Here is a 72,089-nt window from a genome sequence, read left to right as displayed (position 1 = left end):
GTCCCTGTTTGTCTTTTTTTTCTTATTTTGTTTTGTTTTGTTTTTGTTTTGTTTTGGTTTGGTTTTTTTTTTTTTTGTTTTTTTTCGATTTTTTGTTTTTTTGCTATTGGATATGGTAGACTATTGTAAGAAGAAACTTGCAAATTAGGGGTCAATATTTACTAGAGTAACAATTGTAGACAAGATGTTGGAAGGTAATTGGGGACAGATTTCATTGGAAATTAGTGTGTTAATGAGTTAGGTATGAACTAGTATTCACTAGATGGGTGGTCAATTAATGCGAGAAATACATAGGACCAGTATTCACTAGATAAAAAATGAGAAATACATAGGACCAGTATTCATAGGATAATAAATGCAAATAATGTAATTTTCTTGAAGATCACAAATCCATATTTCAAGTTAGACCTTAGCCAGTGGCTACTAAAAATTTAGCAAAGTGGCCAATTTTATGAATGTTGGCTGCGGGCTCGACCCCTTTTCCACAGTCCGTTAAGAGGAAAGGGGAGGACAATTGCGCACTCACCACTCTTTTGGAAGTGTGAGATATTTATGGTTTATCCCGCTTCTCGTTTTCTTAGCTGTGCAATTCCTTTAAAGGAGGTGGAGAAGGAACATGCTTGGAATTTTTGAGTTACCTCTATTTGAGGCACGGTCAATTAGATCCACAACCGGCTAGAATCAATGAAATTACTTCGAGTTCAAGAAATTGTGAAACTTTCCTTTATAAATGAATTTGAAAATTGACTTGTGACAGTAAGATCTAAATAAAGGCCTCGATGACAGAAGAGGAAGAGGTTAGGCACCTTCTTGTGCTCATATGGTATATGGTCTCTACTCTATGGGATTCACAACTTTCAAGGGAACTTAATCATGCAGTGGTGTTATGCAACTAATCATGTTTCACATAGTCCATTAAGGGGATTGGGTAGGTAAAATAGAAAGAATCTTAGCCAGACTTCGCGGGGTCGAGTGACTCCAGCTAGTTGAAAAGGTACAAGAGAAAGAAAAGGTAAGAATGCGGGTGAATGATGATAATAATAATATATCAGGAATGTATGAAATGTAATGTGTTTTAAGCTTGATTGAGATGTGAGAAAGAAAAAGAAAAGTTAGATACCATTCTTATTCAAAAGAGATGGTCAGACGTCTGAAATTCTAACCTTGCTCCTAATTCGACAAAATTCGTTTGATGAATTGGCCTTTCAAGGGTTATCTTTCTATGTCTGACAGGGCTTAAACGTTGATTAGGATTTCTTCGAAATCTTTAGAGAGCTTCGGTATTCACTCCCTTCTCCCATCCTTCTCCTCTTTATATCCTCTTCTTCTTTCTGTCCATGTCCTTTCTGTCCTCTATATTCTTTCCCCCTAAATGAATGCTGGAGGCCTAAATTATAGAAGTATATCATTGGCTCATGGTGGGCTAACAGTGGACACTTGTCATTTTTCATTGCAGCATCATTTACCAAAAAAAAAAAACATCTACATCTTTAGTTGGTGAGAAGTAGGCCAGGCTGCCGGTTCACTTTCTTCATTCCTTTGTGCCCTACAGCATTCAGAGGCTCTTTCTCTTTTAGGGTCTTGTTTTTAGTTAGATCCAAGTTTACAGGGTATATGATCGCTCGATCAGGGCCACTCATTGGCTCCGAGTGGTGCTCAGGTCCTATTCTTTCCCTCTTGGTCGTTTCTACTGCTTCTCTGGGTGTACAGGTGAGGTTTTATCAAGGTGATACATAGGCACGGTTTTTCCAATATGTGTGGATTACTGGATTTACTTTTCAGGCTCTAAGGTTGGGAATCCCTTGATCGGGCCCAGAAGCTGAGTCATGACGGGCTAAGGATCCTGCCTCTTCACTTAGATGTTCTACAGTCATCCAGTAGCCTAAGGGTGGTTTTATGGAGGCTTAGTCAAATATTATTTTAGAAGTAGAATTTTTTTATTTTTTTTATTTTTTTTTGTTTAATTAGGTAGGGTGTCTACAACCATTCATCTTATAGCCACTAAATGGATATTTGAGATTGCAAATTCTCCATCCATGAGGGGAGCACAACTTGGACAGTATGCCTCAGTGAGAAACAAACTCAACTAATGTAGCATCTAGCAATTTGATTAAAGGTTTTCCATGTTATGTTTTCCTTAATTCTTATCATCTTAAATGTATATTTACATTCTTGAAATCTTTAATTTATAATGATGAAATTTCATGTCAAGTCATATCGAGTCTTTGAGTCAACCCAACCTGACCTAGAAGGACATTAGACTAAGTCAAGCTTTGATTCTTTGAACCATGGTCTGATTGGACATCGATTGCATGCAACAAGCAGCTAGATGGGTGACCTAGCTAGTAGAATATTAGACTGAGTTGAGCTTCCAATGTTTGAAGTATGGTGTAATTGAACATGGATTGTATGCAATAAGCAGTTGGACAGAGTTTTTGACACAACCAATCCCATCATAATAGTACCAACTTAAAAAGTATCATGTGCTGGTGTTAGAAGTGAAGCCCATAATAATAACACCAACAAAAAAGTATCATGTGCTCACTTACCATGAAAAAGTAAAGATTTCTTTACCTCAAATGATATTTTTTGCTTCACATGCACAGGAAGCTTGTTTTTATTGGTTCTATGTTGTATCAATATGGGATGTGTTCGGCTGTCAATTGCATGTGATCTTCAGTGGTCTAATTGGATAGCTGTACATTAGCACCACACACTATCTTCAGAATCTTATTATTTTATAGGAATTTTACAAAAAAACTACCTGATTAATTTATATCATCATCAAACCTCCTCATGTTCTAACAGCTTGTTGGGTGTGTGGAAGCAAATGAGTTGCTACTTGGGTAGGCTCCACTGTGATGGTTATACTAAATCCACCCCAACTACTAGATGTGTCACCTGATGTTAGAGAAAGGGCCTAAAAATCATCCACATTCATGATTTAGGTGGACCACATGATTAAAAATAGTATCTAAAAGGCAATGACTGCCCTCCATACTTTTTCCCTGGATATGGCTCCCTAAATCATGTGCGGACCTGAATTTTAGACCCTATGCCTGAATTTCAGTGTGGCATGGAATGGGTGAAGGAGGGGGATTTTATGTAATAATCCCAGTGTACGTTGTAAAAATTAAGGGTGGATTGTCTCTCTTCCAGCTGTTTTCTTCAGCGTGGCTTACATACATCCCATCGAAAGTCATCTTGGTGGTCCCTCTACAACTGTAGAGAGAGTATTTAGAAAAACCTGGGGCTCTTGAATTCCACGAGCACACTAGGATGTTTATGTGAGATGCACTCCACACATTAGATATTTAGTGCCATGTAATGTCCCTTATAAAAATAAAAAATAAAAAAATCAGGCTTACTTGTAGAGTGTCGATGGGCGTGGATTGAGCCTAAAAATTCAAAATTTTGAATAGGCCCAACCTGAGAGCCTTACCCAAAAAAGTTCATAATCTGAGCTGAGATCACTCAGGCCTAGCCCGTTAACAGCCCGACTCACCTGTGGCTAGATGGTCTGCCTAAAAGAGTCGGTTAGGAGAAATGTCCACCCATATTTTTAAAGCCTCGCTGTACTAATTATATAAAATCCACTCCAGTCATTAGATTGAACACAAATATTTATTTCAGTTTCCAAAAAATCATATCCATCCGTGATCCACGTGGGGTACATTAATAGAAATAGTTTGAAAGGCTAATATTGCTCTCTACACTGTTTGTAACCATATCTACCTCTGATTTTTGAGCCCTTGGCCTCAATGTGGTGCCGCTAGTGATAGGGTAGATTATATATAAAACCATGGTGGGGCCTGAGCCACCCACTCATTTCCTCACCCGGCAGCCGTGATGGGAGGGAGTATAATGGTAGTTACATCAGTTAATGCGGTGGCTTTTTAAAAACCTTTTGCAAAGGTAGCCGAATGTAAATTATATCGGTTGGTTTTCTGTGAAATTCGGCTTTTTGACAAAAGAGTCGCATTTGAGTCGAAGCTCTTGGAGACCTGCGCTTTAAATGCTGACAATCGCTTATCACATTTTCAACCGCCCGTTACTTCGCATGTGTGTGGCCCACTTGATAAATGGACGGACAGAATTTATGAAATTCAAAGTTGGGCCCACTGGGCGTACGTCCGGGATGCCAACACGCGTCCCAATTGAGCATTTGCGATTTATTTCGTAGCGGCACCTGAAGAGATGTGCGCGCAGAAATACCATTTCTTTGGTGCGCAATTACGAAAGCTCCTGATATGAAGGAGCTAACTGCGGGGGATTTATTTTTTGTTACACCGGTGCCCATGGAAGCCATACTCATTCGTGAAAAAACTATATTTGACATATTTAAGTAAATCGAAACCGTCCAAGTCTTGGAAACTACTGTTTTTTATTTTATTTTATTTTATTTATGATATCCTGAAAAAGGTGAGTTCATAAGTTTAATAACTGATTAATGGTAATCTTTCTGTTAAGTCAAGACCTTTATGTCAATTCAACCGTCCACTAAATATCTAAAAATAGTCCATTATTTATATTGTGTATGAGTAAAATGTGTTTCAAGAATCATGTACATTTATTAATATGCTTTGGACGGTTTGAGTCAGATATGTGGCGCGTGTCCGATTCTTAAGTGCATTTTTTACTAATTGTCATCATATGCAGGACAGCACACCACGTCCATTTCCACACTCCATAGCCACTCAAAGTTTCCACAGCACGTCCATTTCCAAACTCCACCGCCACTCAAAGTTTCCACCCAAGAGACGGACGAATACTAGGCTAGTGCTCTCCCCAATTATTTAGCTACCTCGAGAGCTGAAGCCCTGGCATTTGCACGAATAGCAGCTTCTTTGTATCCCAATGAGAAATATCCCACTTTTTTAAAGAAATATTAGTTCTTTTTCCTTTCCATACTTTTTGCAGCTCCGGGAGGTATATCCTTTGCTCTCGTTCATCTAGAGTTACAATCAAATTAGAAAACAAAATATGAACTTTCACAAAATCATGTGCGCAAGACCTTTGACAGGATTGCAAGCCATTGAGGGTCTATCGATGGGATCGAAGCCACCTTCGATGGGATCAAGTAGCACTCTAAAAATTGTCTACTGAGTTACTAGAAATTTTCTAAAATTTCTCGATAGGATAGAGCATACTGTCGATGGAATTGACATATGTTCAATGGGATCGAATGGTATTTTAATGCCATCGACAAACTATGTTTCAGATAAATTGAAGACATCTGACAATAATCTTCACTATGGATTCAATCTTCATGCTTCATTACTCCACTATGTCATCACCATCTCTAATTGTCATTCATCATAACTTCATCGTCGCTTCTCATGCATAATTTGTTTTTATTAAACCTTCGTCAAGCTTAGAGAAGTCGCATAGAACTTGAACTTTCTGTAGGAACCACATCGTAAGCATATTAGATGGATTCACACTTATGTGGATATTCTCCAGAATCACACCGTCTTCTTCTAATACCTGTCAGATAAAATAATGATGAACATCAATATGGAGTGTGCTAACCAATTTCACCTTGTCTGTACCGAAATTTACCGATACATTCTTAATATATTTTGCCTGTGATAATCATAGCCTGCTCATATGTTTATTTATATAAATATCTATGACGAGAATCTTCCTTGCAGCCCCTAGATCTTTCATTTCTAATGTCCCTGACTACTGAGTCTTCAATATATTGATATGAGATATGCTATGGTTGGCAATAAGTATGTCATCTACGTATAATACCAATACAGTAAACTTTCCATCATTCAATGTCTTATAATAAACACAATGATTATATTCGCTTATGGTAAATAGCTGACCCATTATGAAAGTATTAAACTTTTTTACCACCGCCTAAGTGACTGTTTTAGGTCTTATAACAGCCTCCTTAATCTACAAGCTTTATTATCTAATTCATTTACTTCGAACCTTTTTGGGGTACTTCATATAAATCTGATCTTTAAACTTCCCATATAGGAAAGCAGTCTTCACATCCATTTATTCCAATTTTGGGTTGCATTGAGCAACCAATGTTAATACAAATCTGATAGACATTTGCTTAACCACAGGCATGAAATCTTTACTGAAGTCGACACCCTCCTTTTGCGCATACCCTTTCACGACTAATCTTATCTTGCATCTATCACTTCAGTGAAGATTTCATGCCTGTGGTCATACCCTTCTTGTAAATCCACTTATAACCATCTATCAAACCCTTTCATGAAATCTTGTATTGAGCAACCAACGTTAATACAAATCTAATAGACACCTGCTTGACCACAGGCATGAAATCTTCACCAAAGTCAACACCCTCCTTTTGCGCATACCCTTTCACGACTAATCTCGTCTTGCATCTATCATTTTTCTTCTTATAAATCCACTTATAACCAATCTCTTTATGCCCGAAGGGAAGCTCTAGTAGCTCCCATGTCTCATTCTTGTACATAGAGTCCATCTTGTTATACATGACCGTCATCCACTTTTAAGCATTTAGGTCATTTAGTGCTTCCTATAAGGTAAACGGATCCTTGTCATCCGTAATAAAGGCAAATGCAACATTCGAGTTATCTCTGTATTTAGACGGTAATACGTGATCTCTTAGTAGATTTTTTCTGAGAGGTGGCTATTGTACCTGCTTATGTACCTCTGTCTGCGGCTCCGGCTCTACTCGTGTATCAATTTTTTTAATTTTCGATATCAATGATCGCTGATTTCTCTAGTTCCTTTTATTTGTTCTTGCAGAACAAGAAATTTTCATCAAACCTGACATCTTGGCTTAGTATAATTTTTTGAGTAACCCAGTTATACAACTTATATCCCTTCACTCCGTCACTATAGTTTACAAAATTACACTTCTTTGCCCTTTGGTCTAAATTATCTCTCCCAACTGACGGTAAATGAGAGTAAGTATCGCAACCAAAAACCTACTATTGTAGTAGTCAACATCATGACCACTCCATACTTCTTTTGGAATCTTACGGTCTATCGTCGTAGACGAGGACCGATTCACAAGAGAACAAGGTGTGTTAATAGCCTTAGTCCTTAACTTCTTGCTCAATATATGTCGGGCTCTCTCTAAGAGAGTTTGATTCATTCGTTCTGCCACACCATTTTGATCAGGTGTGTGCCTCGTTGTATTGTGTCTTACAATCTCCTCATCTTAAAAAAAAAAACTAGTTGAATTCCCCTAAAGTGAATTCACCACTATTGTTTATCCTTAAGACTTTTAGTTTCTGTCATGTCTACTTCTCAATCATTTTCTTCCACACTTTGAATGCGGCGAATATAACAGATTCATTTTTCAAAAAATATACCCATACTTTTCTGGAGTAGTTATCTATGAATGAGACAAAAACTGATGACCCTCCTAACAAAAATAACGGGCGGTGTGCCTCATATATGTGAATGCACATACTTTGTGAATGAGACAAAAAATGATGGCAAATGCTTTGGGCGGAGCATGTGCCAAATATCCAACTGATAATATATGTTAGAGATCCCAACCATTCGTAAGGTTGGGTGTGTTGTGAACAAGCCATGGGAAAAAAATTAATAATGGTCCGCCAATCAAACAAGTCAAGCTCAATACAAGAAAAAAATGGGTGGCCAGGGAAGAAAAGTCCACTTATCTAAATTCACTCCACTTGAAAAGTGAGCTATCCTGATTTTTGGTATATGTCATGTTCATAATAAGCATTAACCAATGGAAAGCCGGTCTATAAAATGTGTACCTCTTCATTTGGACACATGACAAGTGTGCCTCCCTATTTGGATCTTTGACTCCATTCTGCCGATCATATGTGAGGCCTCCACTTCAATCAACTAAAAAGTCAAGAAACTCACATCATTACTCTTTAAAAAAAAAAATTTCAAAAAAAATTGGATAATGCTTATTGTCAAATCACGGTAGTTCTTTGGAATCGCCCCATGATATGGATTGACAGAAGTGTGTTGACATGGCATGTTTTTGTAGGCCCCATCATAATGTATGTGCTATATCTACACTGTCCATCCCTCTTGCATATTCATTTAATGAAATGGGACAAAAAATGAAACAGGTTCAAATAAGACATGGACTGCACCATAACTAGAATGAGGATTAAATACCTATCATTAAAAACTTCTTAAGGTCATAGAGGTGTTGGATCAAGCTCATTTTTGGAGACACACCCTAAAATGATTTTGTAAAATGAATGGATAATGTGCATATAACACATATTAACGGAATCATATCCAAGTACATTCAGCCAGCGAAATTATTTTACATGTGAAAAGTGGAGATAACGGGTTAGTATTGCATATTGTCGCCATTTATCTTTTCTTTGAACTATCATAATAATGATAATCATTACTTTTTTACCACAATCTACGACACGTTATTGTCAGAATCACTAATCCAAACACAGTCCTATGATTTCACACGCAAAAGACAAATCACCCTTTTCGAGTTTCAGAGAAATGCTCTGGTACCCCTGGACAGTCACAGTGCTCCTATTTGCTTAAGTTCAGTTAAACAGCACAATCGGTCTATTTGAAATGTCCATTAAATCAGTGGTAGATATTTCTCGGCCAAAAATGCAAAAATGACTTTGATTAGATGATCCAATCCATCCTTAATTTGGTCATATTTTTAATAACCATCCTTCCGCCATTTTATGAATGTGATGGTTAGGATATTTGCTTGAAAAAAGTCATTCTTTAAAATAATGAGCAATCCTTAGTGGTCTCTAACAAATCAATGGATCTGAATCTTGATTGGATATTCTTTAGGTAAATAGTCTTGACCATCCATATTCAAGACTATTGGTAGAAGGGTTATTATCAGTCCGGTTGGTGAGATTCTTGTGTTGTTGTTCATTACAAGTGCGTTGTACCTAAGGACTAACGAGAGCTGTCTAGATCAATGGATTGGACAGTCCCAGTGCCCCAACATGACTAAATGCAATTACCAGCGTGGTAACCCATTGTGCTTTGACCGGTGCATTTATTCTCATGGGCCTTTTCTTTTCATTGCAGTAAAAGTAACAAAATAGGGGCTTGTTCGGACACGTGGACTTCAGGGGAAAAGAAAAGAGGAAAACTGTCATTTAAAGATATTTTCCATGAGAAATATTAAAACATGTTTTTAATCTGACTTCTTATTTAAATATCAATTGAAAATTTCATATTTTACATCAAACTTAGGGGTTGTTTGGCACCATGGATTTGGGGGGATTTGAAGGGATTTAAGTGGATTTCAAATCCATTGCTTGTTTGGCAACATAAAGTAATTTATGGTTTCAAATACGGGGGTTTCAAATCCCTTGAGAGAGGGTTTGAAATCCTAGTGATAACTTGGAATACGTCTCAAATCCTTCAAAGAGTTGCATGTGTAACATATGTGTCACCATATTATTATTCTACCGGCCACATGGCCTACTAATAATATCCCAAAAAAAATAAATTATCAATTGCTTCATTATAATTACTTTAATACGATGATTAACACTATCCAAGCATTTCCCATGTAAACCAACGGTTAAAAATCGTTGGTTAGTTGCTTAGACATGATCCTGTGCTTGTGTCCCATTTGAGTCTTGGAATTTCATTATTTTTGGGCAAAGTGTACATTTCTATGGGCTTATTACAACCATTGTGTCAAACATTATATCCGTTACTTATTAAAGATATTAAATTTGATTTAGTAATTAAATTCAAACCCCCATAAATATATTGTGCATAGCTACTTTTGGATTAAAGTTCATTCCCAATCCAGGGTGCTAAACACAATGGGAGGATTTCAAATCCAAAGGTTTCAAATCCAGGGGATTACGAATCCAAGGGGTTCCAAATCCACGTTCCCAGACAGGCCCTTATAGTTTGTCATGCTAGATATTTGAATTTTGAGTTACTTGGTGGTATCTATCATTTTCCCGTCTATTCAAACAACTCAAATTAAATTGTTGCAGTAGAGGAAAATTCTTATACTTTTTTTTAAAAAAAATTATTGTTTGGCTTAAAATCATGGTTTCCTAACTTGCCTTAATCTATTTGGGAAGATAGAGCGAGAATTTGTGCATGCTTAGAATGGAAGAGGTCCACCACAAACACCTATAACAAGAACTAAGAAGGAAATATTAACCATCTGATTTTCCTTTTCAAGTTAGAACATTCGCTTATTTTGCTTTTAACTATTCGTTTTGTAGCCACTGAATTGATATATAGTTAAGATTTCTTAATTGATATATATAATCTTATAGAAATGCTCCATCTACAATGGGATTACATCTTGGATGGTATGCCTCAACAAGAAACAAACTTAACAAATGTGCCTTTAATAATTTGATGAAAGGTTTTCTACGTTAAATCCTTAAACAAATTCTTACTATCTTAAGTGTATATGATTATTAAACTTCATGTCAAGCTGCATTAAATCTTTGAGTCAACTTGGCCCAGTGGAAAATTAGGTCTAAGTCGAGATTTCAATCTTCAAACTATGGTATAATTATATACATATTGCATGCAATAGGTGGCTGGATGCAGCCCATTCCACCATAGTGGTGTAAATGAAAAGTGCCATATGCTTGTGTTAGAACCGAGACTTATAGATGAAATAAATATTCCTCTATGTTAAAATGATGGTTTTGACATTGTTTTGTACTTAACATTGAGCACATAATACTTTTTTATTAGCATTGCATCATAGTTGAATAGAGTATCCACTGTCTGTTTACTCTTGCTCTGTTGGTACTCTTAGGAGTTTCAACACCTGGTCAAGGGTTTCAGTACCCATAGGTGGTGAAATCCCACTACGGGGTGAGTGTGTGGGTGGTGTGAATGTATATATAAAAAAGGTAATCTTTACCTGCCTAGTTTGAATAATGGTAATAAATTAACACACAGCTAGCCAGGTGTACAAAAAGATTTAATTTTTTACTTTAAAAAGAGTGAAAGTCAAGACTTGTGGGCTCACATGGTATGCGTATAATATCCAAGCCATCTAACATATGTACCTTACCATGATAATCACATGAACAAAAAATCAGAACAATCAAATAATCCAATGGGATACACTTTGGATGTTTTCAGTGGTGCATATCATTTTGTACGGATTGACCCACTTTGTGATTGGATCTCCAATATTTTTTTATTCACCTAATGATTTTGCTGGTGACCTGTTGGATGGGCCGTACGTCAGACACATTGGTGGGCCCCAGCAATTCTGAATTCTCAAATTTGTAAAGAAAAAAAAATTGTGGCCAGTATTGTAATTTCACGTCTGAAAAAATGCGGCTGAAATGTGGTCTTCGGACGCGGATTAACGTCCAGTACTGTATGTCTGCTGAATGACGTCACTTGGTTCTGTGGGCCCTACATGTGTTGTATCCACACCGTCTATCCATTTGGCGTGATTATTTTAGGGCATGAGCCCAAAAGGTAAAGTAGATCCAAAGCTCAAGTGGACCCATTACAGAAAATAGTGGGGACAGTAAGACCCACTTGAAACCTTCTTAGGTCCCACCATGATGCTTATTTGAGATCCACCCTGCTCATAAGTTCACACATACATCTATGATAAGGAAAACAGAAATATCAGCTTGACCGAAAATTTCGTGGCTTCTAAGAAGTTTTTAACCCTACGCATTCAATTCCCACTGCTTGACCCTGGATCTGCCTTATTATTCAGCTAATGCCTTAAAATGATTTTTCTAAATGAATGAACAATGTGAATGTAACATATACATCATGCTGGGCACATATAACTTGATGCCTTGATGTAGAGCGGGTCGCGGCCAGTTTCATGGCTAAGATGGATCAGAAAAGGCCCGGTCAACGACAGAAGTGATCCGGACCGTCGAAACTTAAATCGAGCGTATCTCGCAATCCGGAATGAGTTATCTAACGTAAAATATATGATTTTGGGGTAGAACGAGCTACTTTAGCCAACCAACCCCGCAATGCTGGGTTGCACAATCCGGAATTGCAAAAAACTCCTGGATCGATAGTCGTTTCCCTGCTTTAATTTCGTTTTTACTATAAATAATAAGTTTTAGTTTGATTATAACTCTTCATCCGTTGGGCTTTAGGAGTTGCGCCTAATGTGAAAAAAGCTTAGAATAATTAGGAGAACGGTTTAGTGAAGCCAAATAGGACACTTACTATTTTTGGTCGAAAACCTTGCGCACTAGTAGACATCACGATCGTCTATAAATGGTAATTTACTATTTATAGTAAGTCGCGGATTCTAGGAGTTTGAGTTGTGAGTTTGATTCTGATTTCTTTCCCATTGCTTGGTACCCCTATTTAAAGGGGTTGTGAACTCGTTTTTATTCATCAATTAATCAATTTCGAATTTATTAGAATTTATTTCTATTTTCTGCTTTCTTTCCTTGTGGATTCGAAAAGTCTCCGTGAGGAGTCCAGAGAAGCTCCGTAGATTTGAAGTAGTTATCCTCATCACATTCATCCCTGCGTCAATTGGTATCAGAGCGAGGATTCCCCTCGGGCCGATGACAAACAATGAATGTATGAATTAAAATCTTGTGGACGGTGATCCAGGGATTCGTTATCTTTCGGAAAGAATGGAAGCTTTCCACCGGGAGAGTCAGTTGATCATGCAAGGGCTGCAGGCAACTCTTGACCATCTTATGGATGCGCTACTTCCGCCCCGAGCCCGAGGCGGTGCTCCACCACCTTTGGTTGCTTCCCCACCCATGGTGGCTCCACCACCCATGGTTGCCATACGACGCAACCCCGGTTTTCGTAAAGCACTACCAGTGGCAAACCGTAGGGCTACACTAGATGATTCAAGTTCTAGCGACGAGGACCTTAATAAGGGTTTTGCTTGACGAGCAATTCATGGAGGCGATCATCTAGATCGTGCTGATAGAAACTATCGAGGTAAGGCTGAACTTCTTAGTTTTAACGGTTTATTACGTATAGAAGATTTTCTCGATTGACTAGCCGAAGTAGAGAGATATTTTAATTACATGGACATGTCAGATCATAAAATGATAAAATTGGTAGTGTCTAAATTAAAATCCGGTGCTTCTGCATGGTGGGAACAATTACAACTCACACGAACCCGCCAGAACAAGGGGCCCATCTCATCATGGCCACGGATGAGACGTCTTATCGATCACAATTTCTCCCCAGTGATTATGAGTAGATATTATTCCAGCAATATTGTAACGCCCTGAAAATTGGGGGTCGTGTACACACTCGACTCCCAATTTTTCGAGTGTCACTTATAATCATTTTACTAAATTGCAATTAATCATGTTTAAAGGCGCAGCATGAAATTACTTGAAACATGAAGCACGATCACAACTAGTCTGCTGAGATCATTATATACAGGTCCAAAAGGATATAAAAGGGTCGCACCAGGCGCTGCCCAATAAAATCATAAAAGGAATATCATGCCCAAAAGAATAGGGCTGAGTCCACAACTCAGCGATCCAAATCTCATCTATTAGGCCGACGGGAAACCATCCATCAGCTGGAAGTAGGAGAACTCGTCCTCCCCCTTGAGGCTCGCATCGTCAGGCTCCTCATACTATATATCACCTATATCTACAGGTGAGTCTGGTTGGTGTTTTAAAACACCGTCCCAGAGTGGGAGTGAGTGATCAACTCAGTGGGTGCTATTGGCCATAAGTTGTAACAAGCATCAATTATAATAAGAATTTAATGAAAAGCAACCATTCACAAACACCTAACTAATCTTATTAATGCACATGCGTAGTGGATGATATGATGTATGCCCTCGCCACAACTCTCCCTCAAGCGACTCCGTCTAACGATCGCGTATGTCAACACTCCCTCAGAGTGACCTCGACTACTGAGTTGCCAACCTAGCTAATGTCGTGCAATGATGATGTTAACCGAGTTCTTAGTTAAGTCCATTCATCCAGCAGATTTGAAAATCTGATACACCCCATGTATCAAATGTCCTAAACTAGTTGTGAGGCCAAGATCCCCCAACATGTGAGGCCGAGACCCCGCGATCCTTGACCCTGTCGGGTTTCCCCCATCCCCGACTTCAAACACATGGGAGGTACTGAATATGGGGTCTCTCGCGGTCACTACGGGGAGGCGCGTCACCCCAACGTATGCCGACAACTGGGATATAGTGTCTCATTCCACCTTGCCCGGCTCACGAGATAATGGATCGATATTCAATTCGTTATCGATGGGCTACAACGGTGGTAGGGTATTCCAGTTTTCATACATATATAAGCAAACAAGGTTAACAAACCAGGTAGGTCAGCCAGTGGACTAAACTGCACGAGCTCAGGCAAGTACGTGGCGGAACGACATCGGGTACAAGCGACCCATGTAGTCTAACTACTACCGCCCACACACACTCGCCCAAACCCATGGGTTTAGCCTCAAGGTGGTCCTACCAACGGAACCACCTTCGCTCTCCTCATGTTCCTGACCAACCCAAGGGTGGGGATAATGATTCATAGCATGCCAACTACTAATGTAACATCAAGCATATTCAACACCATGTTCTCATATTGTTCAACATACAATTCAAATTTCTCTAGTAAGTAAACTATTAATATCATGAATAAGGTGTATGTGTGTGGTGTGGGTTGGTGAGGAAGTTAAGCACTTCCTACACCTCAAAGGATCAATTACACAAGACCAATGAATCATACACACTAGGAAGCAACATATACCAGAGAAAAAGAAATCAAACAAATATGAGCATGCAATCATCCATACACTAGATTATGAGAGGCAAGATTTAACATTAAGGAGAACTAAACACGTCATTCCATACAATCCAACAACATATCATTCTTAGGTTCCTCTAGATTCTTCCATATAACATACCAAGCAAATAAAATCATTAAACTCCAACTATAATTGGTGCTAGGCCACCTAAGGATAATAGTCCGCACCTATGGATCGTTGGAGACTTGAAAAATGACCTATGAAAGAGGGCTTTTGGGGTTGGATGACCGGATTCCCTAAAACAACCATTTGCATGTTAAAAATCCATGAAATCTCTTCTCATCACAAGGGTTTTAAGGAAAAAAAAAGGATGAGGGATCTTACCTAGATGATCAACGGAACGATTCTTGTGATTGGGGTGTAGGGATTTCCTTGAAGAATGGGTAGAGAGTTGCAAGGTTGAGCTTCCTTGGGCCCCACCACCAACATCACCCTCCTTTACTCTCTTCTTCCTCTTTCTTTCTCCTCCTTCTCTTCTTCCCTTTCTCTTTTCTCTCTCTTCTAGGGCAAAATCGTATGGGGAGAGGGGGTGCCCAAATGAGGCCCATTTATAATGTCATATTTGGTGGAAATGGCCCCAAGTGTTGGGTTTTTACTATACTAGACCTATGAAAGGGTCTTTCTAAGCTCTAGGGCCCACTATGGGGTGTACATATTGATATACACCGTAAGATAGTTAGCCCTAATGATGATCTACGTATGAACATGATCGGCCCGCCATTTGGATGCGCCGAACGACAGATATGATTAGAAGTCTGTTCAACGGTCACCGATGGTCGATCGGGGCCACGACTATACGGATACAAGCAAGAAAATATCCTTACTCCATGTATGAAGTTTGGTCGCAAACCGACGGTCCGAAATCCTCAACTTTGCATAAGAGTGGATTACTCAATTCACTTAAGTTTCAACTCCTTTCTTTAGGATATTTGCGCTTCTCATGCACTTATCTTTCGGCTCAAGTTGAGCGGTTCTGGACACTACCCAGGTCTGACTCCCGCGATGGACGTCGAGCCCAGAAAGACGAACATTACTCTATAATTTTGGAACTAATGGCCCACCAACGAGCAGTCTAGAGCTTGTTCGAAAAATCGGGACATTTCTGAAATGAATTAGGTATTGAGATTTCTCGTGGGTAATGTTCAAGGTTTAGATTAACTATATTTATAGGATGACCTATTTATAACTAGTAGAAGTGGAGATTTGGTCATGATCACTCTAAACTGTCAATTTTAGGCTAAAGGAGTAATGAGGTTCATTTGGTCTATTAGCCAAGATCCAGGCCTTATTTGACTCAGCTTCGGTTGGATCTTTAATTTAGTTATGGTTGTCTTGATTTATTAGCGATGGGTCGGTTAGATTTAGGCCCTCTAACCTTAAGTTTCAATGAATTCCCACAATGGCCCTCTAGGACTCCTTATTGGCTTTGGGGCAGACCCAACACCCTCCTTGGCCACCAACTTTGGTGTGTAGGTACCTTATGGCCCAATGAGGGGCCACATAAAATTTGAAAACAAACGGATGAACGGATATGGGGTCTGAGTAAATGATTTCAACCTTTAAATGATCATGTGGGGTCTATTTTGGTGATTGGAGTGGTTCTGATGGCTCTCTAGCCATGAAACTTATAAGATAAATGCTCCATGGCCCGATGAAGGGCCATGTAAAATTTGGAGACGATCGGATATGGGATTTAGTCGTACGGGTCCGATTTGCGATCAACGGTCACCATGCCACGATCGGGACCCAGATTTTGTGGGCGGGGCGTAGACAAATACATTAGACATTTACCTTAAATTTGGAAGAAATTCGATGACTGAAATGCCTGAAATTCCAATTTTACTTACCAGTGCCAGATTCCAATTCTGGCATTGGTGGGGTGTATTTGGCAAGTGTCATATTTCAATTTTGGGTGTCCACTGGGTCCGTGGTCCGCGATGGACTACAAGCCCAGTGAGATCTTCAGTTTCCTAAATTTTTGAATTTTTTTGACCCTCCTCGGTCGCTGGGTGGCCCACACGGGTTGTTGTTAAGTGTAAACGGGCCATCTAGCTTGACTTCAGTTAGATCTTTGGGTCCAATGTGAGTGAATTATGGGGCTAAACTTGATGTTTAAATGATCGGCGAATTCGTTGGCTTCCCACGGTTGATTAAACGGACTTGTGCAGTTCTTTACTAGTTCCACTCGTGTTTAAACTACCATTGAGTGTTAATGGTCATTAAGTGATGTTATAAGTTAATTAATAAAAAAAATTCAAGGATTTTTGGAAATCCAAAACAGTGAAAATCCAGGATGTTACAAATATCAAAATTACAGACAAGGAAATCGAACCGTCACAGATTACACTGAAGAATTCCAGCGGTTGGCTACATGAAACGATCTGTCAGAATCTGAGTTACAAAAGGTGGTACGATTTATAAGTGGGTTACGACCGACAATTCAGAACCGAGTTCAGATGTACCCAGTCGAGACTGTAGATGAAGCAGTTCAATTGGCAGGTAGGGCAGAAACACAACTTGGAAGAGCTCCTGCTCGTCCATATTCTTCAACTCGACCCCCCATGACGGGTCACACGCAGGATCCAGTGCTACCACGAGGAAAATACCCAGTACCTTAACTTCCTACAACCGCAAACCGTGATATGGGGAGCGACTCATCCAAACCTCAACGTGCAGCACCCACAACAGTGGGTCCGAGTAGGATTCCAAATCCTTATGCTCGACCAAAGTCGAACAATTGTTATCGCTGTGGCCAACTAGGCCACTTATCAAACACTTGTCCTCAACGTCCCGCAGCACACTTGACTATAAACGAAGGGGGCACTGAAGATGAGGCCGCAAAAGAAAATCATCGCTTTGATGAACATGAACAAACCACTGAAGAAATAGCAGGTGGCGATGAAGTGACGGGTGAGGATCGTGGCTAATTTCTAGTCGTGAGGCGATTACTGTATGCCCCACGAAAGGAATTACACTCACAACGACACAATATATTTCGTACTCGGTGCACCGTCAACGGAAAGGTTTGTAATGTGATCATAGACAGTAGTAGTAGTGAGAACATCGTCTCGAGAGTGATGGTGGACAAGTTGCGACTACCAACGATGAAACATATTTCCTCGTACTCAATTGGCTGAATAAAAAAGGTGAATGAGACCAAGGTAACTGAACAATGCACTATCTCGTTTTCAATTGGCAAAAATTATAAGGATTAAATACTTTGTGACGTGGTCGATATGGAAGCTTGTCATATGTTACTCGGTCGACCCTGGCAGTTGGACCATGATACAACCCATCGGGGACGAGATAATGTCTATGTATTCGTCAAGGATAGTCGAAAAATAATCGTTGCCCCTATGGCACTAGAGAACCACCCTAAAGCCTCTAAAGTGGAGGGGAGTTCCCTCTTGACCATTCAGGATTTTATGGAGGAATCTAAGGAAACCGACGAGGTATACGCCGTAGTGGTGAAGGGCGAGGAAGAGGAACCCTCAAACATCCCTCTAAGTTTAAGACTATTGCTAAACAAATTCAAAGAAGTCTGGCCTGAGGATTTACCTGATGGATTGCCCCCCATGAGGGACATCCAACATCACATAAACCTCGTCCCTGGGGCTAGCCTGCCCAACCGCCCTTATTATCGGATGAGTCTAAAGGAGTGTGAGATACTTTAGGGGCAAGTGGAGGAATTGATCCATAAGGGTCTCTTGAAAGAGAGCATGAGCTTATGTGCCGTAGCAGCATTATTAACGACAAAAAAAGATGGAAGCTGGCGCATGTGTGTCGACAGCCGGACAATCAACAAAATTGCCATCAAATATCGGTTCCCAATACCACGGTTGGACGACATGCTCGATATGTTATAAGGGGCCAAGGTGTTCTTTAAACTAGATCTAAGGAGTGGGTACCATCAGATTCGTATTTGACCCGGTGATGAGTGGAAAACGGCATTCAAGACCAAGGAAGGGTTGTATGAGTGGCTGGTCATGCCCTTCGGCCTAGCGAACGCACCAAGTACTTTTATGCGTTTGATGAATCAAGTTCTAAAACTGTTCACTGGTCGTGGTAGTATATTTTGATGACATATTAATATATAGCCAGGATGAGGCGGAGCACAAGAAACATCTTAGACAGGTGCTGCGGGTCCTATAAATTAACAAGTAGTACCTCAACTTGAAGAAGTGTAGTTTTTTAACTCACAGCTTGTAGCTTGTTGTTTCTAGGATTTGTTGTAAAGTCCACAGGCATTCGTGTGGATGATGAAAAAGTGCGAGCTATTAGGGAATGGCCGATCCCGACAACCATTCATGAGGTGAGGAGTTTTCATGGGTTGATGACTTTCTATCGTCAATTTGTGTGAGATTTTAACACCATAGTTGCGCCTATAACAGATTGCATGAAAAAAAGATCGTTCAAGTGGACCGATAAAGCTGACAAGAGCTTTCATAAGATCAAGCATCGTTTGTCTACAACATCGGTCTTGGTGCTTCCTAATTTCAACAAATTGTTTGAGGTTAAGTGTGACGCTTCATACGTCGGAATTGGAGGAATATTATCACATGAAGGCAGCCCGGTAGCCTTCTACAGCGAGAAGCTCAGCGAATCCCGAAAGAAATGGTCGACTTATGAGCTTGAGTTGTAGCAGTTGTTTAGGCGCTGCGACATTGGCGGCATTATCTGATTCAAAGAGAATTTGTTTTGTACACTGACCATCAAACATTAAAGTTTGTTAATAGTCAGACTAACGTGAATCGTGTGCATGCTAGATGGGTTGTGTTTTTACAGGAATTCACGTTCGTTCTGAAGCACAAGTCAGAGTAGCAGAACAAGGTGGCTGATGCACTTAGCCGTCGTGCATCACTACCTGTTACGATGGGTAACGAGATGGTCAGCTTCAACTGTCTCAAGGAGCTGTACACCGAGGATGAGGACTTCAAAGATTCTTGGATGAAGTGTCAAGAAGATCACCCCAGTGACCTTCATATACAGGACGATTTTTTCTTCAAAGGGAATCGATTGTGCATCCTCCAAAGTTCTTTGAGGGAGCAGATTATTCAGGAGCTACATGGAGGTGGCCTCGATGGACACCTGGGGCAAGGCAAGACGCGATCTCTTTTGGAAGAGCGGTATTACTGGCCGCAATTAGTACGCGATGTAGAAAAAGCCGTACAACGTTGTATGTTTGTCAGACCTCCAAGGGACAATCTCAGAATATGGGCCTCTACACTTCGTTACCTGTGCCTGATGGTCCTTGGGAGGATTTATCAATGGACTTTGTGCTTGGTTTCCGACGAACACAACATGACATGGATTCGGTGTTTGTGGTGGTAAATCGTTTCTCCAAGATGACGCACTTTATCCCATGCAAGAAGACCCTCGATGCAACACACGTGGCGAATCTATTTCTCAGGGAGGTCATACGGCTACACAGGGTCCCCAAGACCATTACTTCCGATCGTGATACAAGTTCATTAGCCACTTTTGGCGAACTTTATGGAATCGATTTGATACACGACTTCAATTTAGTAGTGCTTACCACTTACAGACTGATGGGCAGATCGAAGTTGTGAATCGCACGTTGGGAAATCTCCTTTGCTGTATTTTAGGAGAAAAATCGAAGCAGTGAGATTTGACCTTGTCTCAAGCAGAGTTTGCATTCAACAATATGGTGAACCGCTCGACAGGGAGATCACCGTTCCAGATTATCTACGGACGAGTGCCTCGCCACACACTTGACTTGGTCCCTCTGCCCAAGCACCCAGGCACGAGCATTGCAGTAGAACATATGATAGACAAGATCATGGGCATTCATGCAGAAGTGCAGACCAAGCTACATGCCTCGAATGAGAAGTACAAGGAACAAGCGGACAAGCATCAATGACAAAAAGTGTTCAAGGTGGGCGACCGCGTTATGGTCCATCTGCACAAAGAGAGATTTTCGACCGGGATGTACAACAAGTTGAAAAATAAGAAGATTGGATCTATCCTAATCATTTGAAAGATCAATGACAACGCTTATGTTGTTGATCTTCCAGATGACATGGCGATCTCACGGACTTTCAACATCGCGGACCTGATCGAGTATCATGAACTAGAGCAGGATGAGAACTCGAGGACGAGTTCTTTTGAAGTGAAAGGGACTGATGTAGAGCGGGTCGCGGACAGTTTCATGGCTAAGATGGATCAGAAAAGGCTCGGTCGACGACAGAAGTGATCCGGACCGTCGGACCTTAGATCAGGCGTATTTCGCAATCTGGAATGAGTTATCTGACGTAAAATATATGATTTTTGGGTAGAACGAGCTACTTTAGCCAACCAACCCTACTATGCAGGGTTGCACAACCCAGAATTGTGAAAAACCCCTGGATCGATGGTCGTTTCCCTGCTTTAATTTCGTTTTTACTATAAATAGTAAGTTTTAGTTTGATTATAACTCTTCATCCGTCGGGCTTTAGAAGTTGCACTCAACGTGAAAAGAGCTTAGAATAATTAGGAGAACGGTTTAGTGAAGCCAAATAGGATACTTACTATTTTTGCCCAAAAACCTTACGTACTAGTAGACATCACGACCGTCTATAAATAGTAGTAAGTCGCAGATTCTAGAAGTTAGAGTCGTAGTTTGATTCTGATTTCTTTCCCATTGCTTGGTACCCCTATTTAAAGGGGTTGTGAACTCGTTTTTATTCATCAATTAATCAATTTCGAATTTTTTTTTTTTTTTTTTTGCTTTCTTTTTTTGTGGATTCGAAAAGTCTCTGTGAGGAGTTCAGAGAAGCTCCGTGGATTCGGAGTGGTTATCCTCATCACGTTCATCCCTGCATCATGGCCTCACTTCAGCATTGAGATAACTGATGAAGCGGAAAATATAGCTAATCCCCGTGGGGATTCTGGATGCAATATTTAATCATCTGAACCAGGAGGCACTATTTAATAATCTGAATCACGAGGCATTTAATCGTGGAAATCCCTATTTTATATCTGAGCTAAGAGTCACTATTTAATAATTTGAATCACGAGGCATTTAACCTTAAAATCCCTAATTTATATCCGACCTTGTGCCCTTGTTTAGCTTCCAATTTGGTAGAGAATGCCACAAAATATTTGTGGCTCCTAGCATGATACATGTCGCTTATCCAAACTGTTCATCCATTATGGCAGTTGAATTTACCGCATAAGCCAAAAAATGAGGCATATCCAAAGCTTAAGTGGACCACGCCACAGGAAAAAGGTAATCAAACACTTTTCGTTTAAATTTTTTTAAGGCTACTCTTTTGTTTGGTGTGGGCCACTTGGGCATTGGATCTGACTCATTTTTCGGCTTATGTCTCAAAATGTTATGTTACAACGGATTAACGGAATCGTATATATCATATATATTACTGTAGGGTCCAAAAGTTTAAACTAACTCTTTTGAACGGGCTGGCAAAACAGAAATTTTGATTATTAAAGGTAATAATTATCCATTTACTGGTATTTACCGCAGCTTTGAAAAATCAAACTGGCCCGAATCCATCACGTGCACTTTGAATGCAGACAGTCACTTGTCACTTTTCAACCCGTCCACTACTTCGCATGTGCGTGGCCCACTGATAAATGGACCGGCAGGATTTATGAACATTCACTGATGGGTCCACCATGCCTACACACAGGATCCCCCACATGCGCCCCAGTCAGCACGTGCGTTGTGTTTCGTGGCTGCACGCGTTGAGATGTTCCCGCAGAAATACCATTTTCTGAATGGTGCCGCTCCTGAAGTTTGGTGCCGACTGGCGCGGAGATTCTCTTTCTGATACGCCGGCACCCGTGGAAGCAATACGCACGCACGAAAAAAACTACACACTTTGACATATTTAAGTAAATCTAAGCCGTCCGAATCATGGTAGCCACTGTTTTTTTTTTAATACAATTGGAAAAATAAGATTGACTGTATAATTTTAATATCAGATTAATAATCATTTTCTGTTAAGTCAAGATCGTCATATCATTTCAACCGTCCAATAAATATGTACAAATTTTCTATTATTCAATACTATTTGAAAGTAAAATTTGTTTAAATAATCATATAAATTTATTAAAATTCTTTGGACGGTTTTATATTAGTTATATATATGCCACGTGTCCAATCTCAAGCGCATTTTTATGAACCATCATGGTCCATCTTAGTACTCAAAAAATTCCATTCGCGGTAACCAGCAAAACCCACTCCCCCGGCCATTTCAAAACGCCATCGCCACTCGCAAGAATCCGCCAACAGAGAGAGAGAGAGAGAGAGAGAGAGAGAGAGAATTTCTAGGATAAGGGTTTCTTCGTCTTTCCTTACTTAAAGCAGAGGAATCAAAACCTGGATGCTCTTCAGATCCCTCTCTCGGCTGTCGATCCTCTGCTTCAAGACCCGAAGCCCTTGCATTTCCGCAAATCTTAGCTTCTTCGGATCCCTTCCTTATTCAGAACTAGAAATCTCCTGGTTTCTGAAGAAATCTCGGTTCCTTTCCCTCCCCCTGCTTTTCACAGCTCCGAAAGGTATATCATGTACTCTCTGTTCGTCTCCCTCGTTGGTTTCTTTATATTCCATTCAATCGTCTAGTCGCTGATCTTATGAAAATCATCTCTTTTTATGATATGATAGAAATTTGCAATTTAATTTTGATTTTTCTGCATCTGGAATTAGGAAGTTCCGAATCACATTTTGCTAATTTGGGCTTCCATGGCGGCATCAGGAAACATCGCAAATTGGTCCATGAATGGCAATATTTTAATTTAGTGACGAGTACAAACAACCAAAATGTGATATCAGAGTTGAAGAGTGATCCAAAGCAACTAGCTGCAAATAATTTGCCAGGTCAACTGGTTCTGCCACCTTCATATCTGGATACGTGGACAGCCCGATCATCAATCTGAACCGTCCATTTGGTCCAGTCCATACTTTATGGGCCACCTCAATAAAATCAATCTGACTGGATGAGCATCCTGAAAAATGGATGGTCTGGATTGATTATAGAAGAAGTCCTGTAATCAGGTTTAACAACCAATTAAGAAGGACCCACCTTGGATTGCCTATGGTTCTCAAGATCAATTTGATCAGGTCATCCTAACCAGCTCATCCGTGGTTTAGATAATGGATGGTTAAAAAGGAATCCCGGGGCTTGCTAAAAAAGAAGAAGAGGAGTCCTGGAACTTTTGACATCAAACAGAGACCAACCTGACCTCAAGAGGACCCCGGCCTTCAACCCGACCTGACCCATCCCAACCCAAATTCCAACCCGAACCCAATCCGACCTAAATAGATGTGATTTTTCCCAACCCAACCTACCTCGATGCGAATTTGCTCAACCTGAACCTAACCCGAATTTAAATCAAGTAGGTTTTTTCCAACCTGAACCCAATATGAGGACCTTGACAGCCATAGTGTCCTGTAAAGGCTGTTATGTAAAGGTAACGGTGGCAACCGTTACACGTTACGGGGTCGTAACGGCCATAACAGCCGTTATGGAAAAAAAATGACCCGTAATTGCCGTTAACGGCACGTTCCATCCTCCATAAAGGTCATAATAGCCCTGTACTGGCCTATTACGGGACAAATATATGTTTTTTATACTTTTTAATCAACATTACGGGGCAGATACAGATTTTTCAGGCGTTTTTTCAATAAATAAATAAATAAGAGAGACTGTAATGGCCATTACGAGGCCGTAGCAACCGTTATGCCCCGTATCGTAAAGGTAACGGTGGTGGTCGTTATGGCCACTGTTACCAACCCAACTTGACCCAAACTCAGGCAGGGTCAATTGGGCTTGGGTTGGCCTGATCTCAAGTTGCAGACCTAATGCAAGGTAGTCAAAACATCCAGTTGATATGGAGGGTGGAGGGCTGTCAATGGGCTGGACCAAGGGCTTTCCAAGCTTGGCCAACAAAGTAAAACCCAGGTTGAGCCTGGCCCCTGATGGTCCAAAACAGACAGAGGTTTGTTATGATTATGCACAGCCTGTGCCCAAGCCTGGGTTGTGATGATTATGCATAGCCTGGGCTGGAGCTGGGCCTTGCACTTTTGCAAGATCCAGGCTGTTCATTAGGTTTGCTCCACCATGCATGATATATTACAAAAATGCCCTTGAACCCTTAAATGGGCCATGCCGGGTCAGTGGGCTCTTAGAAGCAACCATGCCTGGCTTGGTTTATAAACAGGCTTTAATTTTAGGCTTGGGCCTGGCCCTCAGGCCTAATATCTCAACCCAAGCCCGCCTAAAGTGGACCAGTCTTGAAAGCCCAACATGCCAGCCTAGTCCATTGACAGCCCTAGGAGGGGGGTGAAGCTGGTGAAACAAGTATGAACACTATAAAAATGACTGATGTATCTACTTCCATGCAAATGAAGTTCTCTGACGAAAAGTATACTGCCAAGGAAAGAGTGGTTCAGAACTAATTAACATAACATGCAGAGACTGGTATATAAATCATCCACAACAATCATCAATCCATTGGTTACAATTTAAACATGAAAAGAATATTTTACACAATTCACTGTATTCGTGTTTTGAAATTCAAAGAAACTTCATAGATCATAAACATCCATCATGAATCAAACCAGTGTTCTTAAATTACTTATAAAAAGGAATCCATATGATTTCAGTCCATGGAATAAACAACTTTTTCATTCCTCACCCCTCTAAACCCCCAAACACCATCTTTTGTGTTTGGGGGTTTAGAGGGGTGAGGAATGAAAATGTTGATCCTCTTTCCCTTTGTCAAAGGGAAATGCTAGTTCTAAATTACTCAGTGGTGGTAACAACAAGCTTCTTGCTTAAAAAAATATTGTGATTCATGGCCTCGGTGGTCATAGCTTAGGCAATGGACCTGATTTTGATCACCCAGGCCCATAGGTGAATTGCCTTAACTATACTACATGCCCGAAATTGGTTGGACTGAATGGACAGTCCAGCCCGATTCATTGGAGTGCCCACATGCCCAAATGCAGTTCAATATATTGCAATCTCAGCTAGCAAAACCCCGCTTCAATCTCCATATTTTTGAAAGAACTTGTATTATTGATTAAACATTCAAAACTCCGTATTTTTCAGAAGATGGGCAGATTTTTTTGGCAAACTGAATTAAACACACACACACACACACACACACACATATATAAATTATTATTTTTAATAAAGAACGTTTTATTCAAAAGAACTTTTGGCGCAATTTAGAAAATAGAGATTGTTGGTTGCCACCTATTGATAAAATCAGTAGAACATAATTTTTATATATATATATATATATATATATATATATATATATATATATATATATATATATATAGTAAAGATGGACTGACTGATATGTAGATTACTTGAATGGGGAGGATTCGAGAAAGGCAAAGAACACCATTCAATTATCTATATACATTATCATTCACACATATAGAAATCCTAATTATTTTAATTGAAGTTCTCTTTTAACCTTATGGATACATAATACACAGACACCATTATGTACATATATAGCTGTTGTTGAGTCCAAATCATATTAAACCTGAATTTCTCATTCTTTGAATTTTTGGCGTTTTCGTTTTTTGACAATGATTGATATTGACTCAAACATGAATATTTCTCGTACCATTTTTTGCCATATGCCTTTTTGCTAACTATGATTGTAAATTATAGTGATGTGCAAATGAGATGTCTTGGGCACATGGAGAGTTTGATTATTGATCTAGACCATTCATCCAGTTGGCTCTACTATTGGCAGGTCATTGTGCAGACTCACACTAATTCATCATCCTCGTCTTCATCTGCCTTATTATACCAATTAGTTGGGGTCGGCTACATGAATCCTGTCCCATCATTCGACCCTATCAAGGGCCATAACTTCAGTTAGACTATAGTTTGTGAAGTCTTTACCTACTAGCTCTACCCATGTCCTTTTGGGCCTTCCGCTTGCCCTTTTAGAGCTTCAACTTGTACCAACTCACTCTTAGTCCTAACCAACACAGTTCTTGGTCTCCGTTGCACATGACCAAACCATTTAAGTCTACTTTCCCTTATCTTATTACCTATTGGTGCTATTCGTAAGTTCCCTCGAATGCATTCATTTCTAATTTTATCATTTCTCATCTTGCCACTCATCCATCTTAACATCCTTATTTCCAACTCATCCTATGAACATGTTCTTTTACTGCCCCAAATAGTCCCAAAAAGCATGGTTGGTCTTACAAATATCTGATAAAATTTTCCTTTCAGTTTGATTCAAGGTGTTTCGTAACGGTAACGGTGGCCGTAACGGCCACCACCATTACCGTTATGATACGGGCCGTAACAGCCGTTACAGCCCTCGTATCGGCCGTTACGACCATTTTTTATTTTTTGAAAAATGTACTTCCTAGACCGTTACGCACCGTTACGGCACATTTTTCTGTAACGGCCGTTATGGCCGTTTCGACCCCGTAACACATAACGGTTATGACCGTTACTGTTACGTAACGGCCGTAACGGCCGTTACGTAACCGATTTGGAATACCATGGTTTGATTGGTACACGAGGATTGTATAAAACTCCGGAGGCACATCTCCATTTCTTCTACTCAGCTTGAATTCTATAGACTGCATCGTTCTCAATCTCTCCACTCATGAATTATTGACTCAATATTGAAATCAGTCATGTTGGCAACTTCTTGGTCAACACTATTAACTAATTCTTCGTTTCCACTCTATAGTCACCAGACTTGCTGAGAAAAAAAAAATGGGCAAGAAGAGAGTGAGAGAGAAAAAAAACAAAGGGAAAGAGAGGGAAAAGTGACATGAAGACTTCGTCACAATAGATGGAAGGACAAAGAAAGGGTAAGCTGGTACTGGAGGTAGAAATTGCTTCCTCGGTCGCCCTCCTGCAACTTGTGTTTCGTACTCCCCATCATCGAACGAGATCGAGATCAAGTAGACCTGGGAGAAGTCTTGTATCCAGGAGACATCGTGACCCTGGGTCTACCTCTGGGTCTAAGGCCTATGGGGAAAAGGAGTAGCCCCAAAGGGGTTCAAGCTCTAGAGCCAGCTTTGACCGCTCCTCCTACAGATCTCTGTTAAGCCACCCCAGGAGCAGATCCCAGGGGTCTTCTCTTCGAGCCTCTTATCCAGACAGCACAAGAAGCCTAGACAGAGACTTCATTACGGAGCATGCTACTATTAGGAACATGATCTCAAGTTTAAAGAAGAAAGATGGTTTCATCGTGCCAACCGGTTCAAAGTCAATGATGCAAGATTATGGAAACAAAACAGAAGATTGGATCCAAGTCACCCATGGACGAAAGGGGCGTCTCGCAGATCATATGTGACAGTTATCCAACCCTCCCCGTCATCTCCCAATACTTTATGTGGCCAACTTACCAGAGGAATGGATGGAACTCCCTTTCCGACAGGTCTTTGGTAAATTTGGCGAAGTTTGGGAGGTAGTCATTCCGAAGGAACGTGGTTCGTCTATGATTAGAGGTTTTGCTTTTGTCTGCTTCTCCTCAGACGAGCAGCTCAAAAAAGCTGTGGAAGGCATGACGGGCAAGAGGTTCTATGGAAAAGAGATAAGGGTTAACATCGCCCATTTCGGCTCCAATCGCCCCCCCCCCCCCCCCCCCTTCTAAGGTCCATTTTGCCCCAACCCCTACAACTTTCCCTTCCCCCAACCTGTCCTCAGTGGAAGTGTTGGCCTCTCCTCAGGGATCTGGGAATCCTCCTAGGTCTTTCAGAGAGGTGCTGCAAGGATTGGGTCCCCTCCATCCCCCTTTTCCTTCTCCAGGCCATTCTGGATGCCATCCCGCCCCACCTCCTGTTGATACGATCGAGATCCCTTCGTCTTCCTCTCCAAAAGCCTCCCCCCCATCTCGATCCTTCCTCTTTCGGGGAATTCATGTTCTATGACGAAGGTTTCTGAGGCCTTGATGTTGAAAGCAAATGAAAACTTATAGTGGTCTTTAGTTGTATCCCTACGACCAAGGTACACTCTGGATGATCTTTCAATCTGATTTTAGTTCTTTTGTTTCTTGCAACCAGGAGATTTCTTTCTTCGGTTTCTGTCCCAACATTCGGTTTGGGCGTCGTTCCGTCCCCTTACTGACGTAAATCAGATCTTCTCGGTGGGTAATTTGAATAGGGTTGGGCCGGTTGATGTTATTCATAGTTGGGAGGCTTGGTCCTGTTTTGGCACGGAGGATGTTTGGTTTTATTTCTTTGATATTCCTTTGGAATTTTGGTTTAAAGATTTTTGTCTTTCGGTTCTTGTGTAGGTGAAGTTTTGCAAATTCATGAGGAGACGTAATATTGGGGAAACCTTCTCTATGCCATGATTTTGATTAGAATCAAGAGAGAGGTGGAGATTCCCATTGTTATGAGGGTTTTGGTGGGACATTCGACTGTGGAAATCAAGATCTAGAGGGAGCTGATGGCCGGAGAAGCCTTTGAGTTTGCTCCACCATGTCCGGAGACTGTGCCTGCCTCTGTTGTGGATGGAGTACCTCAGAACATATGCCGTGGACCACCAAAGACTTTCCTAGGAGCGTCCGCTACTGCCCGTCTCGTGTGAACCGAGAGAAGCTACAGAGTATCTGCCCGCAAGCCATGTGACCACTGAGCTGATGACCGAACTACTTGATATTCTTCAGTTGGAGGGGCGGAAGTTCGTTTATAACGTCTCGTGCGATATCTCAAGATATGCTCTTGAGTTTTTCTATATAGCGGGAATTCATCCATATCATGAGAATTTGGTGACTGAGACGGGAATTGATTTTATAGGATCTTCCCCCTTTGTCTCAAGCAACGAGCAGGTTTTTGAGTAGCCATACAATGGCATAGAGAAGTCTCTGAAGGACAAGTGTCCAACTTTTAAAGATAGAGGTGCAGACTCTTCGACAGATGTCCTACCCCCGTCCAATCTTCTCAGCAAACTGAAGGTCGGTTGTAGCTCAACAATGTCTCCAAGGATGACACGTTGCAAAAAGCGGATTATGCTACCGCCCCTTGCCCTGTTACACCTTTGTCAAGTAATGATGACTCCCCCTTCTCCTACCTTAGTCGCCCTCACCCATGAAAGATCCTCTTGAGAATAGAATCAGACAGTTTCACCACATCTTGTATGACGAAGAAGCTTCAGAAGGAGAATCGGATCTCTCAGATGGTGCTCTAGCCGAACCCTCATCTCCGTCTCTATCCTTCTTTTTGCAGAATGGTGGTGATAAGGAGACAGGCAACCGGATGCTCGTCACTGCTCACAGCCCATTGTCGCCTCAAGATGTTTTTTCCACCCTCCCCTCTTCCCCCATTCCCTTCACCTCGCTGCAGAGAACCCTTGTCATGCTTGATCATACCCCTGCGTCTGGTAAGGTCGGTCCGCTTGCCCTAATTCCTGTTTCAAATGACTTTCCTATCCAGTTTTAGGATACCCCAGTCCAGGCTAGGGAGACGCTTGATGAAGTGCTGGTTATCCCACCCTTGCGAACATCCCTCTTGGACAACACCTCTTCATTCCTTCAAGAGAGGCCTTTGCCTACCCAAATCCTGGAGGTGTTGGAAAATTTTTGGGGGCTATAAAATAGTAGTGGTTAAGAGCAGTGTTCGAAATATCGGTATCGCACAATGTATCGCACCCTTGGGATACAGATACGTATCGGTTATCGCACGGGATATATCGTTTGTATCGCATAGTTTATCGTACTTCTTGGGAAACATGGGGAAACATTAGCAAAATGGTTGAATTTTTTTATGAAACTTTGGGGATTATTTAAAAAAACCTTAATGCACACTTTTAAATCATAAAATATCAAAAAAGAGGTGCACATAATAAATTTCCTTTGTATAAGGTACTAAGTTATGCGTGTTATCTGATTAAACTAAGGTAAATATATTTAAATATGATGCATACCATTTATAAATGTATAAAGATATGTATGAACATCCAAACATCAATTGGAATTCATTTTAACATATCATTTTAGGGCATGGGCCGAAAAATAAGGTAGATCCAAATCTGAGGTGGACCACACCACACAAAATAGTGTTCATTGAATGATCATCATTAAACTATTTTGGGCCTATAATTTTTTTGGATAAAGCTAATATTTATGTTTTCCCATCCAGGTTTGTCAAACCTCATGGATAGATTGGATGGCAAATAAACATGACGGTGGGCCCTAAAAAGCTTCAATGGTGGACATCATTGCCACCACATTTCTTGTAGTTTGGTACACTTGATATTTCATTTGTCTCCATTTGGCCTCATGCCTTAAAATTACTTATGAAAATGGATAGAGGGTGTGGATTGGCTGGTGTACCACACGAGGTAATTGCATGTGTCGTGCGAAGATGGGATGTAGATTTCCTACTAAATCCTTTTGTAGGAGTGGGGCACACCGTGATGTTTGTGAGAAATCTACTCCATCCATCAGTTTTGTGAGATTATTTTAAGACTTGAGGCAAAAATTGAGCAGGATCCAAGACTCAAGTGGGCCGCACTAAAGAAAAAGGTGGGTAGGGAAATTCCTCCGTTGAAACCTTCCTGGGTCGACAGTGATGTTTACATTCCATCCATACCGTTCATTACGTCATCCCTACTGGGATGAATTGAAAACCCAAATATTAGACTGATTCAAAACCTATGGCCCCACGAATATTTCAACTATGGACCTTTAATCCTCACATTTTCGGCCTACTTGAGTCTTGGATCCGGCTCATTCTTGGCCCTATGTCTTAAAATGTGTTCAAAAAATGGATGGATGGAGTGGATTTCTCACAAACATCACGGTGGACCCTACCTAAGTTTCCAGCGCATGAACTTCATGTGGACGAGCGTCCCACGAAATCGGATTGCGTACTGAGTTACTCAGTGCGCTTTTATCGTACTGAGTAAACTCAGTTGGGCCCACTGTGAATGTATGTGGTTTATCCACACCGTCCATCCATTTTTACTGCTAATTTTAGGGGTTTATACCAAAATTGATGTAAATCCAAAGTTCAAGTGGACCATTACACAGGAAACAGTGTGAAATAATGATTTCCATCTTTGAAACCTTCCTAAGGTCCAAAGTAATTTTTATTTGTCATCCAACTTGTTCATAAGATCACAAAGACATGGATGAAGAGAAACCACAAACATCAGCTTGATCCAAAACTTCTTTGGCCTCCAAAAAATTTTCAATGGTAGAGGTTCAATCAAAATGTTTCCTGTGGTGTGGTCCAATTGAGATTTTAATTTGCTTCATTTTTGGAATCAAGCCATAAAATTATCTTTTAACATGGATTAGCGGAGTGGATAAAATAAAAAAATAACAGTGGACCCCACAAGTTTACTCAGTACGCTAAGGGTACTGAGTTACTCAGTACGCAATCCACTTCCGTCGTCCACGCCGTACAAACAATTGAAAGCAGATCAGAGTTACATGGCCCCACCAATAATGTATTTATTATATCCACACCGTTCATCCATTTGGAGAGATCATTTTAGATCGTGAACCCAAAAATAAATGACATCCAAACCTTAATTGGACCACACCACAAATAGCAGTGAGGACAATGATTCTCACCGTTATAGCATTCGTAGGTCCACCATAACGTTAGCTTTCCATCCAATCTGTTCATGAGGTCACAAAGACCTTGATGAATAGGAAAAACAAATATCATACGATCCAAAACTTTTGCAACCCCAAAAGGGTTTCAATGGTGGACGTTCAATATCCAGCTGCTTTTTTCCAGTGTGGTCCACTTGATCCTTGGATCTATCTTATTTTTCTAATAAAGCCTTACGACGAGCTCGCCAAATGGAAGAACGGTTTGGATATAATATATACCTCATGATGGGACCCACATAACTTGGTGACGTCAACACAATCGGTGACGTGCGAGGCACCGTCTGTCCGCCTCCTTTGAATAAGGGCTCGGGGCCCTTTTTTTCGAAGCAGAGAGGGTTCCGGCGTTCCGGAACCCTAAAATCTTTCCCAAGGGCTGATGATTTCGGGGATTTCGACGGATTTTGCGTCCAAATCTCTCTAAATCAGAGGCTTCTATTCAAATGGCCCATCAAACACAGCTTCCGATCAGGGCGATCTTCTTTACAGGTACCGAAATCTACCGTTGAAAGTTTTTTTTTTTTTTTCATTTTTTTTTTCATTTTTTTCGGATAATGACGTTATCCCAGGTGCGATATCGACGATAATATCGGCCGATATCTGAAGTTTTGGATTTTCAGTATCTTCTGGGGGTTATCGGAGGAGTTTCGTCTCGCTAGGGTCCGATACCGATAATATCGGCCGATATATCGACCGATAATATCGGCCGATATCGATATTTCGAACACTGGGTAAGAGAAGCATTGGGCTATGTTGGTAGGCTTTTGGGTGTAGCATTTGGCGACATTGATGATGACTATATTGCCTTGTTCAAGTTGGTGGCCGAGAGAGGTTTGAAGGTGATAGTGGACGGGATTCCGATGGCTGGTCACTCTGTTGAGAAGAATCTCAACGAGGAGTTACAAAGCCTGGGTGTCAATCGCATAGGTCTTCTATAAGCATTTTCGCACTAGCAGTGTAAAGGGAGAGGGGCCGCCATGGTATCCCAATGAAGGTTCTCTCATGAAATGTGAGGGAGTTGAGATGTCTCCAAAAACGCTCCCAGGTTAGAGATATGTGTCCGTTCCAAAGCTAAGTTGGTTGTTTTGTAGGAAACTAATATGCAATTAGTTAATTGAGGTATTGTTACCTCCCCGTGGCTTCGTAAGAACAGAGATTGGTTGGCTTTGGATTCATTTAGTTCGGCAAGAGGGATCCTTCTGATGTGGGATACCTCTTGCAGAACGATTGAAGATGGTTGGGGCTCTTCTCCATTAATGTTTGTTCAGAGAGGTTAGCACGGGCTTCAAATGGGTCTTTTTGGGTGTGTATGGCCCTCCAGAGCCTCCAATCGATCTTCTTTCTGGCTTGAACTCTCTGCAGTCTTTAATAGGTGGAATCATCCCTGGTTGGTAGGCGAAGATTTTAATGTGATTCGTTTCTCTTATGAGCGATCTAATGGTTCCAGAATTACTTCTTCTGAAGGTTTTTTAAGTGGGTGAGTGATCGTGGGATGATGGATCATCCAATGGGGGGAGTTAAGTATACCTGGTCAAACAGCAGGACCACTCCTGTGATGTCCCTCCTTGACAGATTCCTCATTTCTTATAATTGGATCAACCATTTTTCCTTTGCTCATTAGAGGGGTTTTGCCCAAACCAATCTCTGACCACTGCCCCATCATCTTAGAAATCGAGGAGCCGAATTGGGGCTCAAAGCCGTTTAGATTTGAATTGGCGTGGTTGGAGTTTGAGGGCTTCAAGGATCTGGTCATTGTTAAGATTGAAGGGAGACCGGGGTTCATTCTCTTTAAGAAGTTCCAAATGCTCAAATCCAAATTGAAAACTTAGCATAAGGAGCTCTTTGGTTCCAGGGAAGTTGAGATCTCTTCCTTACTCTCGACCATTCGGGAATTGGATGTTAAGGAAGAGGTTGATATCCTGTTTGATGAAGATAGATCCCTAAGATTCAAGTTTTTTTCTGATTATTGTGCTAGATTAAAGGAAGAAGAAATCAAATGGAGATGACGCTCCCTGGCGTTGTGGGTAAAAGAGGGGGATAAAAATACAAAATTCTTCCATAATTATGCCAATGCTAGATCTCAAATTAACTCCATAGCTTCCCTTGAAATTGATAATGTTCTGGTGACTGGTAAGTCTGTTATTTGTAACTCCATGTTCCATTTTACACTCAACTCCTAATGGTTGATGGGGTGTCTAGACCTAGGTTAGATAATATGTCCTTCCAAAGCATATTGGAAGAAGACACCTCTATACTTGAGAGACCAGTAGACCTTCAAGTAGTGAAATCTGCTATTTGGGAACTCAACAATGAAAAGGCTCCAGGCTTCAGTGGTTACCCCATCACTTTCTTCAAAGCTTTCTGGGAATTAATCAATGCTGATCTCTTTGCTTTCATCCCAGAGTTGTTTGAAAACAAAACACTATCAATTAAGATGGGAAGCACTTCCCTGGCTCTCATTCCTAAGTTGGAAGGAGCCCAAAACCTCAAGGATTTTCGTCCTATCAGTCTGGTTGGGCCCCCTTACAAAATCCTCTCCAAAATCCTGGCCAATCGTCTAAGATAGGTTATAGCCAAAGGTGGTTTCCCCTTTCCAATATGCTTTTGTCAAGGGTAGGCAGATCCTTGACACGGTGCTTATTTCTAATGAATGCCTTGACTCGTGTGCTAGGGAGAAAAGATTGGGAATTTTGTGTACACTTGTTATCCAAAAGGCTTATCACCAGGTTGATTGGTCATTTTTGGATTACATGCTTCAAAGAATGGGGTTTGGATCCACTTGGAAGCCTCGAGAGGACTCCGTTAGGGGGACCCCCACTCCCCCTTTTTGTTTGTGTTAATGATGAAAGCCCTCAGTGGAATGCTATCCAGAGGCTAGGAAATGGGGCTTTTTAGAGGATTTCCCATTAGAAAATTTCCCTATCCTTTGAACCATTTGTATTTTGCTGATGACTCTCTTTTGTTTTGTGATGCAGATGAAACCATGATTACCTTCCTAAGTATGTCTATTTGCTAGTTCCAAGTCGACTTGGGCCTCAAGATTAATATGGCTAAATCAGAGCTGATAGGAATCAACTTACCTCATGAGGTTTGTGCTTCCTTTGCTGATTCCTTTGGGTGTAAGGTTGGTTCCCTCCCTACTCTGTAACTGGGGCTATCATTGTGTATAGGTAAGCCTCCTCTATTCTTATGGGATAGTATCCCAGAAAGGATGTAAAGAAAGTTGTTGTCTTGGATGCTAAATGTTCTATCTGCTGGGGGTAGAATCAACTTGATTAAGGCCTCCCTTTCCAGCATGCCCATTTACTTCTTATCGCTTTTTCATTGTCTTAAATCTGTGATTTCTAAGATCGATAGCATGCGTAGGAGGTTTCTGTGGCAAGGGTGTAGTGACTCACACAAATTCCCTCTACTTACATGGGAGGAGGTCCGCACCCTTTACAATCAAGGGGGAGCCAACGTAAAAAATCTTGAGATTGTTAACAAAGCCCTTCTCTGTAAGTGGCCGTGGCGATTTGGGACTGAATGCGACAATCTCTGGAGGCAAATTATCGCTGCAAAATATGGTCCCTCTACCTTTGGTTGGAGTACTAAGGAATCCTCGATGTACAAATCCTCCTTTGTTTGGGAGAATATAGCAAAACTTTTCGATTCCTTCCGTGATAATATTCGTTTCTCCCTCGGGGATGGGAATAGAATCAAATTCTGGTTAGATCTTTGGTGTGGATCCACCTCTTTGACAACGACGTTCCCCTCTTTGTTCTCTTTATGCCAAAACCAAAATATCCCGGTCAAAGACTGCTTCTTTCCTGTTGGATCGGGAGGAGGTTGGATCCCTCCCTTTAGAAGGAATCTCAATGACGAGGAGATTGAAGACCTTATTTTGCTTCTTACTATCTTGCAGGATTTCTGCTCTAACCCTTTGCTAGTGGACTCAATCGTGTGGAAGTGATCCAACTTAGGAATCTTCTCGGTTAAGTCCTGCTACAACCATTTGTCGGCTTCCTCTTTCTCTTCCGTCTATTTTCACACATGAGTTGTTTGGTCCTATCACCTATGGCATCCCTTTGAAGGTGGCGGCGCGTTCGGATGGCTCGCTGGAAGAAACAGGATCCTCACTGTCGATAACCTATGCAAAAAAGGAATGATCCTGCCTAACATTTGTAGCCTGTACCTCAAGAATGAAGAGACAGTGGACCATCTTTTTATCCACTGTCCTTTTATTTCAGACATTTGGTGGAGCGTCTTTTGTTTGGCAGGTGTATCTTGGGCAATGCCATCCAAAGTAGATCCCCTTTTTCACTCCTAGCACGCGGAGGACTGAGGGAAATTTGGTAGAAGTGGCAGATTTTGTTGCTTGCTTTCTTTTGGGCGGTTTGGGCGGAGAGAAATAATTGAGTCTTCAGGAATCTGTCTTCTGGGCTATGGACCTAAAACCTCTTGCTTTTAAACTATTTCCCAAAATCTGCCCATAGTTTTCACCGTTAGGCATTGCACAGCTCGCTGTTAGTTACGTATATGAATAGATTTTTATATTTTCGTATTAATGAAACTGCCCTCCCACTGCCGCACTTGCAATCTCCCCTCTTCAATACACGATCACGTGCCAACCTAACCCTGACCACACGTGGAGCCCATTTGATGTTTATGACAAATCCACCCCGTTCATCTGTTTCTCCAACTCATTTTATGACATGAACCCAAAAATGAGATGGATCCAAAGCTCAACGTATGCTCCAAGATGGACCCAATCCATTTCAATGGTAGGTGTTTAATCCCATTGTTTCCTATTGTGTAGCCCCCTGGATATTGGTATCCCCCTTGTTTTGGGCCCATGGCATAAAATGAGCAGAGAAAACAGATGGACAAGGCGGATTTGTCATAAACATTCCATGCCCCGCAAATGTTTCAACGGTGGGTGTACAATCCCCATTATTTCATGTTCGTTGTCCCACTTGAGCTTTGGATTGGCCTCATTTTTGCGCCATGCCCTAAAATGAGATGAAAAATCCAGTGGACAGAATGGATTTATCACAAACACAATGGTGGGCCCCACTTACGGTCAACCAACTCTCACCCTTGCTAGAATTTCCTCTGAACATCTGAATGGCACATTGATTGACGTGATTGTCATGCTAACCTAACCTCAACCATATGTGGGGCCCACCTTGATGTTTTTTAGAAATCCCCCCCGTCCATCTGTTTTCTAGCTCATTTTAAGGCATCAGCAAAAAAATGAGCCACATCCATAGTTCAAAGTGGGCCCCTTAATGGCCCCAATATGTTTCAACTGTTGGTGTTCAATCCCACAGTTTCCTATTGTGTGGGCCACTTGAGCTTTGGATCTGCGTCATTTTTGGCCCATGCCCTAAAATGATCTGGAAACACAAATGGACAGGGTAGATTTGTCACAAACGATCTGTGAGCCCATGAATGTTTCAATGGTAGGCGTTCAATCCTCGCTTTTTCTGTTCGTTTGGCTCACTTGATCTTTGAATCAGCCTCATTTTTGGGTGCATGTCCTAAAATGATATGGAAAATCCAATGGATGGAGTGGATTTGTCACAAACATCATGGTGGCTCCACCTAATGGGGGAACCCCCTGTTTGAACTTTAAAATGTCCAAAACCTCTCTAGAAAACTTTATTGACGCTTGATTGCTGTGCCAACCTAACCCCGACCATGCAGGGCCGTTGTGAGAAATCCACACCATCCATTTGTTTTGCTAGCTCACTTTAGGGCATGGGCCCAAAAATGAGAGAGATCCAATGCTCGAAGTGAGCCCCATGATGGCCCCAAAATGTTTTAACAATGAGCGTTCAATCCCACTATTCCCTTACGTGTTGCCCTTGATGTTGGCCTCATTTTTGGGCCCATGCCATAAAATGAGTTGTCAAAACTGATGGACCAGGTGAATTTCTCACAAGCATCCCATGCCCCATGATTTTTTCAATTGTGGACGTTCAATCCCCACCGTTCTTGTCCTGTGGTCCAGTTGAACTTTGGATCTGCTTCATTTTTGGTCATCAACAGTGCATGGCAGCAACCATGAGATGATTGGTATAGAGAATTGTACAAAATGGGTATGAAGATGGCATGCATGACACTTTCGGCTCCCACTTGTGAATATGTAGAAGCAACGGACTCAAGTCCTAGTGAGTGAAATTTCCTATTATTATCCATCCATGATTAAATCAACCATTTGGACGGGTTGGATTATCCAACAACCATGATATGTATACAGTTTGATAAGTGCATGTGTGTAGACCAATACACTCCACCAAGCACCTAAATCCACTTCCCTCATTCTTTACTGTGCCTATAGCTAGGCGTTAGTTGCCTTGCCTACGGACGATGGAAGCGGATTGCTTCCAGCCCTTGCCTGTCTCTAGCAAGGAACAGTAAGATCTGTGTGGGGGACACCGTGAATGTTTCAATGGTGGTTGTCATTATCCCACTGTTTCCTTTGGTGTGACCCAGATATGCTTCAATTTTGGGCTCATGCCCTAAAATGATCTGGTAAAACGAATGGACATCATGGATAAGCCACATCATCATGGACCCCACCTATCCTCATGCATTTGTAGGCAGTGACATTCATGGAATTAAACCAGCTGGAATGGGGAAGAAAGGGAGGGTAGTGCCGTCATTTGGCAAAGGTAAAAAAATTATAAGGATCGGATGGTAATATCTGTGGTCAACAGGGGTAAGAGGGACTTTTATGCAATTAACAGCTCTACTCGTTAAGAATCTGTTAGCGGAGGCAGCTGTGGGACGTATTTGAAATGGGCAATCCGGTTGTGGGAAATAGTTTAAAAGCAAGAGGTTTTTGGTCCATAGCTTAAAAGGCAAGTGGTCATATGGAAAAATCCCCCCCCCAATAAAAAAAAAAAAAAAAAACACGCTGCACTCTATATACTCAGTTTTAGTTCGACTAATTTTAAATGCTTTAGATTCTAAATCATCTCTTCATAGATCTAGCCTTGTGTTTATGCCCTCCCTCCCTCGTCTTGTTAATCAAAACTATGTCATCCGCAAACAACATACACCATTGGATCTCTTCCTACAAATGCCTTGTTAACTTCTGTGATTTAAGTACCAATATCATTATCAACGCATGTATTGCACCATTGGGATATGGAAACATATCGGTATCGGATGAGAAATATTGTATGTATTGCAAAATGTATCGCTGATTTTGAGAAACATTGGGAAATTGGTTGAATTTTTTAAGGAAACTTCAAGGAATGTTAAAAAGACATTATTACACTTAGAACTCGAAGAGATTACAAAAAACAGGTGCACACAATAAGTTTCCATTGTATAGGGTCCTAAACTATCCGCTATCAGACATAAGTAATGCAATTATATTCAAAATTAAATATATCTGAAAGTATGTGCATAATAATATTCAATTATAAATGTACGGTGCATTTATTTTATAAAGTATATTTTTGAATTATTTTTATAATTAAAAAAATAAATTTATTTTTGAAAATAAATGAGTGTGGCTGATGTTGTGATCAGCATATCCTCATAAATACATAAATATTAGGAATAAATAACATCTGGTCAATGTATTTTTATTTATTTATTTATTTATTTTTGATAATTTTAAAAGGTTCTGTCAATCTGTAAATTAACCTCCAAGCACTTTGACATGATTTTACCTCACTCCGTTCCATCAATCTGTAAATCAACCTCCATGCACTATGACATGATTTTTCCTACACTTTAATTGTAAGTTGAATGGGTGATATCAGAATTTTTTTGGATTTTACTGAATTTTTTTTTAAAAATAGAAGTCAAAATCCATTATTGAGCATGTAAAACATGCAAAATTATGGATTGCTAACTTCATTCTACATATTCTAAGAAATTTAAACAAGAAAAATAGTTTAAATTGGTAAGAAACTCACCAATTGGTTTTCCGGTACCACATGCTCTCTGATTTTGATTTCTGCACCAAAATTCCATTTTCTCTCCAAACAAATGAAAGGATTGATCAAAATCTCCTTAAGAACGTAATCCCAACAAAAAAATTTAGGGAAAATATTTTTTTGGGCCAATTTTCCTCTATTTTTTTCCCCCCAAGGGGACTGATGCAAGTGTAATATCATCGATATGTATCACATGTACCGACAATATTAGGCAATATATAATTGCGATATTTTGAATATATTGCAAATGTATTGAAATATTGTCAATACATCGTGATATATTGCGATATTTTGACCGACATGGGGGAGTTTCAACTTTCCCCTTGTTTTTTTTTTTTAAAAGGTCCAACTCCCTGCCCACCGTTTTGAATCAACACTGTCTGATACCGATAGTATCGGCCGATACTATCACTATTTAAAACATAGGTTAACTCTTCCGTAATTTATGCGAAAAGTTATGGGCTCAATGCTGATACCTGGTGCATGCATATAGTAATTGGGAACCCACTTGTCTCTCCACTAGTGGCCCTCACATTTGTAACTGCTCCCTCACACTTATCTTTAATTATTTCAATATGTCCTCTTGAAACTCCCTTCCTTAACACCCACTAGATTAACTCTCTTATGAGTTGGGACCCTATCGTATGATTTTGTTAAGTCGATAAAGACCACGTGGAGATCCTTCCTCCTCTCTCTGTATTTCTCCATCAATTGTCTAAGTAGGAAAATAGCTTCAGTTGTAGACTTTCTTGGCATGAAATCTAACTGGTTTTCTGATATATTCATCTCATACCTTAATCTTTGCTCAATTGCTCTCTCAAAGTTCCATAGTAGGGCTCATTAAATTTAATCCCACGGTAGTTAGTGCAGCTGTTTATGTTAGTATGAACTCACACTAATTAACTAATTCCAATAATGTGAAGCGGCCTCTAAATATACGATGAAGATAAAAAGGGTTTTTGTTGTGATAAACATCTGTTTCCAGGATCCTAATCTGATGGTTATGAGTTAGGAGATAAAATTAGAATTTTTTTTCCTCATAACCCGTGGGCAATTGAAGATGGGGTGCACTAGGTGATGGGTCAGCAGTGAACAAACATTACATGTATCCACTGTTTTAAATATCGACGATATTGGCCGATATATCCCACGATATATCTTGTATCCCACCAGTGCGATACGAAACATACAAGTAGTGTGATATATCCCACATGTTTGATCTAGTAAGCATTTTCGAATTTCGATGCTCTTATTTTCTGTAAATCATGTTAAATTAGTGTCAAATTGTTACAAATTCATGATTTTTCATGTTCTCCATGAAAAATCAGAGCTTGATTTTGAGATTTGGAGGAGATGGGCTGACTAGCAAAAAATTGAAAAAAAATCAAAATTTCTCAATTTCTTGCAAATCGTTTGCAATCTTTGTGTTCAAACATCACATCAAACATGTCTGTAACCTAATCTAGTGATTTTTCTTTTGCTTTTGAATGTATTACTTGTGTTTTCACACATCTTCTTACATTTATAAATTATATGAATAAACATTGACTATACTTGCATTAATTCAGTTAGACAATGCATAGATTAGGACCCAATACAAAGAAAACCTATTATGTGTACTTCTTTTTTATAATGTTTTGATTTATAAGTGTGTATTGATGTCTTTTTTAACAATTACTGAAGTTTTATCGAAAAATTCAACCAATTTCCCAATGTTTCCCCATGTTTCCAACAACAACGATACATTACACGATACAACCGATATAACCCTTGTGATAACCAATACGTATCTGTGTCCCAAGAATGTGATACGTAACACGATACTGATATTTTAAACACTGCGTGTATCTAATAATGATGGTTGTAGTTGTACCGTTAGCAAATGATTTGGAAAGGCCATTTCCCATATATACAAATCCATACATATGCATGCATGCACACATGCATAGGCACACACATATATATGTACATACTACATACATGCATACATAAGACGTAATACATACGAGCGTATACATACATACATACATACATACATGTAGAGGGATGGCCTACCGGCTGCGATGATGATGATGATGATATGCAGAGGGTAGGAGGGAAAGAAAGGGAATGCCACCCACGAACCGCTTGGTAACTTGCATACATGCCAGCCCTGGACAGGCAGATTTCAAAATTTCAAGGGTTTTCAAAATCTGTTTCCTGCCAAAGTCTCTCTACACCTCTCTTTGCATGGCTAATATGCATGGAAAGTTACCATGCAGTAAGTGAACCTTAGTTGCACAGTCCTTCTAAATAGGTACCGCTTACATTTCGAATCACTCTTCATCCTCGCACTCCTGCTCCTGCTTTTGCTTTGTTGCTATTTATACTTGCCAACATCATGAAACAGATGCTTCCCTGCTCCCACACCCAAATTTTTTGCTGCTTCACTTCATGCTTCATGCAACGATATGGTGAGTGTTCCTCACATGCACATACATCACAGACAGAGATCTGAAATATGGAGTGTTTGTCAGATAATTGGTTAAAGTCCTGCAGTATTTATTTATTTATTTTGTTATTTAAAACGATATAAGATTGGCAGCGGTTTTATGACTTTGTTCGATGGAAGGTGCACTTTGAAACCAACTGAGAATTTGTGGCAATACTATCTGGAATCTGGGCCTTTTGTTCCTCAGGTTTCAGGGTCAGAGCTGTGACTTTTGCTATCATGTCCATGTCAACCTCAGCAAGTCCAGTTGCGGTGCCAGATAAAGGGGAGGCAGTCCAACTGCTTATTGGGGTTGATGATGCCTATGGGGGCGTCACTGTTGACATGAAGATAGCTATGGATCCTGCAACCTTTCTTTCCTCGCTAAGAGCATCATTATTGCAATGGAAGCAACAGGTGATAGCTTGATCTGTAGGCCATTGTTCTTATTACTGGAAAGTTTCTTTTTTCCCCTTTAGAGTAATATATATTGGTTACATTATTCAACTTCCAAAAGTTACACCATCTAGTAGAACTGATGAGTGCTAATTTTTGTTGGAGTTCATTAGTTATAAACTTGTAACTAAGCACTTTCCTGTGATTGGTTTGTGCTATTTAGAAAATGCTTTATACATGTTGGAAAACAACTTAAATAATTATGTCTCTTTGGTTCTCCATGAGCCTTGGTGATTTGAAAGTTTGAGTTGGTAGAAGGCTGTAGATGATGCACTGACATAGTTATGATGTATTTCTTGTGTTGAAATGGTGTTATCTACTATTTATCTTGCTAATTTTTTGCCAATCGTAAGAGAGCTAAACAAATTGTAGCCATTTTTTAGAGACTTATCTGATTGATTTAGTGAAGTCGAATTTAGTGTCAAGCATTTTCTATGGTGTGTATCGCTTTTTCTTTAAACTTTGTTTTTACTGACCATCTATCTTATTCCCAACTTGTCTTCTTGCGCTAATGATGGATGTGCCAGGGTTTAGCATCTTTAGCAGACATCATGCAATTGCAACCGTTATAATCCATAAATAAAACCTTTATCTCTTTCTATCTGTTACTGTTGGTTAGCTTTGTTGATTTTTTTTATTTGATTTAATTTTTCTATAGGGGAAGAAAGGCGTTTGGATCAAGTTGCCCATTGAGCTCGTAAATCTTGTTCAACCTGCAGTTGAGGTATTTATTTTTCTTGTGTTCATGTTTTTATATACCTGATGCAGGACGTGTGATGCAGGAGATTATTAACGGATTAATCAAAGTAAGTCAAATATAATAACATGCCATTCTACCATGATTAAAAGAGTACCAAATAGAGAATACAATTCAAATTTACGTTAGATCACAATTCCACACTAGTATAAACCATATAAGCATGAAAATCTAATGCCCAATGAGAGATTGGAACTCTCACATTAGCATAGGTATTGTTCTAATTCAATGGGTAGATTTGCACAATTCTAAGGTTAGGATTTCATGGTGTTTCGGGAATTTTAGGGAAAATGAGAGAGTTAGGGTTTAGGAATTAAGGATTTAGGGTTTTGTAAGGAATTGGGGGATTAAGGTTTCATAAGGAATTGAAGATTAGGGTTTTAGGCTAGGGTTTATAAGATAGAAAGTTGGATTGAAGAAGGGGAAGAAAATGGAGGGAAGACCATACGGTCGTACGATCCTATTCATATGTGTGGGGCTGGTTGTGATGGGTTGGGTTTGGTGGAGTGAGGGGTAGGAAAAGATGGATTTAGGTAATGGGTTTAAATTTCGAAGAAACGGGTAAATGGACTTAGGTTTGTAGAAGAGAAGTGGAAGAGAAGAAGGTGAGTAAAAAAAATACCTTTAGAAGAGAAAAGATAGAGATGAAGAGAATAACTAGACTTCACACCTTTGGATTTACACCAATAGTTTGTTTTTAGAAGAGAATCTAAAATCTCACAGGAGGAGCCTTTTCAATCAAAAGAGTTAATTTTCATTCCATCAATTAAAACACACCTCACATGTCCCATGATGCAATAAATTGAAAATAACTCATCCTAAACTATAAATAACTATAAATAACATAAAATTAGCTAATCCTAATACTAATGATCAAAGTGATCCAGGATCACAATGATCCAACTGCCTGATCAAAAAGTCCACTCGATCCAATGGTCTAATCATCGTATCCTCACGATCCAACGGTCAAAACACCTTATATAAGTAGCCCACATGCATCTTCGTATGTAAGATGCACGATCATGCATGTGGGGTCTTCAAGTCCTTAGTGCAGCCCAACCTCATCGAGCCAAAGTGAAGGTTGAGCCGATCTCCTCCTCTCTTTTGATATACTCTAAATGGTTGAATGTCCTCATCAATACCTACTGCACACAATGTCCTAATCATTGTTGAAGGGCAAGAGGCTAAGGTAATCAAGTGGGCTTCTTGTGGTGTTGAACCATGGGGCTTTCATTTTATTTTCAACGAAATTAGGGCTATTCCTCTAGATTAAACATTTCGTCTGTTCATGTAAGGTGAGATCCAAATGACAGTGCAAACACCACATACTTGTATTTTGGGAACTCAATCTCCTCCTTTTAATTTAATTTTATTCATTGCTTGCTAAAAAAAATAGTTTTATCAATTGTTTAGTTTATCGTGCTGCTGATTCTAAAGATAGAGTCCCACCTAATCGGGAATGGCTTTATGAATCCTGTTTCACCAAGAGTTCCTCAGACCCTGCCCTTGGTAAGTGGAGAAGCTTTCATATCTTCTCACTAGTTTAGGCCAAGGGGAGGCTAAGAACGGGAAGCCAAATCTCTGTTGGTAAATGAAAAAGGAAGGCCTTTTATTCGATTTAGAGAAATCAATATTCAAAACTCAATTCAAAAAAATAAATGGAGAATAGGAATCGATGGATTCAAATGAGTGGGAGAGAGAACCATATTCCAAACCTCGCCCCAGGGTGCTCAATGTTTTCTTCTCATGATCATGTCGCTGACAGCTTGCCAATATATGTAATAATAGAAGTAAAGAAGGATAAGAACATCGGGAATACGATAAAAGCTTGCTTCTTGGCAGCCCCCCGTGCATATTCTTACATCCCTCCCTGACCCAAAGAATAAGAGTGTCGATACCTGAGGCTAATAAGACGAGCGAGCCCAAGACCAAGGCCGAGCTGAGAAAGGCGGAAAATTTTGCGATGAAATACCACCCACCAATAGATAGAGACAAATGGGAATAGTCCACAAAATGCCAATACCACGTGGCTGCTTCAATGCCAATGTGATGTTGCTTGGTTAGATGACCAAGATATTGGTGAATACTGCATATGATTGAGAAAAGAGTACCTTTCATCAGATCAGATGAAAACCATGAAATTGGGTATTGTGAACCAATGAACTACCTACAATTAGCTCTTTAGCTTAGACTTGAGTCTTATTAATATCTTGATAAAGCGACATAGCCCATTGGAAATATGGAATCTGCTCCCCATTTTAGGTTAAGCTATCCTTAATCTTGGAAAGCATGTTGATATCCATGTTATCTGTATATGATTAAGAGTCTAGGTGGTGTTGAAGCTGGCTCATTTATGTTCGTCGTCTTAGAGCTATGAGTTAGAACAATGTTCACCAACTCTTCCATAGTTGATAAAGCTTTTGAATTTGAGTTTGAGTTTCATTGTTACATTAAATAAAAGTGTTTTGTCCCCTCTCCAAGGAAGCATTGCCGAGTGAGCGATCAATGTCTCTCTCCAGGCTGTTCGCATATGGGCAAAGTTGTGTTGCAATTGGTAGTCATGAACAACTGTACGTGTCCATGGTTTGTAAACATAGGGTGGCTAGAAAACCAACAATCTAAGTTTTCTTAAACAAAAGGGTTTGAGTTATTATTATTATTATTATTATTATTATTATTTAAAAGCAAAAAGGAAAAAAGAAAGAATCCAATTTTTGAGGTCTCGAACTTGAAAATCCAGGCAAGGTCCATTTTAGTGGGGAAGGAACAAGTTAAGCACCCTTCCCATCCATGTAGGTATGGTCTCTACTTTGTTGACAAGTGAAATTCTTAAAGAGGAATTTTTGTGAGGTGTAATATGATGTTGGCTTAAAATTAGAAATGATAAAGAGAATATGGAGGATTAGAACTAAGCATATATAGAGATAGAAGGTAATATAATTCAAACAAAATTATGGTGGATTGGCCACCAGAGCTCTCTCTTCGAATGTTCTTGATCTCCTACTTTAGAAGCTCTTAATCTCCTTCATACGCTCTTCATCTCTTTATTCATATACCCTTTATCCCCTTGTTCAAATGATCTTAATCGCATTATGAGGGTCTTGTCTTGCTCAGTGAGTCTCCTTCATAGAATTTAGATACAACAAGAGATCAAGGGAATCCCCTTCCTTCTTGGAGGTTACCAAAGCTGGTTCACACAGTTGAAGGGCCAATCCGTATTCTGTAGCCTATCAAGATGAAGGAATTATTAGATTCTCTAGTTTAGGATCCATTCTACCTTGCTCTTACATTTTTTTTTTCCTGACTTCCTATGGATTTTCTAGAAGTTCTGATTGAATTTTGCTTAGGGATGGGTTAGGTTCTTAGAAGGTGGGTTCCCATGGCTGTCTACAAGGAATTCATTATCAAGGCCCTTCTCTTGGGGGAGAAAGGGTCTCAATTTATAGAGGTTGGGGGTGGTAGATTTGCAATCTAAGAGAATTTGATGGTTTTTAAGGAAATGAGGTTTCTAGGGTGTGTGGCGACTAGCAAGCATGGTGTGCCGTAAAGGCCGTTACGGGGCCATAAGGGTCGTTACGTAAAGGTAACGATGGCAACCATTACACGGTCGTAACGATTGTAACAACTGTCATGGAAAAAATAACTTGTAACTGCTGTTATCGGCCCATTACAACCCCTGTAAAGGCTGTAACAACACCGTAATGGTTTGTTACGGGACAAATATAGGTTTTTTGGATTTTTTTTTTTTTAAAATAAAAAAGTGACCATAATGGCCGTTACGGGGGCCGTAACAACCTATATGACCCATATCGTAAAGGTAACAGTGGTGGCCGTTATGGCCATCGTTACCGTTACGGAATACCTTGCTAGCAAGTGACAAGATCTAGGTCAATAATTGATAGGTATCAAGGCAAATGGAGCAATAAAGGTCTCTATTTATAGAGGTTGGGAGTGGTAGATTGGCAATTTGAGAGAATTTGATATGTTTCTAAAGGATAGGAAGTTTTTGGGACGTGTGGTGAGTGACAAGCCCTAGATTGTTAGTTGGGAGGTATGTAGGAAAATGGAAGGAGGTTGAAGTGTAATTAAAGATGGCAGAAAGCTTCTAGGAAGTTTAGACACTTGTCAAAATCTCATGGCTTTAGAGGGTGAATTGAATTTCACATGCTATAAGGGTTGTTAGGGGATTGTTTTGGAAATAAATGATGGGATAGGGTCTAACTAAGAACGCTAGGGGTTGGTCGTATTTGGATCAAATGTTCAATGAAAAATGGATTTTGGGTTTTGGATTTCCATGCAAGCGCGAAATTGTAATTTTGAGTAGTTTCCTTGAACGAAAATCAGCTTGGATGCTATTAGGATTTTCAACTGGGTCTTAGTGTTCAGGCATCAGATTGGGTGATCTTTGGCTTGCTTGAAAACTGGTTTTAGGTTGTAATCCCAGGGGATGAAGATATGGCTTTGGAAGTTGGGTCAACATTATGAACTCAAAGTTCAGCCCGGTGGACGTTCTGGTAATTTAATTGTATCTTGGTGCTTGGAGACTGTATTAACCTAGATTTGAGCTTATTGGAAAGGTCACTCAAAGGGCTACACAATAGGCTAGGGGATCTTGAAAATTTGGGTTTGGAACTCGAGACCTGAAGGAAGAGTGCAGAGTAGTGACCACTCTGCATTGTGGAAATAGAATTTCCATGCTCCAGAGAGATGTCTCAAAAATAACTCTGGGAACATGGAAAAAGTATTTGTGTCCCAGAGAGGTCCCTACAAAATTAGTGGTGTGGGCCCCAGACGTGGGTTGGGCTGGGTCCCACACCTCTAAGTCTTCTCTAGGTCAGTTGCTTAAGTTTTCTCTAGGGCAGTTGCTTAAGTTTATTGACAGGTTTAGGGGAAAATTGGTTTCAGGTTAGGGGGAATTTAGCTACATTCCTGCAAAATTCGAAGCAAGAACATGACCTGCATTGGAGATTGACCAGTATAAATGGCCGGGATCACCTACACTGGGTGGGGTCTTTATATACTGTCACTTGAGTAAGTAATTGGCTCATTGTATGGGACTTGGATGCCTTCAGTTGATAACAGGCCTTGTTCCAGTGTCATATTACTAGCTCTTGACGGCTTCAAAGAACTTGGAAATGTTCATATAGAATCTTCAATATCTGGCATGTCATATTTAAGCCATCTGAGACTATTAACTCATGGCTGGAGTTGAGTTTTCTTATCAATATATTGATTCGATATTGTTACTTGGGGATATGATGATAGACTAGACTACACTTGTGGACTATGATACCCAGATGCTTCAGAATGGGAAAAGAATCTGTATTCATTGTCTGATATAGTGATACTACTGTTTTTGTATGTAAATCTGTACTCATGGTGTATCCATGCTGCATCTGTGATGTCTCTATTGTATTTGGATATTGTAGCATTTGGATAGGGTCTCTAGTTCCTGTCTTGCGAGATGCCATTATCAAAATTTTGCTGGGTCGACTTTAAAGCATGCACATTGGATGAGGATCTCTCGCTCTCCCTCTTAACTTTTTTGCTGTTTCTCTAATTCATTTGTTAAGGTAGATGGATATTTTGTGTATTTCTTTTGCTCCGTTTTTGTACAACTTATACAGTTATACCAATTTGCAGGAGGGATTTTGGTACCACCATGCGGAACCAAATTACTTGATGCTCGCCTATTGGATCCCTGATACTGTTCATACTCTCCCTATAAATGCCACACACAGAGTGGGCATAGGTGCTTTCGTGATGAATGACAAAGGAGAGGTAAACATATTTATGTTACTACGACCATAAATAATTCTGTCCACCTTTAAACTTCAAACTGAGTACGAAGTAGGCATTTGGATCTTTGCTTCTTCTGTATCAATTAACCTTCTTTCTTTTTCTTTTTCTTTTTATCCTGCCATGGGTTAAGTAGAAGATTTTCTCGTTTCTTAAATATGCGTTTTTTGTAAGTTTTGTAGCTTATCTGGAGTTCCATGATGTCTTGGTATGTTTTCAATGTCGGTGAACTTTTTGTGATGGCTCAGTAGTTTTGAATCTTCAAATTCCATTGTTCGGTAGGTGCTGGTAGTCCAGGAAAACAGTGGCCATTTCAGGGGAACAGATGTGTGGAAGTTTCCTACTGGAGTCATTGATGAGGTAGATCTATGATATGTCTGCTTGAAAGTTAAGGATTTATTATTATTATTAATTTAAATCACTTAAAATGCAGATGTTCCTTCACCGCACATCATTTCTTTTCTCTACAGGGGGAGGATATTGCTGCTGGGGCAGTAAGGGAAGTCAAAGAGGAGACAGGAGTAAGTGATTTATGTGGCATCTAAAATTTCAACTTTCTCAGCAATTGACATAATTTGAAGCTTTTATAAACCTGTGCAGATGGTTACTAAGGTTTTATAATGTGACAGATTGACACAGAATTTGTGGAAATACTTGCATTCAGGTTTGCGACTAATCCCAAAATATTGTATGCATTCAACCCAGAGGATAATTGTTTATTACTTTTTATTCGTTCTGTGGGTTATATTCATATTATCCAAACCCAAAAGCAAAGCCTTTCTTTGCTTGAACATATTTCTGTCCTTTTCCAAGTTCTGCTGTCACGGCATGTCATGATGTAACTTTTTAGACATGACATCTCTGAAAAGTTGTTTCTCTACCATTTAGAACAAAAAGCCATGTATGTTATGAACTTATTCATTAACCTTTATTTGTTAACCAAGTTGTAAGAATGATCTAATTTTCAAATCTGTTGTTGTGGCACAATGAGGCATATATGGGTTGTAATGACATTTGAAAAGTTTCTAGTCATACAAAATAGAATATGAGAAAGGGTGTTATCATAGTTCTCTTGACCCATCTCCATACGGTCACATGGTGGTATGTTGATAGACACCCCCCCCCCCCCCCTTTGCGCCCTTTCCGTCTTTTCTATTTCCCCCTTTTTTCGACACCTTCGGATTGTCCCTCCTAGCTACTACGACCCTATAGGAAATGGAGCTCTCTCCCTTACTCTTGACAGAATCCCTGGGTTCTCCTCGAGCTTCTGTGACCTCCCTAGCCGACCTTGCCTCTGTAAGTTCTTGGGCTTTCTTCTCGGCATTGCTCTCCCCCTCCCTGTTTCTAAGTTGGGGGCCAAAATGAGGCCTCTACACCATGAGCTTTTTCCCCTCGAAGCTTTCTCCCTGTAGCATCTTCACTGCTCGAGCTAACTCCTCCGCCAAGCTCATACGGACGAAAGCAAGGCCCCAATAAAGCTGGCATGAATCTATCTGTGGGCAACATCACTGCTCCCGAACACATTAGTGAAATTAATTTGTAGCCAATCCTTTGGAAAACCTTCAACATAGAGGGTTGGATACTTTGATACGTTCCTCTTCACTACCTACTAACATTCCCACACCACCCTCCCCCTTTCTGATTCTAACAGGGCCACCCTTCTGCAACTTTCTCGGAAGAAAATCGCTTCCCAAACCCCTCGCACTTGTTCATTTTTGTCGTCACTCCATTTCATGTTAACCAGATGAGTTATACAAAAGACTAGGGCTGTTTTCTATACTTTTTAGGTGTTGAAGCAACAAGATCTAAGGTAGGCATAAATTTACCACAATGAAAATATCCGATTGATTTCTTGGTTGAGACTCGTCTTCTGGGAGCCAAACCAATTGAAATTCCTATGGACCGAAATCAAAGGCTTAGTGTGGACCAGGGAGAGTTGATTGATGATCCAGGGAGATATCATCGACTTGTTGGAAAATTGATTTATTTAACAATCACTCGACTTGATATCATTTTTCATGTAATTGTGATTAGGTAGTTTATGCAAACTCCTTGTGTTCCTTATATGGAAGTCATGTTTTGTTTTCTCAGATACTTAAACAAAGTCATGGTATTCTATACAAGCGCAATGGTCTTCTTCATGTAGAGGGGTATTTAGATGCAGACTGGCTGGTTCTCCATATGACATGCAATCTACTATAGGCCAATGTTTTTAAATGGCATAAGCAATCCCTTGTAACTCAAGTGGGCTATGTGCTTATGCGATGGCACAACCCTTCAGAAAATTAAAGGAAAAGTGAAAAAATATATGAAAAATTATGTAAAAAGACTACAAGTGTAGAGAACTCTTTTTTGTTTTAATAGTTTTATTAGACTATTAAACTGTAACAAATCAATTAACAAATACTCAAATGAACGGATATACTAAAAAATTGAAAAAAAAAACAACATAAATTTTGTTGATGTCATTTTAAGAGAGAATAAGAGTAATAGAGTGTGAGAGAGAGTTAAGAGACTAGAAAGATTGTGTGTGAGTGAGAGTGAGTGAAACTTAAGCAAAAAATAAGTCCCAACCGTTCGGAGTTTATGCCATTGCATACTATTTATATGATGGCATAACTATATAACTATGGCTTATGCGGTTGCATACTTCTCTGTGTGACTGCATAAGCCCCAACAACACAATAACCATATATGCCACCATTGCATATGCGGTCCACTGGCCCAAAATGGCATAAGTGCTAATGCGATCGCATATGACAACATTGATTGTACCTTCGTAGGAGGCAACTTGGTTACATGGAGAAGTAAGAAACAAAGTGTGTTAGCCTATTAAAGTGCAGTGACAGAGTATAGGGTAATGGCTCATGCTACGAATGAGTTTGTTTGGTTGAAGAAGTTGATGAGTGAGTTGGGGTTTGTGGTTATGGTCCCATGAAGCTATATTGTGATAATCAAGCTACTACACATATTGCTAGTAATCCGGTTAATTATGAGATAACCAAGCACATCAAAGTTGATTGTGACTTCATCAGATAAAAAGTGAGTAAGGAAATTTGGTTGCCATTTGTCAAGTCTTAGGATCAATTGGTAGATGTGTTCACTAAGGATCTTGTTCGCACTCATTTGGATTGTCTCTTCATCAGGTTGGGTATTCATGCTATATATGGTCCATCTTGAGGGGGAGTGCATGTGTGGCCCACTTCACGTGAAGATTATGGTTTCTATTTTTTCATTTCATTATTCCTTTTGTTTAGTTTTAAGGTGATGTGTGCATAGAGTTTAAGCATATGGGCCTTGGTCATGGTATAACTTAAGTATGTCGAGTATTTTTATTTTTATTTTTACTTTCCCATATATTATGAAAGCCCTAATGTTAATAAGAGGAGAGAGGCTAGGGGCATCACCACCTTCTAATCCTTCTCTCTTTTCTCTTGCTTCTTCTTATATTCTCTTGCTTTCTCCTTCTCAATCCAACTCAAGGAACAACTTTGATGCTCTGTAACTTTACTACGAATTCCCTTGGTCATTGATTGAACATGGAAAGGATCAAATACTAATATTGTATTTGTTTTATTTTTGCTGCTCATTTCAATTCCTTGGTCAAGAAACTTATGTTCTTTCCTGGGCCTGATACATACATCCAATACTCTGCAGTTCCTCATGCCTCTTGATTTTGAATCCTATGCTACTTGTTGATTGACTTGCAGGCAAAGCCACAAGGCATTCTTTGGAAAGTCAGATATATTCTTTGTATGCATGTTACGTCCCCTCTCCTTCGACATTCAAAGGCAAGAGTTAGAAATCGAGGCAGCGCAGGTAATTCTTAGTCATTGATGGCTGATTGTTAAAATGTCACTTTGGAATTCAAGGAAAGATTGGAAAGCCATTCAAGTATGAAATGAAATAAGTGCTCTCAACTCTTATGAATGAACTAATTACCTACTCACTACTACCATGGTTTTAAATCTCCCTTATGTTGTGGCCGCCATATTATAAAGAAAGCTTTGACTAGCTCTGATGTTTATTTTTCTAACATATACTGTTTGTTCTACCCAAGGTATTCAATTACTGTAATGGTGGTCATAACAGCCACTGCCATTCCAGTTATGATACGGGCCGCAATGGCCATTACGGCCATTTCAAAAAAAAATAATAATAATAAAAATAAAAATAAATCTGTATTGGCCCTGTAACAGCCATTATGGGCCTTTTTTTCTGTAACAGTCATTATGGCCCTGTAATGCTTAATGGTTATCACTGTTACTGTTATGTAACCGATTTTGAAAACCTTGGTTCTATCTCATCCTAGACATGTGTTTGAAGAGTCTGATTAAACAAAAGTTTACTCTCAGGGATCTGGCTGCAGTTATAGAATGAACATGTATCTGATAGTGTACTAAATAGAAACTCTTTCAGTTCATATTATTTATGTTACAAGTAAAAAGAGAAAGCATAAAAAGTATAGAAAATGGAAAAAAGAAGAAGAAATGGCTTGAAAGAGACCCAAGTCAGCATGTTACTTACGCATGCATCTGCCAATCACACAGAGAATACCTCAAAAGCAAATAACAACTCACATTGTTTGCTCTGGTTGTCTATCCTTTAAAAGTGGTATAGAATTGTTGGTTTATTGATTGATTTTGAATACTCAAGAAGTGGAAGAAACTAATATGGTAATGCTCACTTGCCCTTTTTTTTGGTGAAACCCTGGTTGCATGTGCTAGCTAGCCAATTAACATACAGTTGTACCCATAGATTTTGGGACTGTAATGACTTGGCTGATCCTTGTGGTTCCAAGTCCCAAACTCACCTAGATATTCTGACTAGGCTTGTTGGGAACAGAATTGACATGAGAGTGAGTGGTTGCCTAAAGTTTATGCTTTTTTTAATGCGCAAAAGATTGTTGTGTTCCACTCTTAATTGTTTTTCTGCTCATTTGTGTTTATTTGTTAATTATGTTTAGTTTTGACTATATTTAAACTTCTATCACATCTTCATTCCTGTCTTCTCATAAAAAAGTGGCTCTGAAATTTCTGCCTTTCTATGATTCCATATACGCAAGTTCTAAAAGAAAGAAAAGATAAAGTCTGTATTTTTCCAACACATCCACCCTTGCTATATAACATGCTTGCAATGACTAAATGAAAAAAAAAAGATTATCGTGTGGGTGCTGTTTTTATGCAGTGGATGCCTTTTGAAGAATATTCAGCACAACCTATTGTCCAGAAATACGAGCTTTTGAAAAATATTGCTGACATTTGCTTAGTGAAGGCCTCGAAGAAAGGGTATGCTGGATTTTTGCCTGTCAGTGTAAAGTCGGGCTTCCCTGGTCAGCAAAGCCACTCTTACTTGTATTTGAATAGCAGGGATTTGAATCATCTATCAAGTTCTGGCAATGAGCCCTAGAAACTATTACTGGCTTTTGACATTATCTGTTTGTATTGTTTTCACATATTCTGTTTAATGTGTTACATGTTCTCTCTTCTCTATCCAATGAAACTAAGATGAATACATTAATTGTTTATTGTTAACCTGTCTGTTTCCTCTGGTGTTTTGACTTAATGTACGACGAGAACAGCATTTGCTTTTAGTTTAATGGCTAGTGGTAATGGTTCACCTCACGTCTCATCCGCCATGCATGTGGCATACATACATAAAAGCAATCTGGTGAGGGAATCATGGGCCCCATTGTGCATGAAGCTGAACCCAGTTTTGTACTAATCAAACAATCTTAATCATTTTTGATTTCACCTGTTGAATTTGGGCTGATGACAAATTTATTTTTCACTTTCTATTTGGTTGTCCAATTGAATGGGCAGGATCATTCTATATGTGCGATTTTCACCACCCTTAGTAGGCCCTTTGATTTGGCCCATCTGGATTGACATGAATATATGCCATGCACACTTGGGTGGGAAACCCCAACTTAAAGGTTGGTGGTGAACTGTCACCGTAGTCTCGTACTTGAGTAGAGAGGAAATGACAAAAAATGGAATGGCGTTTCCTAGTATTGATGGTGATGAAGTAACTCCTCACATTGCCTCTAGATTCCTCCATGTCCAACTTGGAAGTGATTTTTTTTTCCTATTAACTTGAAAATGATTTTTGCTCTTTGGTGATGCTCCCTCAACATGAACACTCAAGAAGGTAATTACCATTTGGTCCTTTACACTTTATCAAACTAAATTGCTGCAATTCAGTTAAATAGAGCACCCAAACGCAACACAAGATATGAATTTCTTGCACACTTTGTTCTATCTGGTTTTCTATATCAAGATTTTGTATTACGTTGGGCTTTGGGAACCTAACATGGAGTTCGATGATGAAATTGTAGATTCTATTTCACTTACAATAATTACACTGTTGTAGCTATTTTGATTTTGATTTTCTTTTGACTATTTCCAAATCTATTCCTATCCTGATTTGCATAAACCTGTTTTTCAATTGATCGAGGTGAAATAGCAGAAGTGTACTATTTTATTTCTATTAGTGGAAAATGGTGTATGCAAATCAATCAGGGTGGTCGTTGATATCGATTCCCTTCCTTTTTAGTCTTTGTTTTATCTATTACTAGATTTTGTTAGTGCAGTGAATGTGGTTTTCTGGCATTTGAAATTGCCAAGAAGCTTATACAGCTGTTTCTTCTAATAAGAACTGAAGGTTAAAAATGCTCTATACAGAACTCTGTTATTAGAAAGAAACTCATATGCAATTTACATCTATGCCATCACTCTAATTAGGAAAGGAAAAACAATTATTGCTTGAGAGGAAGTGTAGGAAATCCATGCACTTAAAGCTAGCCGTCAACATCCCACATTGAAAGTGATGAAAAAGTGAAACAGAAAAAGCAAAAAAATAAAATAAAAATACTAAATGACACGTGTCTGCCACGTGGTGTAGTGCATGTCCACATGCCAGCAAACCTAGAATTCGAATGAAAAGGTGAAAAATCCAATCCAATGCCTTCAGTTTTTGGTTTTCAACTGAGCCAGAGAGTCTTGTTTTCATTCCCATATAAAGTCAGTGACTTTTCATTCATCTTCCATTTCATACAACACCAAACTGCCTTCTCTCAGTCTCTCTCCCCTCAACTCTGTTTCTGGGTGGTCGGAACCAAGATGTCTCCAGCAACGTTTATGTCCCTAGCAGCACTTATGCTGTTGGTCTCCAACAGCATCTGCTTAGAGGAAGGGGGGAATTCTGATGATGGAACTCTCGCACCTACTGCTTGTCTTAACTGCTCTCTTTGTGAAAATCCCTGTGGGCCACTCACACCACCTCCACCATCATATCTGTCATTTGCAGCACCGCCTCCCCCACCAGCACCTGTTCAAGGCAATTGCCCACCATCTACTAGTGTTCAGTGCTGCCAGAATCCCCCTCCCAGACCTAATTACTTCCCTTACTACAACAATTCAGCTTCATCTCCTTTCTTTTCCTCTTTTCTCTTTTCTTTCCTCGGAGTTTTTATCTCTGGTGCTTTTTTCTAGTTCTAGATGTTTGCTTTGTTTTCAAATCTTGTTTTTATGCAGTCCAGACTGCTCTAAATTTAGGCAGAATTCTAATAAATGCTTGTTGATTTTATCATATCAGTTAGCAACATAGGTATTAATATCTTATATTCGGTAGCAATAGAAACTTATTTCTTTCTTTGCATCTTGCATGTGGTTGGATACTTCTATTATTGTGAGATTGTTCTTTTGCTATGATACCTATTGCTTTCTCCTTTCTGGGATGTCTTAGATTATATCAGTTCTTAATCACAGTTAAAAAACAACAAAAAACTTGAGTTGACTCGGTGTCTTGCTGGGCGAGGCAGACTCCTATAATATCTATTGCTTTATCCATTTTGTGATGTCTTAGATTCTACCAGTTCTTAATTGTAGTGCGAAAACCTGAAAACTTGACTCGATGTACAGCGAGGTCAGGTTGACTCGGTGACTTGACCAGACATTTTATAATTAAATTATAAATATTTGTAGTATATAAACATTTAAATTAGTCATCTTAAATGTAGAATATATAATATGGATTATATTCGTCCACTGCACTGCAGGTCTTGGTTCGAGTCACTCTCCTGAGCAGAGTTATAGTTGTTGTGAGCAATACATGATGGTTCACCGACATATGGAAAATGATGGAACTTTTCAACCGTACAAATCAAAGTTGTAGAGCAATCTAGGACATCCTAGTCGCTGACTCATCTGTGGATGCTGTAAGCCAAAGCCTACATTTGAGAAGATAGTAACCATCTGATATTTTGCCATCCGAATTTGGGCCACTCTATTTTGCTTTTAGCCGTCAAATGGATGACGAAGATTGCTTGATGGGTGTGATTTTATAAAATGCTCCCATGTACTCCACAATTTGGATGATCAGGACACCGGCTCATGCATGCCAGGATGACTTGAAAATGGTGGTGGCATATCAAAGTAGTCTTGATTACATGATCAAATGGCCCAAGAATTTATTTTTTTTGCTGAGCTGATTGTTGTTATTTTTACTATGTTGGGTATGATCTTCAGCTGCAGGACATGTAGTGTGCTTGCCCCTTGAGTTTAGCGTGCATTCTTGGACTCGACCATGTGCTTGGTGTACATGTACTTTAATCCAGACCATCAAAATTGTATGGTCCATTTGGATGGAACACTCCCAAAGACTGCCTTTAGGACGAGTCTACTATCAAATGGATAGTTGGCAGCAAAGTGTAACTTTCCAATTATCAAGGATAAAATCAGATGGTTAAATTCCATTCCATGCCATGCTCCGAGCAGTGGGGCTTGAAACTTGCACGGTCCAGATTATGGAGCATAATCACCGCCAGTTTAGAAAGAGAACTGATCACCTAACGCATGCCGGGTGCTAGGTTAGCATGCAGCCCCTTCTTTTCCGCCAACCTGTCACTATTCTGGTGCATGGGAGTAGGGCTGCAACTCAGGTGGGTTGGTTCGGTTGAGGGTCAACCCAAGCCAACCCAACCTCAAGAGGATTGGGTCCAGGTCCGACCCAACCCAACCCCAAGACTCAACCCAAGTGTTCAATATTCAATCCTAACGAATTTTGGGTTGGGTTGGGTTAGATTCAGGTTAATACATAATTAAAAAAAACTAACACATGAGGTAAAAAATTTAACTACCAAATAATTTATTGACATTACTAGCAAAATAAAATCTAGGATCTTAACCTTTCATTTTTAAGATTGAATAAGAGCCATAAATGTTTTTTTTTTTCCTTCATGATTCCTTTCAATATAAGTTTCTGATGGGGTTTGTATGGCATAAAGTCCAGAACATGAATGGCTCAATGGACCACTCTACATGTGAGCCCCAGTGGGAAGCAACATAACTCGGGTTTTTAATAGACTCCGAAGTAGCAACAGCAACACTGAATTTTCAATGAACAGCTTCTCTTGTGAGGGCTTGAGGTTGGGTTGAAAGATCCTCGACCTCATCACCATCTACAACCCAAAATTCGGATTGGACCATTGAATTTGGTTTGACCCAAACCAACTTTCACCCCTTGAACCCAGACCCCAATATGAAGAACGCCTGGCGCAAATTACAGGCCGGACTACATAGCCATCGATGGCTGACGGTGGGCCCCATGGCGGGAAAGGCGGAGCTGCACGCTAAAGTTCGTTGGGAGCATTTGGTGGGCTTGGGCACACGTGTATTTGCAGTGCCACATTGCCAGTGGAATTTCAGGTTCTTTTCCGTATTTAGGCTGTGAAGGATTTGTCTTCTTTCGAAGTGATTTAATGTGATTTTGTCCGTCTCTGAGAAATGTTATTTTATCAGAAACCGGTGGACGTTCATGGACGCGGATTTCCTGCGAAAGGCTTTCTCAGGAAGAAACGTAGGTGGGGCCCACCGTGATGTTTGTGAGAATTGGTGGGGCGCACAGAAATGGTGACGTCAACACACCACGGACGTCGTTATTTTGTGGCAAACCACGCAATCCGCTTCCCACTTGGGGATGCTTAAACTTGTATTATCTGGAGCGGCGCCAAAGCAGATATGAACGCCGGACGCGGATTTCCTGCCTATGGTTTTGGAAGGAAGTCCCTGGGCTGGAAACCTAGGTGGGGTCTATCGTGATGTTTATGATAAATCTATTCCGTCCATCCGTTTTGTGAGCTCATTTTAGGACTGGAGACAAAAAAATGAGTAGAATCGAAGACTCAAGTGGGCCGCACTAAAGGAAAAGGTGGGTAGGGAAATTACTACCCTAGAAACTTCCCTAGGGTCAACACTTATGTTTACATGCCAGCCATACCTTTCCTAACGTCATTCCTACTGCGATGAACTGAAAACACAAATATTAGCCTGATTCAAAACTTCCATGGCCCGCGAATATTTCAACCGATGACATTCAATCCTCACAATGTCAGCCCACTTAGTCTCGGATGCTGCTCATTTTTTTCCTCAATTCCTAAAATGAGGTCACAAAATGGATGAAGAGAATAGATTTCTCACAAACAACACGGCGGGCCCCACCCTAGGTTTTCAGTGCAAGTGAGCCACACTAAAGGAAAAGGTGGATAGGTAAATTCCTACCGTTGAAACCTCCCAGCATGGACAGTGATGTTTACGTGCCTTCATACCTTTAATAACTTCATTGCTACTGCGATGATTTGAACACACAAATATTAGCCCGATTCAAAACTTCTCTCACGTGGAGAATATTTCAACTATTGAATTTTTTTTTTTTTTAACAACTATTGAAGTTCAATCCTCATATTTTCGGCCCACTTGAGTCTTGGAATCTGCTCATTTTTTTTTTTTTTGTCTTAGGTCCTAAAATGAGCTCACAAAATGAATGGACAAAATAGATACCTCGTAAACATCACAGTGGATAGGCCGGGGTGAGGCCCGCCTGTCACTCACTATTGAAAAGGCGGTAGCCCTATTTTTACTGTGCCGGGCTGGTCTAGGGCCTAGGGTGTCAATAGGCTGGGTTCAAGCCCGTACTTAGGTACCCGGCTGGTCTAGAGCCTAGGGTGTCAATAGGCTGGGTTCAAGCCCGTAGATAGGTACCCTATGCTCATTACAGTATTGGGTGCTTATTTATGATTTAAAATTATTAGAAAAAAAACATTTTGACTCACCTAATGAAAATTTTAAATTTGTCACTTATATAAATATTAATCAAAATTATATTTCAAGATATTATAAATATATGCCTCACAAAGGGGGAAAAAACACTATACGACTATAACTTGGACTTGCATACCTATCAGTGTTGGTGAATGTTACTTTAGAGATAGGATCTATCCATGATGCACCCTCACATCGCACATGTGCATGTGAGAATTTTAAAATTTTTTTTATATGAGATTCAGCCAACATCTCTCATTAGTTCACTCATAAGTTAAATAGATTGTATCTACTTAAAATTGAACATGGTAATTCGTGATGAATCCATGTGGCTACATAATCGACGACAATACATGTGTCATGTAGCCCATGAATACATATGGTGTAGTATGGTGCATGAGAGCTGAGAGTACCGCCTTTATTGTGATAAAGACCAAGTATCCCTATTTGTAGGGTGAGCTATGGAACACACTTGCAATCACATAAATTTTAGAAAAAGAAAAGCAACATAAGCAACATAAAAGAAACTATGGGACAAAAGCAATTTCCTCACATCTTTGTTACACATCAATTTCCTTGAGTTTGGTTAACCATCCTATTACTTCAAGCATCTAATCATTCTCTCTTTAAAGCAAATATCATGGAGGAAAAATCAATAAAAGCATCATATCTTTATACGTTTGTTGTTTTTGAAGAAAGCTGGGAGCACATTTAATTTTATTGATATGATCAAAGTAAATACACCTACCAAGAGGAGGACAAGTATACCTTGGCCCTAAATTGCAGGCTACAAATTTATTGAATTTATTCCTTTCCTTTGTCCATAGTGCTAGATTCTAGAAAAGAACTCTCATTCCTCTACATATCCAACTCCAAATCCTATTCACATAATTAATTCCGAGTCTAATTCTAAAATTGTATCTTCAAAGGTTGGTATTAATGATGGCGGTGCAATGCATTTTCTTAATAATGGAGGTCCACATAATCCTACATTCCCTTAGAATGATTCATTTGTAGAAATTGTTTAATTTGTGGTATGTTTTTCATGAGATGATTTTGTGAAAAGTCCATACTGAGAGAAATGTTAACTTTGTCAGCTGCCAAGGAATCTCTCTTGAGATATTGTTCTGTGAGAGATCTAATGACTCGAGCACCATTAACTTCTCAAGTGATTTTGGAATTTGGCCTGTGAAACCGTTGCGTGACATATTAAACAGACAAAGCGGCTTGAGAATCCCTATTGATTCTGGAATATTCCCTTGAAAATAATTGTTTGAGCGATCAACTGTTGTGAAAATGTTTAGGAACTTCATTAGTTCCCTTTCTAGTCCTTTGATCATTATTGTCATTGTGTCTTGATAGTACACTGTAGACTGCAATGAATGTAAGGTTTTACGGAGGAGCTTGGATTGAGATTTGTTCTCCTTCGTCATCGCCTTCTAGCTTTGAAACATATTTGATGGCAAACCACCCATAAAACTATTAGAAGAGAGGTCAATGATTTACAACATCGGGAAGCTCTGATTTGTTTGTGAAAGTGTAATAGGGCCATAAAATTTGTTGGATTTAAGGACAATAATGCACAATTGGGGCAACACATCTACCCATGGAGGGAAGGTGTCATTTATTAATTGGTTGTTTCCAAGGTTTAATACCTTTAACACTGTGCAAATAGCCAAAGACCTTGGCACCTGGCCTTCTAATTGATTTTCACTAAGATAAGTGTTTGTAGATTGTATTCCTCTTTAAATGTTTGAAGCAAGGTGCCATTGAGCTCATTTCCTTGGAGATTTAGCACAACGAGAGCATCACTAATTTCACCTAGACATTGTGGAATCTGTCCACGTAACTGGTTTCTGGATAGATCGAGGACTCGAAGGGATGTTGTGTTGCAAATTGACATAGGGATTTCTCCACTAAGTTTATTGTTGGAAATAGAGAAGAAAGAGGTGGAAGGTGGCGGGATCAGAAGTGGGCCTTCTATCATGTTGGAGCTAAGGTCAAGAACATCCAATTCACTCAGCAAACATAGGAAAATGGTGGTTCTATTCTCTGCAGAGCATTATGAGAAAGATTTAAATAGAATAAAGACCCATTCCCAACCTTCCATATCCATTTGGGTATTTCACCCTTGATTCTATTTTTAGAAAGGTTTAGAAATTCCATCTGCTCTTGACTTTGTAGGAAATTTAGAAATTTCCTAACGTTGCAAGGACACGACCATAAATCTTTAATCTGGGGGACAGAAAAAGGTAGAATTACCACCACCATCCTCGATGGACTGATTCTTATTTGAAAGATTGAGAACTGAAAGGTTCTTGAAATTTTGAAATAACCCTAGCTCCACAACACCACTGAAATTGTTGAAAGAAAGGGAAATGATTTCAAGCTTCATGAGTTTAAAGATAAAGCTCGGAACCATTCCCTGAAATTTGTTGTGATCCAACACAATTTTCTCCAACTGGATAGAAGAGGCATTTTGGATAACGTCAAGCCGACCATCCGTCTTCTTTAACTCTGAGATTCAGCATTTGCAACGTTGGGAGTAAAAAGGATGATGAAGGAATGGTCCCATTAAGCAATTTTTTTTCGTAACCTGATCTGTTTGAGATTAAGAAGCTCATTTCCACAGGAAGAAGGAATTAGGCCGCTGAAACCATTGAATGAAAGATCCAAGTAATCTAGTTTGCTCAGGTTTGCAAGGAAGGATGGTAAGGATCCTGACAGGTTGCAACCTTGGATGTGCAGCAATGTCAAATAAGAGAAGTTCCCTATGAAGTTGGGCAGCACAGAAGAAAGATGTTTATCGCTAAGGTCAAGTTCAGACAAGAACTGTAACTGGCGAATGGAGTAATAGCTGCGGCTTGAAAGACTACATCCACGCAAGATCAACTTACGGAGACTCCCTGTAAAGTTGGGCATCACAGAATGGAGATTGTTATAGCTGAGGTCAAGTTCTGATAGGAAATGAAGTTGAGAAAGGGAAGAATCGATGGGGCTTGATAAACCACACTCACGAAAGCTCAACTTGCTGAGACGAGGGAGCGACGAGAGTAAGGCATGGCCCCAATCACTACCCTGAGCTGAGATGTTTAGCCAGTCCAGATAGAGTTCTCTCAGACTCAGATAGGTTTTGGACGAGTGCTCCAATATTAGGGTTTTTGAGTTCCAGGTATTCAAAGTACGAACCCTGGTGATATTCATTGAAAGAAAGTTAGAGAGAAACCAAACAGGTTAAGTGGGAGATTTCCAGTGGGATTTGGCCATAAAATTTCAAAGAAGAGAGATTGAGATGGGTCAAACTGGTGAGTTGTTCAAATCCAGAAGGGATTGGAGAGGCATCAAAGCGATTGTCAGCGAGGTTGAGTCTCTGCATGCTCCGAAGACGAAAGAGGCTTTCAGAATCAATCCAACCCGATATATGGAGACTACTGAGGTCAAGGCCGATAACATGACCAGTGGTTCCATTGCACGTGATGCCTTCCCAAGAGCAGCAATCAGTATTATTTGGATTCCATGAGGAGAGGTTAGTGAAGACGTTATAAGAAAAGTTAAAGTCATTCTTCAGGTGGAGCAATGCAGAGAAGTGATCTTGGATGCATTGTTGGGTTGACAAGGCCTTATTACTATTACTAGCAAGGGCAAGAAAGTAGAAAAAGGAAGGAGAACAGGAGGGTAAAGGAAGGGAAGCAATTTTGAGGAGAGAGGAAAGCCATTGGAAATGGGGAGTTGGGATGGGTAGGAAAGGAAGCGTGAGCGCATTATATAGAGAATAGAGGGAGATTCAGTACAAACGTTTCTAGGATAAGCTTAATTTACAAATCAACATGTTGGGGCCTAAGGTGACGTTTTAATGGGATCCAATCGGTCCATCATGTTTACTCCCTGATCTCAATGAAAGCATTAAAAAAAGTAAATCTCTTTTGTGCTGTTAAGCACTGTTAAATGATAAGTGTTATATAGCTTCTTTTTTTTTCTTTTTTCTTTTTTCTTTTTTCTATATCAACAAAGTTACGGATATTGTGGACACTCACTCATCCAGCAGTCGTCTAAGAAATCATGTCTATGCTGTAATATTGTGGGACAGTAGAGGACGAAATGAATGAAAGGTATTAGCAGCTTACGGTCACCACATTAAATGTGAACAAGAGTAAACATGGCATCTAGTGGCCTACTTTCCATCACTACCTTACATTGTCTTCTTAAGAGAGGCTTGGTCCTTGATAACACTATCAATCCAATTTTACAAAGAATAACACTCCCATGTCAAACACGCCACACAACAGAACATTATGGTGGAAACTTGAGTTTTGAACTAAATGAGTTTTTGGACCCAAGGAGAATAGGAGGGAGCACATGATGAACAGATTGAATGATGTTAAAACATCATGGTGGACCCCACATCATATTGTAAAATAAACTTATTATTGAAACATTTGCCATGACTCTGATCTCTCAAGTAAATTTCTTTTGTGGTAGAGCTTTCATAGTTCAGTTGGTTAGAGCACCCGTTTAGTAAGCGGGAGGTCTTGAGTTCAACTCTCAATAAGAAAGCATTAAAAAAAGTACGTAAATCTCTTTTGTGCTGTTAAGCACTGCTAATGATAAGTGTTATATAGTTTCTTTTTTTCTTTTTCTTTTTTCCTATATCAACAAAGTTACGGATATTGTGGACACTCACTCATCGAGCAGTCGTCTAAGAAATCATGTCTATGCTGTAATATTGTGGGACAGTAGAGAATGAAATGAATGAAAGGTATTAGCAGCTTACGGTCACCACATTAAATGTGAACAAGAGTAAACATGGCATCTAGTTCTGGCCTACTTTCCATCACTACCTTACATTGTCTTGTTAAGAGAGGCTCGGTCCTTGATAACACTATCAATACAATTTTACAAAGAATAACACTCCTTGTCAAACACGCCACACAATAGAACATTAAATAATTTATTTAAACCATAGTTTGCAAAGTAGGGGAGTCAACTGACTCAGTTGGGTCAAAACAGCCTGGCCACTGACCTTGGCAATGGGGAACCAGGCATGCAGAGGAAAGCCATGGCAAAGATGGACTAAAGAAGGCTTGATCGGAGGCGGAAATGATCTAGATCGTCAGAACCTTAAATCAGCAATCTCTTGCAAACTAGTGTGAGTTTTTCAACATATTATATATGATTTTAGGGTAGGACCTACTTAAGCCAACCAACCCTCGCTTTGCTGGGTTGCCTATGTCAGATTTGCGAGATTCCATCAGATCGACGGTCAAAAATCCCATTTAGTTTCATTTTTTTTACTATAAATAATAAGTTTTAGTTCGGATATAACTTTTGATCCTTTGAGTTGTAAAAGTCATGCACAACATGAAAAGGGCTTAGAACAGTTAGGAGAATAATTGGGCACTATTTTTGGCTGGAAGTCATGAAGTCTAGTTGAAATAGAGGTTGTCTGTCAATAATAAGCTTACTGTTTATAGTCTCATTTTTAGGGTGTTTGAGTTGGAGTAGTCTAAAACTCCGTCCTAGGTTTGAGTTTCTTATTTAAAGAGTTGCAATTTCATTTTTTATTATCATCAATTAAGTTATTTCAAATTTATTAGGAATTATTCCTGCTTTTATCCCTTCTGGATTCAAGGAAGCTCAGTGAGGAGTCCAGAGAGCTCTGTGGATTCAGAGTAGTTATCCCTTGAGGAAGATGGTGATTGACCTCATCACATCTCTCCCTACGCCATTTTGGACCTAAGGAGAATAGTAGGGAGCACATAATGACCGGACTGGATGTCAGTTTTAATTACAGTGGACCCCACACATCACCTTGTAAAATAAGCTTATTATTGAAAAATTTGCCATGAATCTGGTCTCTTAAGTAAATCTCCTTTATGTTGTTAAGCAGTGTTAAATGATATGTGTAGGCCCATTATTATTATTATTATTATTATTATTATTATTTTTTTTTTTTATTATTATTTGTGCCCACCTGGAAGATTATATAACTTTTTTCTATATCAACGAAGTTACAGATATTGTGGACACTCATCTAGCAGTTTCCTAAGAAATCATGTCTATGCAGTAATATTGTGGGCCAATAGCACAGAGTGAAATGAATGAAAGGTATTAGTGGCCTATGGTCACCACATTCAATGTGAACAAGAGTAAACATGGCATCTAGTGGCCTACTTTCCATCACTACCTTACATTGTCTTCTTAAGAAAGGCTTGGTCCCCGATAACACTGTCAATCCAATTTTGTAAAGAATAACACTCCGTGTCAAACATGCCACACAATAGAAAGCTGGGTCAAAACGGCTTGGCCACTGACCTTGGCAATGGGGAACCAGGCATGCAGAGGAAAGCCATGTCAAAGATGGACTAGAGAAGGTTTAGTAGGAGGCGGAAACGATCTAGACCGTCGGAACCTTAAATTAGTCCTATCTTGCAAACTGGGATGAGTTTTTCGACATATTATATATGATTTTGGGGTAGGAGGACCTATTTAATCCAACCAACCCTACTTTGCGGTTGCCCATGTCGGATTTGCGAGATTCCATCAGATCAGTCAAAAGTCTCATTTGGTTTCATTTTTACTATAAATAGTAATTTTATTTAGAGTATAAGTTTTCATCCTTTGAGTTGTAGAAGTCATGCCCAACATAAAAAGGGCTTAGAAAATTTAGGAGAATAACATGGTTGGGCCATATTGGACACCGTTTTTGGCCGAAAACCACGACTTCTAGTAGGAACAAAGGTCGTCCGCAAATAGTAAGTTTACTATTTTTAGTAAGTCACATTTTTAGAGTGTTTGAGTTGGAGTTTAAGTCTAAAACTCCATCCTAGGTTTGAGTTCCTTATTTAAAGAGTTGTAATTTCATTTTAAAAAATCACCAACCAAGTTATTTCGAATTTATTAGAAATTATTCCTGCTTCTATCCGTCGTGGATTTGAGGAAGCTCTGTGAGGAGTCTAGAGAGATCCGTGGATTCGGAGTAGTTATCCCCTGATGAAGACGGTGATCGACCTCATCACGTCTCTCCTTGTGCCATTTTGGACCCAAGGAGAATATGAGGGAGCACATTTTAATGGTAGACCCCACACATCACCTTGTAAAATAAGCTTATTAATAATGACCGGACTGGATGTCGGTTTTAATGGTGGACCCCACACATCACCTTGTAAAATAAGCTTATTATTGAAACATTTGCCGTGGTCTCTCAAGCAAAACTCCTTTATACTGCTAAGAAGTGTTAAATGATATGTGTGGCCCATTATTATTATTTTTTTTTGTGCCCACCTGAAAGATTTTACAGCTTTTTTGTATATCAACAAAGTTACAGTTATTGTGGACACTCATCTGGCAGTCGTCTAAGAAATCATGTCTATGTTGTAATATTGTGGGCCAATAGCATAGATCAAAATGAATGAATGGTATTAGTAGCTTACGGTCATCACATTCAATGTGAACAAGAGTAAACGTAGCATCTAGTGGCCTACTTTCCATCACTGCCTACATTGTCTTATTAAGAGATGCTTAGTCCTTGATAACACTATCAATCCAATTTACAAAGAATAACACTCCGTGTCAAACAAGCCACATGACAGAACTTTAAATAATTTATTTAAACCATAGTTTGCAAAGCAGGGGAGTCGACTAAGGACGACTCAGCTGGGTCAAAACGACCTGGCCACTAACCTGGTCTCTAGCTTGGGGGGAACCAGGCATGCAGAGGAGTTGGGCTTAGTTTCTCGAGCCAAAAGCGTGACTTGGTTCACCCAGCCCAGTCAAAATGGATTGGGCATATCTGTAGGAGCATATCTATAATTTTTAAGAGAGATCAATTACTTTATTTTACATAAATAACAAAACAATAGTCTTTCACTCATTTTGTTAACCATACCGAGTTTCAGATCAATTGTGATTTAAACCATTAAAATTACACAATGTGCTAAACACCTAAGATGCAACATGATGTTATGCACACATCATGGTAGGAAGCACGCGTTTCTTTGTAAGTTAAGCATATCTTACAAAGCTTTTACTTGGATCCAACCTCAAAAGGATAAATAATAAGGAAAATCAACCCTACAACTTCAAACATGAACTTTGGAAGCTCATGATTTAGTTAAAGGAGCTAACTTAAGTAGTCTCCAGGCACATGCAAGGTTGGTGGGGTTGATGTCAATCTGGTCCATCCATCGGAGTTATATATGCATGGAACCCCATGATATATATGTTGGACCTAATGGACAAGTCTAGATAAACCGATCAGATTGTCCTCTTGTTCGCTTTTAAGTAAGAGCAGTATAACTTGTAGTTCTCAAGCTGGGGAGCACTGTAGCTAGAGATGTACACGAGCAGAGTATGCTCGGTTACTCGCTCAACTCGACTCGACTCGTCATGAGTTTGAGTCGAGTACGAGCGATTTTTTAAGACTCGTTTTGATTTCTAGTAAAGTACGAGCTGGGCGATACTCGACTTGTGTACTTGACTCGTACTTGACTCATGTACCAGTATATATAACCCGCCTAAAAAAATAAAACCCTACTCGTTTAGTCGTTCTTTAGTTGTTTTCAAGCAACCCGGCGAAACCCGCTTTTCCTTCTTCCCTCCCAACGCCCGTTCGAAAAAATCCCCCCCCCCCCCCTCTCTCTCTCTCTCTCCTCCCTCTCCCAGCACCTGTCCCTCTTCTTCCCTCTCTTTCTCTCACTCCCCTGTCCCCTGTCCGGTGGTGCTAGACCCTGCTGCTTGTCCTTGCGGCCTGCCCAATGCCCCTATCCGGTGCCGCAGCTCGTCCCTGCCACTCGTTCATCATCCCTGCACGCATGGTGTCCGTCATTCCTACCCAGCTCGCCCGGTAATGTGTGGTGTTGATTTTTTTTTTTAAATTTTTTTAAATTGTTAATATATGTCAGACATTGATATCAATATCATATATTAATATAGCTAATATATGTTAATATAGAAATTGTTAATATGTTAATATATGTCAGAAATTGTTAATATAGAACTATGTTAATATGTTAATATAACTATTAGCTAATATATGTTAAAATTGTTAATATATGTTAATATAGAAATTGTTAATATGTTAATTATTGTCTTCTACTATTCAACTCTCATGCCCTAATAGTTATGTTTTCCATGTTTCTTAATTTACTTTATAAATGGCAGTTTACTTGTTACTTTGTTAGTTTTGAATGCTACCACTTTAAGATGCCTTTGATTTTTCATTTTACATTTTGTTATTAGTTAGCTAGATGATGAATGTTAATTTCAGCATACTACTTTATTTGCATAGATATGAATTATTTGTATTGTTTTAGTTGTAGTATACGATAATCAGTTGCCTATTTGAGGATTTTTATGTTGCCAGACATAGATTCAGTGTATTCTTGGATGCATAGAAATTATCAAATTGTCCTTTTTGGACAGTTTAGAGTTAGATAGATTGTAATGTCTTCATTTATTCCAATTTAAATGCATATGTCTGTTTTGATTTTGTCTCTCATTTTTCTCTCTGGATATATTTCATGTATTTATTTCTGTCGTCAAATGTCCACACTTTATGTTGATGATTGACATGGGAATCAAATACAAGATTAATATATTCTAGAGAGATAAGGGGAGATGTTGCCGAAATTTCGGCGTAGCATTTAAATTAAAAAATGAAGGCATTACAATCTATCCAACCTTGAATGGGTAACTGATTTAGACAGTTAAGTATGTCCGTCTAACGGTTTAGCAGCCTAAGTATAGCCGTATAACATATCGAGAACTTTATTTTATAGATAACTAGTTAAGACGAAAGCCCAAATACCACTGGAATAGGTGCATCAGCCACATTTCTTCTAATCGCAGAGGGAGACACAGACACGTCAACTGCATGTAAATGGAAGGAGAAAAGATCAGTAGTGTGGGATGATTTCGAAGATGTGACAGTTAATGGTGTATGGAAGATAAAGTGTAATCACTATAAAAGGTTATTCAGCAAGATTCCAGGAGGATCTATAGCACATCTAAATAGACATTTCAAGATGTGTCCTAGGAGACCAAGACTCCCTCCTCTCAGCTAATAGTTGCTGTCATTTACGAGGTCAGAAGGGGACGACTCCCAATGTGTAGTGTCCACTCATAAGTTTGACAAAGAGAAGCTAAATGAGTGGTCTGCTAGATTAGTGATTCTAAAAGAAAAACTTTCAGAATGATAGAAAATAAAGGGTTTAGGGCTTTCTGTCAACTCCTTAACCCCCAGACCGAGAATGTCTCTCGCGTCACAGTGTAGAGAGTGCATGAAGATGTATACAAATGAGAAGATGAAATTGAAAGAAGCTTTGGCTTCAGTGTCCAGAATAACTTTGACTTCTAATTTATGGACGACGTCCAATCAAAGAAAAGGATACATTTCATTAACCGCTCACTATGTCAATAAGGATTTGAAACTATGTAAGAGAATTTTGAACTTCTGCAACCTTCCTCTTCCACATACTAGTTTACTTATTTCAGATTACATCTACAGTTATCTAGAAGGTTGGGGCATTGAGAAGAAAATTTCAGCAATAACTTTAGACAATGCTTCAGTAAATGACAGTGTCATTTCATGCTTACGTAACCAGTTCAGGGCTACAGGAAATTTATTTTTTAAAGAAAAAATATTACAAGTCAGATGTTGTGCCCATATTGTAAATTTGATTATACAAGAAGGGCTGAAAGAAATTGACAACACTATAAAGAACATAAGAGAAAGTGTAAAATATATAATGGGGTCATCATCAAGTTGAGTGTATGGAATGACATCATCCAACGTTTGAATGTGCGATTTAAAAAAACGTCGAAGTTGGATGTCTGTACATGTTGGAACTCGACCTATGAAATGTTAGATACGACAATGGAATTACAGCTTGTATTTCTTAAATACGTGGCGCGTGACGGAACGTATTCTTCGTTTCCGAGCACAGATGATTGGGCCAAAGCAAAACAAGTTCATACATTTCTTAAAATTTTTTACAATTGCATGAAAATTTTTTCTGGGAATCAGTATTCAACCGCAAATTTGTTTCTTCTGTCTCTTTAGAAGATTAAGGATGCTCTATAAAAAAATGTCAGTGCGGGTTGAGATTTTGGTATGAAGACGAAGTTCGATAAATACTAGGACGAATGTCTTCTGTTGATGTCCTTGGTAGTTGTTCTTGATCCTCGTTGTAATATGGGGTTGGTTAGCTTTATTTTCATGAAGTTTTATCCTACTGAAAGAGCGG

General features: G+C 39.7%; 3 protein-coding genes and 1 non-coding gene across 5 annotated transcripts; 3 read left to right on the top strand and 1 right to left on the bottom strand.

Annotated features, from left to right (window-relative positions):
* The first annotated feature begins 22,959 nt into the window (after positions 1–22,959).
* Positions 22,960–55,281, top strand: LOC131255705 (nudix hydrolase 2-like). 2 transcript variants are annotated; one of them, XM_058256504.1, is made up of 9 exons: positions 22,960–23,259; positions 42,944–43,152; positions 43,850–43,915; positions 49,592–49,729; positions 50,030–50,107; positions 50,218–50,268; positions 50,377–50,435; positions 53,458–53,566; positions 54,935–55,281. In XM_058256504.1, the coding sequence occupies exons 1-9, from the start codon at positions 23,085–23,087 to the stop codon at positions 55,154–55,156; spliced, it is 1,107 nt and encodes a 368-aa protein (XP_058112487.1). In that variant the 5' UTR covers positions 22,960–23,084; the 3' UTR covers positions 55,157–55,281. The 2 variants fall into 2 exon arrangements, with proteins under 2 accessions (XP_058112487.1, XP_058112488.1); XM_058256505.1 differs by having other exon boundaries at positions 22,962–23,259; positions 50,377–50,411.
* A 1,587-nt stretch (positions 55,282–56,868) lies between these two features.
* On the top strand, positions 56,869–57,240 carry LOC131255150 (uncharacterized). The gene has a single exon (XM_058255847.1). The coding sequence runs from the start codon at positions 56,869–56,871 to the stop codon at positions 57,238–57,240; it is 372 nt and encodes a 123-aa protein (XP_058111830.1).
* Positions 57,241–62,545: 5,305 nt separating this feature from the next.
* On the bottom strand, positions 62,546–69,670 carry LOC131255149 (receptor-like protein 43). Its single transcript, XM_058255846.1, has 5 exons — positions 69,572–69,670; positions 64,150–64,216; positions 63,504–63,752; positions 63,109–63,363; positions 62,546–62,898 (listed from the first exon to the last, which is right to left on the bottom strand). The coding sequence occupies exons 1-5, from the start codon at positions 69,668–69,670 to the stop codon at positions 62,546–62,548; spliced, it is 1,023 nt and encodes a 340-aa protein (XP_058111829.1).
* TRNAT-AGU (transfer RNA threonine (anticodon AGU)) lies at positions 65,327–65,402 on the top strand. Its single transcript has one exon. It is a non-coding gene; the product is annotated as a tRNA-Thr (tRNA).
* Positions 69,671–72,089: the final 2,419 nt, after the last annotated feature.

Source organism: Magnolia sinica, chromosome 9 (assembly GCF_029962835.1).
Source record: "Magnolia sinica isolate HGM2019 chromosome 9, MsV1, whole genome shotgun sequence".
Lineage (NCBI taxonomy): Eukaryota > Viridiplantae > Streptophyta > Magnoliopsida > Magnoliales > Magnoliaceae > Magnolia > Magnolia sinica.
Note: the sequence above shows the minus strand (reverse complement) of the source record. Positions and strands in the feature narration are given on the sequence as shown.

Coding starts and splice junctions, on each gene's coding strand:
- LOC131255705 (XM_058256504.1), top strand. CDS start 23,085: ATGCTCTTCAGATCCCTCTCTCGGCTGTCGATCCTCTGCTTCAAGACC. Junction 49,730..50,029: donor TGATGAATGACAAAGGAGAG/GTAAACATATTT, acceptor ATTGTTCGGTAG/GTGCTGGTAGTCCAGGAAAA. Junction 50,108..50,217: donor CTACTGGAGTCATTGATGAG/GTAGATCTATGA, acceptor TTTTCTCTACAG/GGGGAGGATATTGCTGCTGG.
- LOC131255150 (XM_058255847.1), top strand. CDS start 56,869: ATGTCTCCAGCAACGTTTATGTCCCTAGCAGCACTTATGCTGTTGGTC.
- LOC131255149 (XM_058255846.1), bottom strand. CDS start 69,670: ATGACGGACACCATGCGTGCAGGGATGATGAACGAGTGGCAGGGACGA. Junction 64,217..69,571: donor CCGCAAGGACAAGCAGCAGG/GTCTAGCACCAC, acceptor CGGAGCATGCAG/AGACTCAACCTCGCTGACAA. Junction 63,364..63,503: donor CTTGGATCTTTCATTCAATG/GTTTCAGCGGCC, acceptor GCTGAATCTCAG/AGTTAAAGAAGACGGATGGT.